Source organism: Oryzias latipes, chromosome 1, assembly GCF_053564925.1.
Source record: "Oryzias latipes strain Hd-rR chromosome 1, Olatipes_Hd-rR_3.1".
Taxonomy (NCBI): Eukaryota; Metazoa; Chordata; class Actinopteri; order Beloniformes; family Adrianichthyidae; genus Oryzias; species Oryzias latipes.
The window spans coordinates 27088529-27152347 of record NC_136237.1 but is presented as its reverse complement, the minus strand read 5'-3'; the positions used below and the strand labels follow the sequence as shown (position 1 = coordinate 27152347).

At 42.0% G+C, this 63819-nt stretch overlaps 2 protein-coding genes across 9 annotated transcripts; one reads left to right on the top strand and one right to left on the bottom strand.

The window, feature by feature from the left end:
- Positions 1–8201: 8201 nt before the first annotated feature.
- On the top strand, positions 8202–11558 carry LOC101166688 (hydroxyacyl-coenzyme A dehydrogenase, mitochondrial). Its single transcript, XM_004065897.5, has 8 exons — positions 8202–8371; positions 8962–9090; positions 9168–9325; positions 9816–9942; positions 10019–10108; positions 10927–10999; positions 11086–11202; positions 11285–11558. The coding sequence occupies exons 1-8, from the start codon at positions 8255–8257 to the stop codon at positions 11401–11403; spliced, it is 930 nt and encodes a 309-aa protein (XP_004065945.1). The 5' UTR covers positions 8202–8254; the 3' UTR covers positions 11404–11558.
- A 1971-nt stretch (positions 11559–13529) lies between these two features.
- On the bottom strand, positions 13530–53495 carry LOC144981223 (lymphoid enhancer-binding factor 1-like). 8 transcript variants are annotated; one of them, XM_078952249.1, is made up of 11 exons: positions 52424–53495; positions 51013–51079; positions 49787–49929; positions 31886–32018; positions 28680–28770; positions 27753–27872; positions 26966–27128; positions 26212–26319; positions 23978–24026; positions 23425–23466; positions 13530–14916 (listed from the first exon to the last, which is right to left on the bottom strand). In XM_078952249.1, exons 1-10 carry the CDS (start codon positions 52625–52627, stop codon positions 23432–23434), a joined length of 1113 nt encoding a protein of 370 aa, XP_078808375.1. In that variant the 5' UTR covers positions 52628–53495; the 3' UTR covers positions 13530–14916; positions 23425–23431. The 8 variants fall into 8 exon arrangements, with proteins under 8 accessions (XP_078808375.1, XP_078808385.1, XP_078808386.1 ...); XM_078952259.1 differs by having other exon boundaries at positions 23978–24020; XM_078952260.1 differs by having other exon boundaries at positions 49787–49911; positions 52424–53388.
- Between the last annotated feature and the right edge of the window lie 10324 nt (positions 53496–63819).

The window sequence follows — 63819 nt, the reverse complement described above, 5'->3', positions numbered from 1 at the left end:
AAAGGAGCCAAACATAGTTTACACTTCTTGTAACAAACAAAGTTTTGATATGGGCCTGTCGATTACATTAGATTTAGTTTGTAGTTTCACAGATCGTACAAGTCCCCTTTTGTCTGAATAAACTTCTAAGACTTTGCCAAGTAACCAGGAACCACGGGGAGCTGATGAGTCCATGATTACAACTATGTCCCCGACTAACAAATTCCTCTTCCTTTGATTCCATTTCTGTCTCTCTTGGAGTAAAGGCAAATATTCCCGTATCCACCTTTTCCAGAAAAGATCAGCAAGATATTGTACTTGCTTCCAGCGTTTTCTAACATACTGGTCCTGCAGGTCAAATATTCCAGGGGGTAGAGCAGGTTTCCTCATGAGAAGAAGAAGATGGTTTGGTGTAAGAGGTTCCAAGTCATTTGGATCATCAGACATCTTCGTGAGTGGACGATCATTTAGAATTGCTTCTATTTCACAGAGTACTGTGGACAGTCCATCATCATCCAGTTGCTGCTGCTGTAGAACTGAACAAAGAACCTTACGAATCAGGCGGATTAAATGCTCCCATACGCCTCCAAAATGTGAAGCTCCTGGTGGGTTAAAACTCCACTGTATTCCGGCTTGTGTCATAACTCTTGCAATTTTGTCTTGGTTTATTGCAGACAACGCTCTTTTTAGTTCTTTGTTGGCACCGATGAAATTTGTGCCATTATCCGATCTTAGTTGCTTCACTTGTCCTCTTCTGCTAATGAAGCGACGTAAAGCATTAATGCATGCATCTGTATCCAGAGATGTTGCAACCTCCAAATGAACAGCTCGGCTAGCCATGCAAGTGAAGATGACCCCATAGCGTTTACAGGTTCCTCTTCCTCTTTTCACTTCCACTGGACCAAAGTAATCAACACCTGTGTTGGTGAATGGAGGCAGATCCGGAAGGATTCGTTCTTTTGGAAGATCAGCCATTTTTTGTGTTACTGATCTCCCATGAAACCGTCGACAAAATAGACACTCTGAAATTACTCGCCTCACCGCAGAGTTGGCATTTGTAATCCAAAATCTTTGCCTTACTTTGGAGAGTGTATAAGCCCGACCGCCATGACCAAGACGTTGATGTATGTATTTCAGAATGAGCATAGAGATATGCTGGTCCTTAGAAAGGATAAGAGGATGCTTGCTTTCTTCGGGCATTGCTCCTTTGCACAGTCTTCCACCTACTCTCAGAAGTCCATCATCCATGATGGGATCTAATTTGTAGATCGAACTTTGTTTACTCACACTTGAGTTTGACATCAATGCATGAATTTCTTTCATAAATCGCTGCTGCTGACAATAGCGTATGATGGCCAATTCTGCTTCCTTCACATCACTCAGTGTTAAGAAGTCAACCTTGCCAAATGTTGTGTCTGTTGCAGGTGTGACATTTTTCCGCTTTGTCCTTGTGGTTTCATCCTGTACAGTTTTCAACTGCTTTCTCTGTCGACCCTTTTCCAACAGTATGGATTTCATTTTAAGGATCCAGGCAACCGCAGTCGTTAACTTGCTCCAGTCTGAGAAATATGCAATCAACTTCTCTGTAGGGTTAGAAGCATCACAGCCACTGATTGCATTTACAGTTTCTTCTTTTCTGACCTCTTTGTCATTAGGATCAACTGAAAACTCCGTGAATGATGTTGGCTCTTCACATTCATGTGTCCAAAGAAATTCAGGTCCTTTAAGCCATACGCTGTCCTTTAGGAAGCTTGAAGCCTTCATTCCTCTTGAGGCTTTGTCAGCTGGATTATCTTTGGAGCAAACGTGTCTCCATTGTGAGGGTTCAGATGCTTCTCTTATAGCAGAGATTCTGTTTGCAACGAACGTGTGAAAGCGCTTGTTTTCATTGCGAATGTACTTCAACACGGAAGTACTGTCAGTCCAAAATACAGAACTTTCCAGTGAGATCTCTAGTTCTGTTTTTAGCATTGCATCAAGTCTAACAGCAAGAACAGCTGCTGTTAGTTCTAATCTGGGAATTGTTATAGGTTTTAAAGGTGTTACTCTGGCTTTGCCAAGCAAAATGGCTACGTGAATGTGATCATTCTGGTTTACCAGTCTGATGTAGGTTACTGTCCCATATCCACATTCACTGGCATCTGCAAAATGGTGCAATTGTGCACATTTGATTTTTCCAAATCCCACTGGCTTGATGCACCTTCTCACTTCAAATGTGGACAGTAGAGCTAATTCTTCAAGCCATTTTTTCCACTGGGACCGAAGGTCTTGTGGTAAAGTGTCATCCCATCCACATTTTCTTCTGCATAACTTCTGTTGAATCATCTTAGCACACAATGTGACTGGTGCAAGAAAACCTAAAGGGTCGTAGATCGAGCAGGTGACTGACAAAACACCACGTCTGGTGAGGGGCTTTTCTTTTATCTCCATTTTAAACATGAACACATCAGTCTCTGCACACCATTGCAGTCCCAAAGCCCTTTCTACTGGAAGTTTATCACGATCTAAATCCAGCTTCTTCAGGTCCTTGGCTCTTTGACTAGAAGTGATAGCTTCCAAAACGGCTCGACTGTTACTGATCCACTTCTCCAAAATGAACCCTCCTTTGGCGCACATAAAAATGAGATCTTTCATCATTTTTACTGCTGTCTCCTCCGTGGGCGAGCTCTTCAAGCAGTCATCAACATAGAAGTTTTTCTTGACTGTTTGACAAACCTCTGATTTGAATTCAGATTTGTTGTCATCTGCTGTTTTCTGGAGAGCGAAGCTTGCACAGCTTGGTGATGAAACTGCACCAAACAGATGCACAGTCATCCTATACTCTTCAGGCTCTTTAGCAAAATCTCCACCTGACCGCCATAGAAATCGCAGAAAGTCTCTATGTTCTTCCATTACCTTCACTTGGTGGAACATTGCCTGGATATCACCCATGAAAGCCACAGGTTCCTGTCTGAATCTTGTAAGAACTCCCAGCAATGAACTTGTTAGGTTGGGGCCTTGCATGAGCTCTCCATTTAATGACACTCCTTTGAAGGTGGCTCCACAATCGAAAACAACACGCAGGGATTTTTTCCTTGGATGTTGAACACCATGATGAGGGATGTACCAGACCTTTCCTTCCCTCCCCTTTATCTGCTGTTTAAGGACCCTTTCAGAATAAGATTTCTTGAAAAGTTCATTCATGTATCTTGAATACTCCTCTTGCCACGCTTTATCATGAATAAATCTCTTCTTTAAACCTTGAAGTCTTTGCTTAGCCACACTGTAGTTGTTTGGAAAATGAACCTCAGGATTTCTAAAGGGTAAGTTCATGCAGTACTGTCCGCCAATCAACGTAACTGAACTTTCCAATGTATTTAGAAACTTTACATCTTCTCTTGACATCTCTTTGTCTTTTGAAACCTTTTCATTAAACTCATAGCTGTACTGACTGGACAGCAATTCCTCAAGTTTATTCACAGAGATCCTGTTCACTGTAGCAGAGTGGGGGCACTCCTCCAAAACACCACTGTTTCCATTCAGTGGACCATTGACTACCCATCCCAACACTGTCTTAACGGCATATGGTCCATTTCCATTGCTGTTAATAACTTCCCAAGGCTCCAGTAGCTGGGGGGCATTGGTACCTATTAATAGGTCGACTTCTGCATTTATTTTTGGCATGTGAATTTTAGACAAGTGAGGATGTTTCTTCAGATGTTCAGATGTTGCCATGCTCTCAGTTGAAACTGGCATTTTCCTTTGTGTCAATACTTCTGGCAGAGGATAAAAACTATGGTCTTCTACACCAGACACTTCTAGACCAATCAAAGAGTAGGCTGGAACAACAGTCTCCTGTCCCATTGTACGCAAGAGAAATGAAGTTCTTCTACCAGTAACATTCAGCTTTTGCATAAGATGTTCTGAGCAAAAAGTTGCTGAACTCCCAGGATCCAAAAATGCATGTGTTTTGATGACACAATTTCCCTTTTTTGCCTTGATCTTCACAGGAAGTATAGATAGGGCACAGTAATCCACTCCGGCCCCTGTATGTCCACATGTTGTCTGTAAGGTTGGTTTATTCTCTATGGACTCCTTTGACTGCTCTGCAGCTAGGGGCTGTCTTTTAATGTGGAGCACAGTAGGGTGCATTTGACTACAGGCCTCACATTTTAGCCGCTGCTCGCAAATGCGACTCACGTGACCAGTGCTTAAACATGCAAAACATAATTGTCTATCTTTAAGCCACTGAATCTTGTCTTTATGTTTCATTATTGTAAAGGCTTTACAGTTTTCCAATAGATGGCCTTTTGCACAAAAAACACAGTTAGGAAACTCTTTGTTGTTGCTGGGTTTTTTAAATACACCTGATGTTACTGTAGTGGCCACAGTGTTTCCTTTGAATCCAAACTTAGGAAATGACTTGGGTCTTATAAAGGATTTTGCATGAGAATTGTTTGATAAAGGATCTTGTATGTTGCCAAATAGAGGATCTGAAAGAATTTTTACATGTCGTTCAATGAAAGCGACAAGATCAATGAAATGAGCTCTGTTGTTGGTTCTTTCCATAACTTCATGTGCCGTGACTCTCCAATGTTCTCTCATTTTATATGGCAACTTTGAGATTATAGCTCTCATGTTTGCAGGCATGTCAAGTTCTTGCATGTGCTGAAGCTCCGTCATAACATTACAACAGGAACACAGGAATAAAGAATATGCTTTCAGAGCTTTAACATCTTCAGCTTTTATTGTTTGCCAAGCCAACGCCTTTTCATTGTAAGCTGTTGCTATTTTATAAGGATTTCCAAAGTGGTACTGAAGAAGATCCTTGGCCACTGCATAGCCATGTTCAGGAGTCATATGTTGACAGCTACGCACCAGTTCTTGTGGTTGTCCCCTTGTAAACTGTTCCAAATAGTATAAGCAATCGGCTTTTCCTGTTTTTGCTTCCACTCCTTGCTCAAAAGCCTTGATAAAACTTCTATATTCCAGAGGATCCCCTTCGAAGATGGGAATAGTTCGTGGTGGTAGAGATGTTGAAAGCTGCTGTTGCACAAGTGCTGATGTTATTTCATTTTGCTTCTCCATTATGTTAATTATGCGGTCATTTGGTGAGTTCCCAGTCTGTTCTTGTTGGTTATTGCTGGAATAATGGTAGTTAGTTAATTGCCTTGTGTGATCACTTAAAACTAGAACTGATGAATGAGATTGAGTTTGTTGAACCGTTTGTTGCTGGTTGTGCTCCGGTTGTAGACTTATGCTGTGTTGATACTTGATAGCTGACTCCATTTGTTTGGTTTCCTTTGGTATTGCATCCATAGGCAGAGTCGGTTGTTGTCCCTTTGAAGCATTTTGATAGGCTAATTTCCATGTTTCTGGTTTGTATTCCTCCGCTGAGGGATTTAAAAGTGTTTTAGTCTCCATTTGATGCCTTTGCTTCTCAAAGTAAGAATTCATCCCATCGGCTTCATTTTCAATGTCATATTCTTCATCTGCAGCTCGCAGTACAGCAAGTTTAGCTGTGTAAGCTGCTAGTTCAGCTTCCAAGTTCAGTTCTTCCTTTTTCCTCTTAATTTGCAGTTCTTGTTCCTCCAGAGCATGTCTTTGTTTTAGTACAGCCATACGAGCAATCAATGCAGCTTTGTCTGCTTGAGCTTTAATTCTTGAAGATGATGTTCTGCTTGATTTACTTCTCAGACTAGGCTTACTTTCAACATTGGAAATACTGTCATTTGGACCAACGTCATCTTCAGCATTCTCATTTTTAAACACATTTTCCTCATTCACAGAAATCCATGTTGTACCCTCAGAAATACATTCATTATTGAACAACATTTTAGCTTTAAACCACGTTTCATGTTTTTCACATTCATCGGATGGCAATAAACCCAACAAAGATTCGTGCATACGTGTGGCATCATTACAAACCTCAACAAGTTTATCAAGAGCTATTTGAACCTTTGTTTTATCACCTGTAACCATTAAACTTTGCAGTGATTTCCTAATGTTGCTTGCTTTATTTAATTTCAGTTTTCTGTTATTTTGTAGCCTGCCCAGTTTATCAGCGAGAGCTTTTGCAGTCAGTCTAACCACTCGCTTTTCAGCTTGTATTTCACTGCCAGTCAAACTATTAGTTCTGTTCGCGGTGCACGCTGCAGTTCCCACTGTTACGTCTGACGTTGCGTCGCGCGTCTCCATGCCAACGCAGTCTTTTATTCAACAAGTTTTAAAGCGCTTATTGAGCAGTCTCGTCAATCAGTCAACCAATGCATTGGATTTTATGTTCAGTTATGTGTGCACACTTTAATTAAATGGCCATTGAAGGTGTAGCGCTACTCATACCTCTGGGTTTTAGAAGTGTTGGGCGCCGAAGGCAGAGCTGAACTTCACGGACGGCTTCAGTTGTCGGCTCTCTTCCTTGTCCAAATCCACGAATTATTCCAAATGTCCACTCCAATATCCCGATCGGATTCCAACAGAATCGTAGGCTGCCCTGGGTCTTGCTGATCTTCTCGCTGTCAGCACTGGGTCCAGCTGATTCGATCACTCAAAACAATCCAGCGATGCTCCGAACTGGCTTCCGAATCCCGAGATTTCCATCAATCCATCCAAAGAAAGGAGGGGTTTTTGACTACTAAGTGTAGGAGCTAAAGGCGTAGAAACTATTTAACTAAGTTCTAGCTCCTTTGATACACTGAGATGTGCGACGCCAGAGTTGATTGACGCGCCAAGCGGGCTGTCGTTTCCTTATACGACGAAGAAAAATGAGTCTTTTACTCCGATCAACTTTGCATTACTTTGTTTCTTTTATTTATTTACACTACTGAACGGATTGGACTACTCTTTTGCTTCATTTCCCGCACAAGCGGTCAAAAACCATTTCTCCATCTGGCTCATGCACACCTGTCTGTGGTCAGATAATCAACAAATTTATAATTGACAGAAAAACATGAAAACAGCGACACCCACAGGACATGTTTCTCAATAGGGCTCCTACAATGACATTTTCTAAAATGGAACGATTACTTCTCAGACTGTTTACATTTTTTGCAATTATTTAGAAAACAGTATAGCTAGAATTACTGTGAAACTAAGCAAAGTCAAAGGTTAAACCTGCACTTTTATCAGTTCGAACTGATTTTTAGTTTGATAAAAGTTTTCTCTATAGTATGTTTTGTGTAGTTTGTAGTTAAACGACACCTGTCACGGAAGACACAGTTTACGGAGCGCCATGACCTTTTTTACCATAAATTGTAGTGTTTCAAAGGTTGTTTATTTTAAGCAGAGACAGTATTCAGTCATTTGTTATTTTTAATGTTTCCTAACGCTATTCAGTAACATTTACTGCAGTGGTTGAGTTGTGTCTATCTTTGAATGTTAAAGTTCTTGTGTGTCAGAGTGACACTACATTGTGTAGCACCACTGGGCCTGTCGTTTGCGCATCTATCTTTTTCAAACTGGCTTAACGCAACTAAATGTTGAACAGTGTTGTGACCACGGCTTTGACACAAGGCAAAGGCTAAAAGTTTCCTTTTAGAATGTTAGTTTTATTTTGGAGGGAATTGTTTTTTTTTGGGAGGGGGGGTGTCATGAAAAAATTACATTTTCCTCAAATTGAGAAGCAGTTTCTGAACTTGCCTAAATACTATCCTCGATTGTATCTCTTTGTCTGAATGTTTGAATAAATCAATGTTCTGCTGCACAGTACTAGAAAATGATTTCATGATAATTAGGGAACCCCAGAAGAGTGACAGGATATTCTTCATTTTATATGTGTATTAAGTAAATAGGAATACAATTTAGCAAGTGCAAAAATGTGATTTAAAAAAATAAAAGAAAATAAATCACTTGTTATATTTTTTAGATAAAATGCTATATGTTTTTGTAAAATTATTGTCCCATACATTTAAATCAATTTTTGATTTGTGGGTTTGTGAAATCATTGTTTTTTTAATGTGGCTAAGCGTTAAAGCTTTATGCAAACAAAAAATGTCAAACACTTTCGTACGGAATGCACGTAAAAATTAAAAATAAGCTGTTTTTTCCTGTTTGTCTTTTGAGGGCCACCAATTGATCAATTTTCATACACTAATAATATAACAATGGCTTTGTTTTAATCAGTAAAAGCAGAAACGTCTAAATGTATTTTAATGATAAATTTCCTCACGGTCAAATTCTGCACCAGACCAGTAGGTGGCAGCATTGTATCCCAAAAAAAGCAGCGAGGAGAAGGAGGCTCAATTAATTTGCGTGATGACGTCATCGCTGTCCGCGTCCTTCTTGGTCCGAGGGAAACATGGCTTTCTTCACTCATCAGATCAGAAGAGGTTTCTCTTCCTCGATTATCAAGAACGGCGTCATTAAAAATGTTACGATTATCGGAGGGGGACAGATGGGGGCCGGGATTGCTCAAGTGAGTTTTATCGTTATGGTGGACATTTTGGAGACGTCTCCAGGGCTTGAGTGGGCTGCTGGTTGGTTGGACCCGTGGTTGTGTTTAGCACATTTAAGACTTTCATAAAAATATTTAAAATGTGCCAAATAAACTTTGTTTTATACACCTAAAAATGTGGAACTCCGTGCATACATTCGGATGTTGACCAATTTTCCGAATTTGCACTTTGCAGACCGTTAACGAGTCAAAATAATTATTAAAATACCACTTTTGTCAAAGGTTTCTTATAGAAATTAAGTATAGTGCACGTAGAATTGGATGAATCCTTAATATATGTACCTGGGACACTACCTAGGTCACTGGGACAAAGGTCAAGCTCACTGTTGTTACGTCATTACGTTCAATTTATTCAAAGAGGTTATTTCAGTCAGCCTCTACATCAGGAACTGAAATGAAGTTGTTTTTTCTTTGTTTCTGGTTCAGTGTTAGGATATGTTTTATTTCAGTTCCTTGAGTCACCAATACGCCTTTAAAAACAATCTAAGAAACTGTCTATGAAGATCGTCTGACTGGTTTTTGGAAGATCCTAAGTGGTTTCTGTGTTAAAGGTCGCCGCTTCAACCGGCCACACTGTGACTCTGGTGGACACTTCGGAAGACATCCTGAAGAAGTCGAGAAAGGGGATCGAAGGAAGTCTCAAAAGAGTCGTGAAGAAGAAGTTTGCAGACAAGCCAGAGGTGAAACACCGCCAGATTATCAGCAGCACTAAGTGTGTCGCAGGGTAACTGAAGTACGTCTGCTTTTTCCCCCCCAGGCAGGCGAGGAATTCATCCAGAACGTCCTGCAGAACGTGTCCATCTCTACAGACGCTGGAGCTTCGGTTCAGGCTGCAGATCTCCTGTTGGAAGCTATAGTGGAAAATCTAAAAGTCAAGCAGGACCTTTTCGGTCACCTGGATAAGCTGGCACCAGCGTAAGCTCTGCCTCCCGGCTCTCTGTGTGTCTAATCAGTTGCATTGTCTCATCCCCACCAGAGGCAGACCTGTTTAATCAACATCTGGACGAGTCTCTTTAACATTTTTGAACTCCTACGTATAGTTAAAAGTATAATAATGCACAACACCAAAATTGTCTAACTTAAAATTTGATTTGTTTTACATTTACATTGAGAGAAATCTGAAAGATGACCTCATTGCTCATTTACAGCATAATAGATCATACAAGAGGCCAAATGTCATCATGAAATAAATGATAAAAGTAAGACCTAGACATTGCTTTTCAGGGTACTGTTGACCAAAATGGGTGGTGGTAGTGTCATAATGTGGCTGTCAGTAGGCCAAGCATCCCAGACTGAATAATAAAGCAACTTTTAGAAACTGGAAGTTTTAAGCTATGGCTAATTCAAACAAAAGAATTTATCAAACCGTACCATTTCCGGTGTGCCATTACTGTACTTCCTGTAGGAACACCATCTTTGCCAGCAACACCTCCTCCCTCCCGATCACCGACATCGCCAGCTCCACCAGCAGGCTGGACAGATTTGGCGGCCTTCACTTTTTTAACCCCGTCCCCATGATGAAGCTGGTGGAGGTGGGCTCCGTTCCTGTTGGCTTTTTATTTGTTTTCTTTGAGATTAAAGAAGCATTCACGTGTTGGTCCCTGTCAGGTTGTTGGAACGTCAACCACCAGCCAAGAGACGTTTGATTCCCTCCTGAACTTCAGCAAGGCGCTTGGAAAAACGCCGGTGTCGTGCAAGGTGAGCTGCTGCTGTGCGAGACGCACATTCAGGAACGATGCAACCCAGAAGAAGCAAAACATGTTACATGTTTTGTGATGGGATCAGGCTGGATCCAGTCAATGTGAAGTCTAGTCCAACAATTCTGAAGTTTGTTTGCAGCATCAGTTCTTTCCAGGAGTTTGTGCTACAGCTATGCTCAATAACAGCTAGATTTTGTTTAATGTCAACACCTCCTTCCTAATCATCAGAATATAAAAGCTGATTTATTTTTGTCCCCCCCCCCCTATAAATCTGAGTCTTTCTGACTGTTTGAAACTGGAGGAAAAATCTAGAAGTTCAGTCCTGCAGTCATTGAGAATTATAAATATGCCCAAATAAAATGATGTTTCTGGGCATGCACCTTATTTATCTTTATTTAAACATGACCTTTGTGTCACTCAGATCTTTTTCTTTTTTCTCTCTTCAGTTTGTCTACATGCTTCTTTTTTAACCGATCAAAGTTTTTCCTTTTTTATGAAGTGTGTAGCTTAATGGCTCTAAAGGAAAAGCTGATGCCTTGCTTTTTTTGGATTTGGCCCTCTGGTGGTTCAGTGAATATTTCCTCCTGTTGTTGGTGATTCCTCTGTAATAAGTATATTAAATAAAAGTAGAGCAGCAGCGTCAAAAACAAAGCATTTCAATAGATGATCATTTTTTTCTGAATTCGGCACATTGTGCTGTTTCTGGATAGCCTGAAGCAAAAACTGGAGACGAATGTGGGAAAATTATTCCATTTAAAGACATTTTGAGGCTCTTCCATGTAAAGATCTAGAGCTAACACCGTTTCTCTTCTTCAGGATACACCCGGATTCATCGTGAACCGTCTGTTAGTCCCTTACATGATGGAGGCTCTCCGGTTGCATGAGAGAGGTGCGTTCGGATCTAGTGTTTTTTCTTCTATAAATGTAAATTATTTGTACATTTTGAGCTGCCCCCCCCCCCCCCCCCCCCTGTAGGTCACGGATCCAAAGAGGACATTGATATTGCCATGAAACTGGGTGCCGGTTACCCCATGGGCCCCTTTGAGCTCTGTGACTACGTAGGCCTGGATACAGTGAAGTTCATCATAGATGGTGAGTACTGAAGGCAGGTTTTTGTGGTGATGAAAAGAGTCTGGTTTTAGTTGAAAGTACTTCCCACCTCTTTGGCTTCCAGGTTGGAGTGCAAAGGATCCCCACAACCCCCTCTTCGCCTCCAGTGAGTTACTCAACAAGCTGGTGGCTGAGGGCAAATACGGCAAAAAGACAGGAGAAGGGTTCTACAAGTACAAGTGATGTGACGAGGCTGAGCGGTTCTCTCTGTGAGAACAAGCAGAGATCTTTAGAGTCAAAAGACTGTTAGGAGATTCACACTAAGAAGTGCCTGGGGTTTCTGTTTGGTTCTCTCACTGACATGTTCATGTCTGAATAAAACTAATGTGGAAAAATAATGCTGTTTTTGTTCCTTGATGATTAAGAAAGTGCTCATGTTTGCATTATCAGATGATTTTGTGGAGACAAACACTCCAAACTGAAACAATCAGTAAAACTGCTGAATTTGATTTGATTTTTTAACCCTTGTGCTATCTTAGATGACCCCACCCTTACATTGACGTGTTCTCCCTACCATGACAAAGGTGGATAAAGGTGGAAAGATTTCATGTAATCCATGGACACCAGTGAAGATCACAAATCATTGAAGAAAAAAGGTTCAGAGCTCTGTCTAGTGGGTCTAGATGACCCAACACCCAATGTTAAAGTCCCTAGGATAGCACAAGGGTTAAGAGGCTGAACTCACACACGCCATGATTTAAAGCACATGTACGACTGTTTTTTTTTTTTTTTTTGCATAAAAGACAAACAAAATAAATGCGAAAAAAAAGAAGAAACTTGATCATTAAAAAAAAAATATTAAAATGTAATTGTCTTCCAAAACACTGGGGATCAGTGTCTTATTTTCCCAATATATTTTCTTACTTTTCTACCTGCTTGTTTCTTTGAAGATTCGTTTCAAAAAGATTGTTTTTGGAAGAATTCTCGTTGGCTCTGCCTGAGTTTCTGCACTTTTTCACCCAAACCTGGACACTCATTCTAATTTCAGTAGAAGCTACTGAAAGAGCTCTTCTAGAAAATTGAAGCAATCTGAAAATCACATGTAAAGGGACCGTTTCTATTTCTAACCTAGTAGCCTATTAAAATTATAAAACTCAAATTTAACCTGGACGGCCTGTTCTTTCAATTTTCATGGACAGATAGATAAATGGATAGATAGATTTTTACATTTCAACTATTTCTGTCTTTGATCTCTCAGTTGTAATGTGCTCTATAAACACAGATAGACAGAAATGGATGAAATCACATTTTAGTCTGCATCTGCACAGTCTCAGCTCTTCTCTTCTGGATCTGAACTACAAATTTTGAAAATACAGACATTTTTTTAAAGTTCAATTAAACATAAAGGTGGAATATAAATGAATTTTGTTACAGGAAGAGCTGCATTCGCAAACACTTAAAGTACTATAAAGTATAACCTACTTTCCCCAGTTTTTCAAAATAAGAGTGGGATGAGGCTGTTTTCTTTCGCTATAGTAAAATGGGACTGGGGGGGGGGGATAATCAAAGTTACTGGTTTAGTGTATTATTAAATGGTCATTAACCCTTGTGCTATCCTAGGCACTTTAAGATTGGGAGTTTGGTCATCTAGACCCACTAGACAGTGCTCTGAACCTTTTTTCTTCAATGATTTGTGATCTTCACTGGTGTCCATGGATTACATGAAATCTTTCCACCTTTATCCACCTTTGTCATGGTAGGGAGAACACGCCAATGTAAGGGTGGGGTCATCTAAGGTAGCACAAGGGTTAAAGGGTGGGGGTCGTCTAAGATAGCACAAGGGTTAACAGAGTAAACATCAACCTCATTGTCTCGTTCTTTTTCTGATTTTCCCTTAATGCATGTAAAGTTTACTTCTGTACTTTCCCTTTACAGAGTTTGACTAACAGTGTTCATGTGTTCTCATTTTTGATCAAATCAGAGCTAAAAGCCAATAGAACCTTTCTATATGTATTTTTTACCATCCTCTATATTCAGATTTTAACATGAGCTCTTCCACTGCCTTCTGATCTCCAAACACAAGGTGGTGCTGTTTCACCAGACTGTGCTTCAGACTGTCTATAAATAGAATGTTCTTTTGATCTCAGCTCTTTAATCATCACACTTCCAACGTGCAGTCACTATGTGAAAGAATGTTCATTTTCTGAGCAAGAAAAAAAACACAAATCTGATCTTTTTTCAATGCACAGGGATGAATTTAAAAAAAAAAGGTCAAACGTTAAGCCTTGTGGGGATAAGTTTAAACATTTTGAAGGTTTTCATAAACGCAAGAATCAAAAAAACAAAACAAAACTCAACAAAGACACACAGACTGTAAAATGTGGCACATTTAGCTCTGGCCTTTTCCACCACACAAAGCAATCCTGTGAGCCAAAGGTGCCTTTTTATTTTTCTTTAAAAAAACAGAACAAAACAAAGCATGTTGAAAACATTCAAATATGACCACTTGGGAAGCAAAATGCCAAACCAAGATGACAGTGACCCAAAAAATAATAATAATATTAATAGAAAAAAAGGAAATCATCAAGTAATACTAAAATAGAGTGTTCAACGCAAAATATTACAGAGATGTTTGCATGGAATAAACAACATAGCTAAAGACCACACTATTAGCTACCAGAGAGAGAAGACAAAGGTCCATCGCAGTAAAAGAAAGACTGTCAAGTGCTGGGGTAAATATATATATCTGCATCATGTTTTAGATTAGAACAATAAAATATAGGCTTCTGGAGCTGTGGCTCCTGCCTTTGTCCTAATGTAGCCTGCAAAAATACCAAGAAAGTTGACGTGTCCCGACAGTTTGAAAAAGTACACATACTGAAGAATTATTTAAATCTGAGCAAGACTCGAGGTCACTATTTGTTACAAATAGTTATCAAAAGAAGCCTTAAGTTTCAATTTCTGCAAGACATTACAACAAGAAAAAATGGCTTTCCTGTGTTCAAAGCTTATTTTCATATATACCACTATATAAAAAAAACATTTAAAAAAAAGGAAGTCACTAAAATATACACCAAGAAATTGAAACAAGGATACAAAATAAAAGCATTCAAAAGAAGGAAATGATAATCAGTCTAAGATGATGTTTTTTTTTTGCACCAACTTGGTCAGCAGATAAGAAGTAATTCCTCCATCTTCCTTAGTGCAGTCTGAAAAAAAAGAGGTGTTTGGTCGGTGGGTGAGGGGGGGGACCCCCAAATGGTCTTCTAAATCCAGTGAGAGAAGGTGGGGAGGGTGCTGGGGGAGTGAATATCAGCCTAGTAAACTATACAAAAGGAAAAAGGTGTCGAATAACTTAGAATAACTTAGTGACAGGTGTGGGGAGTGAGTTGGGGGTGCGAGTTGTGCGCACATCACAATTGCTGCTGTTTTTTTCAGTGCAGTGCCTCGGGTAGCCGTGAAGCTGACATTGAAAGGAAACACGGCGCTGCTTCTACAAATTCATGATTGTCTCGTTCAGTTCAGTGTCTGCAGCAGCGCCTTTTCCGGATGGGGACAGAGACATTTGACAGATGGTGGTGGTGGGTGTGGGTGTGCTAGAGGGTGGGGGTTTCGAGGGGTTCCTCTGAGGACCGGAGGCTTCATTCTGGAGATTTGAAGGGGGTCTTTGTGGGATCTAGCAGGCCTCCATCTCTAGCAGAGGGCCCGTAGCTGCTGCCTTTGCTTTGCATGTGGAGAAACCGTTCCGCTTTCCTCCTGCAAAGACAAGATCCTAACAGGTTAAAAACCGCCGGACTGAATTCAAACGGAAAACTCAAAGGCATCCATTCAATCACTCATTGCTTTACAGCTCAACAGATGATAGAATGAAAGCATTTTGGAGCTCCACAGAGAGGTTAAGGGTCACTGACAGGATGTTGGCCGGTCCAGCTTTGATGTGTTCTAACATGGGGGTTGCCCTGACCCAGCTGGCAGCGCTGCAACCCTTTTCTTCCTCTCACCCTCACCCAGCTTCCTGGTTTAAGTCGGAGCTGCAGGTGGGCGATGGGGGCAAACGAGAAAAGGAAATTCTTTGTGCGGCTTTGAGCACCTGAATGTGTGCTGAGAGATCTGTGGGCTGCACTCAAGAAAGGCCTAGACGGGAGAAGTGCCAGCAGCCTGAGCGCTCCATCCACAAATCAGGATTGGAAATGTCAAGGACTTGGTCTTAAGATGAGAAGGTGTTCCTCTGGATGTATGCGAGTGGACCCAACTAAGTAGCAGCAAGGAAACAAAGAATTACTTAAAGCTGCGTGGATCCATACTTTGTGATGCGTTGAAAAAAGGAAGACTTCTGATGAACCAGATCATCAGCTTCAGCCTCAGACATGAGCAGTCACAGGCGGACCCTGCTGTGAAATGGATGTTAGAAGTATTTTGTTGGTTGTTCTGGCATTCTGGCACGACAAACTAGTCTGACCATCCTTCAATAACCCCCCACATCAGTAGGGCGTTTAATGAAGCGTTGGGTGTGGAAATTCAAGTCAAAGAGTTTCAAAAAACTCTCAAACCGGATCGTCTATCTCAGATATCTGTTCAAAGTTGGCCTAATCACCTCTATCACTGCTCTGAAGCTACGTTCACACAGCCCACAGCAACGCACGTTCAAGTGCGTTGCCCACAGCAACGCACTTGAACGTGCGTTGCATAGACATAGAGTATGTAAGGGTTAATGGCCAACGAAGTGTGCGTTATCATTTTTTAACGCACACCGTGGAAGCCTGAACCGTCCGACACGAAGCGGAGGCTGCAAGTATTCAGGTTACTTCCGCGACGTGCGTTGAAAAGGGATAATGCATACTTTGAAGGCCATTAACCCGCTTATACCATGGTCACTTACAAAAGAAATAAATATTAACCAGTTTTTAGTCCTTAATTCTTGTTTTTTTTTCGATTTGAATCACTTTTCTCACAAAAAGCAGACTATTTGTTACGTCGCGCCGCACCACGTGACAAATAGTCCGCGTTGCGCCGCACCACCGCTGCAGTCAAGATTCGGCGATATAAATACTGATCTTTCCGATGGGTTGAATAAAGCATCAGTTCAGAGAGAAAGTTCACCTCTTACCGCTTGTTTTTGTCCAAATGATGAAGCAAAAAGTTGTTTTAAAGAAGCCGGCACAGTGATACAAAATATTTAAGCTAGGTGACCGGAACTTTTTTTTTCACTGTGCAGTTATCCTGTTGTATATCACTTTTTAACGCACACCCAGCAGCCAATCAGAATCGAGTTTTCACTCGGACCATGGTGTAAGTCAACATAAACATTGTCTATGCAGACAATGTCTATGTCTACATAAGTCTATGCAGACACGCATACGTGTGTATTTCAGACTTCATATAAGTGTATTTCAGACGTTCAAAACTCATGTTCCCACGTAGCTATACAAGTTTCTACGTACAAAATGTGCAGCCATTGAACATGCATTAAACCAATGGGGGACTTGGGTTTGGTAGTGTATGTATGTACGGTAGTGTTCTGCATGCCCAAAGGCCAAAAGCTGCTGCCGTGTGATTGGCCAAACACTTCCAACTCGTTTTCCTATTTTCAAACTAATAATGCTGTGTAGCCCTTAAACTAAGATGAATGTCACAAATGAAGCCCACTTGACCTTTCTTTCAACCCATTAGAGGCTCAGCTCACTGACTCAGCCTGGTGTTGCGTTCTGTGACGCGGCTCCACAAGCAGCCATGGCTATGATGCAGGTCAACACAAAGCTGGAAGCTTTTCTCCCAGGGCATCCTTGAAGCTCTTCCAGGTTCCTCACAGGAACGTAGTTCTTTTCCCTCCCGTGATATGGGCATGAACGACCATAACAGAGTTAGCTTCAGTTATTGACAAGCCAAGGAGAGTTATTTTAGACCCGAGCAGCATCAAAAAGAATCTGTGATCAAAGTGGAGAGGCAGAGACAGAGGTGGCTAGATGCCTCCTGCAACTAAAAAGCTGAATCTTTTTGTGAGAACGGAAAAAAAACCCAGACTATATTAGATTGCTTCTCTCTTGAGATGAAGTGAAGTGTGTTTTTGTGGGAGAGAAGTCAGCTGAGTCTCTCATTTAGAAGCATTTAGAAGTCTTAACACACCGCCCTGAATGCTTTACCACATGTGGATAAAAGGGAGCGGGACAAAGGCCACCTTGCCTGGGGAAGGCCGCCCTCTGGCTCCATGAAGAAGAAACCGAAAGGAGCGCCGCACTCCGACAAGAGAGAGACCCCCCCCACCCTCCTGTCGCTTTTATTTACCCCCGCCGCCCTCCGTCTTTTCATCCCAGGATCTCAAATTCGGCCTGCACGCCCGGCCCTGCACCCAGTTTCCTGGGGAGCTTTTTTTTTTCCTTCCCCCACCGCAGACATGAAAAGCCCCGGCCTTCCTGCCTGGGGAAGAGACCTGAGGGGGCTGCGGGCGGGTGTGAGCTGGAGTGTGTTTGTGTGCAAAAAAAAAAAAAAAAGAACGTTGGGCCGAAACAGCGGGGCTGTGTGCCTATGTGGCGATGGTTGTACGGGGCAGAAGGCCAGAGCTTCACAAGGTCCTGCCGACACAAACACTGGGATTCAGAAGCAACTTGACCCCTCACTCCTGCTCACCTCCCGCCTTCCCCTCCATGGTCTCCTTCTACATTAGAGCTCAGGAATGCTGGCGGGATTCCTTTTTTTTTTCTTCTTCCCTCTTTGGAGGAAATGAAACACTCCTCTGTTCAGAGTGGTGAGCAAAGGTTCAGTCTACTCTCCTCATTCCCCCCACAACTCCTCTATGTGACGGAGGGAGGGAGGGAGGGAGGAAGGAGTCGAGCAAGCTCTCACCCAGCTTTTGAAGTGTGGGAGGTTAAGATAACTGGCACAGCCTCTCGCGTCTCAATCGCTGCTTTCACCTCCCGGGCCAGAATCAAAGCGCTCGCAGCTGAGGCCCCCGCACGCCTTACAGCCCCTCTAACCTTCATCCTGGCAACACCATCCACCTCCTCCGCTCCCCTCATGCCCCACTCTCAGCCCCCCTTTATTTTTTCCTCGCTCTTTTTGAGCCACGAAAAAGAAGAAGAAGAAAAAAACAACGCTGCCAACAAATGTCTAAAAATAAGTGGAGGTGTGTGCAGCACACTCCTGACTTTCCTGCTGAGGGTGAGGTGGGGGTGCTGGAGACAAATAATGCAAAAAGGGAGGAAAAGTGGGAAAAGCAATGTGTCATTAAAGGAAAACATCAATAAATTGTATAAGACTGAATAGTTACCTAAATAAATGAACTATAACTACACCGCTCCATCTGAGCTGTGAGATACAAACTCCTTCTAAAGCTTGGTGAACAATCAGTGAGATGAATGAAGCTTCCCCATTTGCCATTTTTAGGTTCTTGACTATTTGAATCAGCCTATTTGAAAAAAGGTTTCTACATGTAAACCTTGTTTCATGGAGCATTTACAGACAATAAGTAGCTTTAATGCTGAAGGGGTTTACATAGTTAAATCTCTGCAGTGCCCAAGGACAAGTTTACTTCATTACTGCAGAACCAACCACAGCAGAAAAACTGTGGTGCAAACAAAAAAACCCCACTTGTGCTGAGTTCTATCCAACAACTAAATTATCAGCATTGCTGAGCAGAACAGTTAAGCCTGGTGTTCATGGGCACTGCATTTTTGTTTTTGAATAGTTTGGCCGGGGGTGCGACTTATATGTGATTTTAATTTTTGTTTTTAATAACAACAACCGCTAGAGGGCGCTGCAAGTGTGTGTTTCAGTGTATATATTATATGAAGTGATATATTAGTGTTGTTGACGTGTTAGCATGTTCTTTATGCCACGGTTAACTGAATAATTGTTCATATATACTAGATGCTAATATACTAGATTCTTTCTATGTTTCATGAAGCTAATAATCATCTTCTATTCCATTATTAGGATTTACCTTTCAAGGTGAAATGTCAATTTTTGCTCCTGTATTTTGTTAAATAATTTTCTCCCAAAAGTGTAACTTATACTCCATTGAGACTTATATAATTATGCATTTTGTCACTGATAGGAATGAGTCGTTCTGGAGAATAATTACGGTACAACAGCCCACATTTGGTGACTCCTTCTCAAAGGCACCTGCAGTCGGTAGGTCACAGCAGTCCCGCCTTTAGAGACGAAAGGGAGAAATCAGACAGAAACGCCTTTTTTTCTTCATTTAAATCCCCTTGAAAGAGTTTGAAATGTGAGCATCGTCAGCACTTTCTTCAGCTCCCAGATGTTTGGCTCTTGAATTCTATCTGTCAGTCAAAAAGAAGATCCCACCAGAGAATTTTGTGGGGTTCAAGGAACCCTGGTAAGACTTAAGCAGAAGAAAAAGGAGAGGTAAGGTCTTTTTTCCATAGTAGGGAAGGGTGAGGTTTGGTTGTGGTCAAAAGAGGGGGAATGGGGCTGGGGAGTCACCAGCCCAAAACCTCAAGCATGCGTGGGTGAGACTAGGGGAGCACAGGGGAGTGTGGGAGGATGGGGGGGGGGGGGGGTAGTTGGAAAGAGCCGTCTCCCACATCTGAAGCAGCGTCACTGGGGGCCCGGGCAGCTAGAGTCTGGCCCTGTGCCCCCGCACGGCTCAGTCTGAGCCACTGCAGGCGGGAGGACGTCGGGAGGGAGGGCTGCGGCACATTCAAAGAGACTTTAACCGCTGCGGTCTCGCTTCAAAAAGCTCCTGCTGCCATGCATATCCTGGATCAGAGCGGAGGAGGGAGGCGGGAAGCACAACAGTGAGGAAAAATGGGGAGGAAAAGAGGCAGAAAATGAGAGGAAGAAGAAAAGCGAATTCAGGTTTGCCTCTCAACAATAACAAATCCCATCCCTTCACCTCTAGAGTCATCTTCCTTCCTGCAACTGCACTACCTGCAGATTCAGATCTGGAGAGGGCAGCGTTTTAGAAGGTCGTGAATTTCCTCCTCTGGAAAGACTGCAGTGAGGAGGGGTTTGGGGCGGGGGTGGGTGGGTAAGAGACTGAGTGAAAGACAGGAAGTGGTGAAGACATCACAAATAGCCATGACACTGGACCCTCATACTGTTACTGCAGCTGGTCCAAACCACAACACAATGGGGCTGTGACTCAATCAAAACAAATTCTGCACCCCAGTCTAAACAACTGGAGCACCCGCTCCGCATTTCCTCCAGCGCAAACAGATTTGGAAGAGAGCTATGCCCCCCACCCCCCTTCTCTTTCCCTTGTAGTGTCAAATAAGGTTGTCGGGGCAGAGACTGAGCCAGTACTCTAGAGGTCAGAGGAGGGAGAGAACATTTCCCACTCCGTGTAACATTAACTGAGGTATTACTCAAGTTTAAGCCCAAATTTCAACCTCTTACCCGTAAAAGCCCCCCCCCCCAAAAAAAAATTCAGGATTTTTTTTCTCCTTTCTTTCTTGGTGAAGTAGTTTTATAAACATCCTCTCATTTCCCCTCTGCGCTGCTCAGAGCGAGGCCCACAGTTAGTTTTTAGCGATCCGGATTTCTTCTCCAATTATCTGAGGTCACTAATAAGGCAGGGTGTGGAGGCACTGGGCTGTGCCGCTGTGGCCTCCAGGCTCAGCGCCAAATTGAAACGACTCGGGAAATGGAGGCAGACGCTGAATCTTGGCTAATTGCAGCCGGAACGTGCGGCTGGCGGGCTCTGATGTTTGTGTGCACGTGAAAAGGGGAGAAAGGGGTTGCAAGTGATGAGGGTCTGAAAGATCCAGAGAGGAGGGAGGGGGCTGTTTGTGTGTGTGTGTGTGTGTGTGCATGGTTAGAAAGAAGGAATGGAGACACAGGGATGAGTGGCAGATGAGTGAGACTGTGTAAAATCTGAATTCCTGAGAATGAGGGGGGGATTTTCTTCTGGTCCTTTTCTTTCCCTGCCTCTGTCTGCTAACACACCCGCTTCCCTCCATCTTCCTCCACCCTCATCGCTCATCAAAGAGTTTTGACAGCTGACTTCTGGCTGCACACATCAGAGGGAGCAGAGCTGGGGCACGGCGGAGACGAGGAGAGCTGGGGAGGAGGGGGCTTTGGTGGCCACCAATGCTTGAACAAGACTTTCTTTTATGTTTGCGGACCAGAGCATGCAGTTAAAGATGACCCTTGACTTTCATCATAATCATCGAGTATCAATCCAAAAAGACATCCTGGATCTCCTGAATAATAAAAAAAAAAAAGAGACAGCTCTCACAAGCGAGGGGAGGGTTTGACTGGAAACAAAACAGGATTGGTATGAAAAGTGGAGAAATGTGACTCATATGCTGCTTCGTGGGGAGTGTTTGCAATGCTGCGGCTCCTGCGCGGCTGATTAAAAAGCCACCTTTGTTAAAAGTGTCTCCCCCCAGTGAAAAAAATGTGCAGTGGCTGAGCTGAGAGGGAGCCTGGAGGGCGCGCATGTGTCCCAGTCAGATAACTATCTCCAAGGCTGTGAATCAGCAGGCTCAGCCAGACAAAAGGCTGACAGCACGAGAGGAACTGAGAAGACGGAGGAGACAAAATAAAGAAAATGTAAAGGGGGTTAATGACGGAAGGGCAGAAGGGAACGTTTTCAGGGAGCGGAGGGGGAAAGGAGGCCGAGGCGAGGACCGTCAAACTTTCATTTTACAATGTCAGAGTCCGCAGAGCAGTGGGAACCAGCTTTGACACGCCAAAGATAACAGAGGAGCAGAAAGGAGCCGCTGAGTGCTGCCCTGGAACTCAGCACCTATTGCATCACAGGCAGAAAAAACTCGCCCAAAATCCCAACACAAAGACCGACTTCTTTCTTTACCATGAGATCTAAAAATAAACATCTAATTTACCAAATGCTTGAACTGTCATTTACAGCTGCTTCAAGGAAATAATGCAAAAAAAAATCCCACATCACCAAAATATCTCTAAATATTAATTTCCGTTATTTTTTTTAAACAGATGAGAAAGGCTGATGGGGTGGAGGCTAGGACAAATTAGAAGAAGTACACACACGAGTTCATTTAAAGATGTTTTTTTGGCGTCTGCAGCAAGCTAACCTCAATCCGGCTCTTTGGGATATGCATAAATTGTGGGCTCGGGGAGTTGTGGCAGTATCCTCGGTATTATGCATATTAGTTTAAGGCTGTCACTAAGAATCAGCAAGGGTGTCCATCCCGCTGCGGCTAGGCACTGCTAATTATTGGATCCAAGATAAAGTTCTTTTTTAGCACTTGCACTCACTGTGCTTTGAAAACAGAGTTTGAGAGAGGGGGCAAGAAAAAAAAAAGAAAAAGAAAAGAGAGCCACGGGGTCAAGAATCGATCAAGTGGAAAACCTTTGTCTGGTTGGGTTCAATTTTGACGCAAGAGCAGATTTGTCACATCTGCCTGGCTTTTTCTGCTGCCAAAAGAGAGCGGAATAACAGGATGCTACCAGACTCCCAGGGAGGGAGAGAGTGGTGGTGGGGGGGGCAAGAGGATGCAGAGAGAGCAAAAGAAGAGTTGGCTCTGCACCACAGACAGAGGAAAGCAGGTGACAGTTCAGCAACATTCAATAAAAATCAATACTTCTGGATCCATCTTTCATGAGTTCAAAAAACAGAGCTGTGCCTTTGTTACTGGAGCATTATAGACGCTCTGAGACCTCAGATACCATGAAATCTTATTAAGGTATAGCATCTCATTAACTTCCTGCCAAACGCTGCTGAATCCTGCTCTGCTTAACCAAAAAAAAAAAAAAAAAAAGCAAAGGAAGACAACACATGTAGTCCATATGGAGCTGGGCTGAAATCCTAGCCTCCACCACCACTTAAGAAAAAAAAAAAAGCTCTGGGCCAGTTCAAGTGTTTTCAGATGTAATATTTAGTCCGTGTGCAGAACCCAGGGAGTGGGTGAGCTGCCTGATTCATGGAGCATTTGTTTTCCAAAAACACCTTTTGTGTGGAAGTTTTTCCAACGCATGGTAGGAGGCAAATAAGCTTCAATCGTCTGACGCGACATGTTACCCTTTCATCCACGCAGTGCTTACACATACACACACACACAGAAAAGTTCAGAATACTTCCACATGCAGCGCACACACAGATCCAACACGCAGTTTGCTTAGGCCTCTGAGCAAACTCCACACACAAAGAGCAATCCCTCTTCAGGCCTAAACACTGCTGACACAATGACTATGGTGAGGTTAGGGTGGACCCGTTTAGGATTAGTCTGTGAGCACAGGCTCTCAAGTGTTTAGCAGTTTCAAAAGAAAAACTTGACATCAAAAAGTGGAGTAGACAGGGAGGGCATAGAGGGGTTGTCTTACCATATTCTCAGATGTACGCCGTTTTCATTCTCTGGCCTGTACCTGCAGAAAATTGCATCTTTTTTTAAACATCTGAGATATACCTACACAGCATGGATCATTTCTGCCAATGAGCCAAAAATGACCAAAAAAAAAAAAAACAACTACCAACATTTTGACTTGCGATGTAATTCTCAGTGGATTACAGTAAACGTAGGCTCGAAAGTGCAGCTAAACAAAATCAGCAAAAAGACATACGGTTATGCAGCAGGCAAACAAATAATGCAAAGCCCAGGATTTGTAAGTAGTTGTAAGAATGGACAGACTAATCCCAAAGTAGGTGTAAGATGTGAAAGCAGAGATTTTAAATGGACAGAGGACAAACAGATGAAGGAATGTGAAGTACACAAGGCCAGACTGGAATATCGCTCGCTGAAGAGGAGTCATCTGTCGTGTTTCACTAAAAGGCATGCAGGAGTTGTGCTGCCACTGGCAGTATGTGTGGACTCCTTGGAAAGATGCTGGAACTCTCAACTTGAAGATGCGAGGAGCTGCAGACGGTGGAGGCACTTACCTGTGGCCGATTCCTGCATCTTCTCCCTCTTCCGCTTCTTCTTCTTCCCCTAAAACATATACAGGGGAACGCATAAAGTGTGGCTCCAGCACTCACGCTCACTAGACCACTCTGATATCATGCTGCTGACTGCCATGTTCACTCATCCCCTGCTGGGCATTCAACTAGCATCCCTCAGTCTCCAGACTCCACGGCCAAAATCCAACACGCGTAGGCATCTGGTCTGATGCTAAGTGGGGCCGTTAGCTTCTTTTTGCGGTTGTGTCCGCTTCAAAACAATCTACGAAATCCCTGAAACCATCAAGTGCAATTATCAGTGCTCACAATAATTAGGCCAGACTGGCTCATGGGTTATGAGGAGCGCCACTCTTCCTCCAGTGAGGCGGTGGGGGTGCCCGGGGATTTATAGCTTACGCTAAATCCCCAGGGGGGGAGACTATAGGTATAGATAGCAGTGTAGAGTCGTTCTAGTCAAATATGAGCAGCACTTTGGTTTCCTGCTGCAAAGTCTGCTAATCCACTTATTCATGAGCTAATCTGCCTTCCTCTGCTGCGGCAGATGGGAAAGAGGCGACCGAGAGAGTGTGGGTGAGAGGCAGGATGAGAGCCGCACACTCTGCGTCCCAACGCGTCGCCTGTTTTCCAGGAACGATCTGCCTACAGCTGATGAGATAGATGAGGGAGCGCCGGAGCAGAGTGCTCGCAAGGAGAAATAATTAGGTGTTACTTCTTTATCTCTCTCATGTGAAACACTGAAACTCGTGCGCCGTTTCCCTCTATGTGTCATTAAAGATCAGGACTGACTTGGTGACTAGGCTGCAAATCTGTTGCTTCTGTGTCGCCCGTTTTGGCAGTGGAGCGCCAGAGACGGAAAGAGGAGGGATGCTGCCGGTGTCCGAGGGGAGGCAGATAAACACCACATAGCACTTTGGTGGTGGAGTGAATGTGAGTGCCGGAGCCACACTTTTAAGAAAAGCTGGTGCTCTCTCTTTCAGAAATATTCGCACAGCACGCTAACACACACAAGTTTGGACGACTTCCACTCACATTGTCACCTACACACACACATACGTGTTGAAATATTGGTCACAAAACAAATAGAACAACACAAGGGTGTAACGAGTAATCCACCTACGATTCATATTCCTATGATCCCGCCAGACTGATCTGTTTGAGGCATTTCAAAATGGTCAATCAAATTCACCTATACCATTATAAAATGGTTTTCAAATTAAATAAATCGATTCTATCAAAAATGGGAAAATACCATTTGGATTGAGACACATTAGGTTTATTTTACTATAATGTAAAAACAACCATCACAGCAGATAACACACATGGGATGGCAGCAAAAAATGATCAGTCAATCATTCCAGTCCAATGTGTGGAAACACTTTGAATTTAGCAAAGACCTGTGACCATGCAGGGTGGCAGAATGTTCTAGTGATGTTTCCTTTGGATTATTTTGATGAGGAAAAACGACAGTAGATTGATCTTTATGAAGCTAAAATGTGAATGGATTTCACATTATTTCTAATTTACTTGTTTGTACACATATTTAATTAACACCTGATTATCTTGCAAGAAAGAAAATGAATCTGGAAAACTTCAGCTGCACTGTTCAGCACCAGGTATTTATGTCTGAGTCACACTGGTGGAGTTTGTGGCTGAAAATGTCCTGGATTGATTTTAGGTCAGTGAATCGGATCGTCAACCACAAATTGTGATGTGAATCAAGTATCTGTTCAAAAGAATCGTTACACCCCAACAATAACAGCCTGAATTTGGCCAGATGGATGGCTGGGGGACCAAAGGTTGCTGCTGCTGCTGCTGCTGCTGCTGCTGCTGCTGCTTAATGGCGAGTGAACAATCCAGCCCCCACGGTTCAGTCAAACAGCTGCCTCTGCATTCAGAGCTCCACACTGACGTGGGACATCAAAGGCTGGCATGGCCATTACCGAGCAATTTTCACTCACCGTAACCATAATGGCGCTGCAATCCATTTTAGAGCGGAGGGTGCTAAAACAATGTTATGAATTACACATCAGGGCAAAATAATGGGCCCTATTAGTATGGAGGAGGCCAGAGAGAATTAGGACTGCATAGTGAAATTTTAATATTATTATCATTCTTTTTTTGGGGGACGTCATTTGAGGAGGAAGTCTTGCAGCACAAACACAACAACACAGATACACACAAGCGCACCTCTGCCAGTCTGTTCTGTTGATACTTACATAATTGTCTCGAGCAGACCAGCCTGGGTAGAGCTGCATGTGGAGCTGCCGTTCCTTGCGAGCTAGCTCATAATACTTAGCTTGCTCTTCCCGAGATAAAGCATGCCACTGGGAAAATGGGAAAAACAGTCAATGAGCCATTGCACCAGTACTGTACATTACCTGCATATTTGTCTTTTGAGAATTTTTTACAAGTGATAAACAGAAAACCCGATTAAACATTTACTGTAGAAGCAAAAAAAATGGATAAAAGACGGAGAAGAAATTGGGATGTGGAGATGAAAATGCATATCAAAAACACTGGTTCTAATTGAGCGGAGCTTTTTACTCTAACTGTGTCAGCAAGCAATTACTTTCTGCAGGCCACAAACTAGGCTTTGCTGTGGCTGGCTGCCTAGGCCTGTTCGTTAAGGCTTTCAACATGGCTCTGTGGTTCCACTCTGCTCCCATTCCTCAAAAGGGACACATTTCAGCCATGCCATTATCCCGGCATATTTTACTGAGACCATTTTGATTAAATGTCACTCACACACACTGCATTTGTGTCGCCAAGAGCGGCGTAATTGGCACGGACAATCATTATGACAATCATCACAAATGGTTTTAGGCTAATTGACAGGCAAATCTTTGTACTTTTCCCACTAATTGGGCTCGGTAAAGGTCCGTTTGGCCTGAACTCTTAAATGAATCTGTGAAGATAAGCTGAAGTTGAGAAAACAAGTGAGACGAAGTTTGCATCAGCGATCTGACCTACCCTCCGTCCCAGGATCTGATTGATGGCGGCGCTTTCCTTCAGCGTGCACTCGGCGACCACATTTGCACGCATTTCTTTCATGTAGAGCATGAAGGCGTTTAGCGGCTTCTTGATGTGCGGCTTTTTGGGCTCCTGCTCCTTTCTCTGTTCGTGCTGGGGCTTCCTGTTGAAAAGAAAACGCAGATGCAAAAAAAAAACCGGAGACTGAAGAGTTTTAGAGAAAAAAAACAGGTGGATAAAACGAAGAGGAAGAAAGCTGTGGTGCCTGGCGTTAAAATCATCGGAGGGTTCCCTTTTAGCCAATCGTGAGGCAGCGCATGGGGGCTTTAAGGCCATTTCCTCTTTAATCATGTGCAGTTGCGCCCCGTCATGTGGAGGAATTCTTCATCCAATAGTAGCAGCCACAGAACCCTGGCTTAAAACCAAATGCTCAAACTTTCAAAGCGAACGACTGATTACTGTGGACTCACTTTCTGACAACCTTTTTGATACGAGTGCGGTCCCGGCTGAGGATGGGCATGAATAATGGAAATGTCAGCCACAAGCACTTCAGAGTCCTGCCAACAGTTTCCAGCGCATTCACTGTGGATGCTGCTTCACTCGAGTCAGACCTGTGTGTGCTGTCGGTGTTGTGAGGCCCGAGGCCAAACGAGGCATGGGGATGTTATCAGAGGAGCACATGCCCTCACTGATTATCTGCTCCAATCGGGAAAACAAGAAGAAGGGCCCGACTGCGGGTCTGTGCAGAGTGTGACCGAGGGAGAACTTTTGTGCTTGAAGGACTCACATGTGCATGATGTCAGTTTCATGCGGAGGCTCGTGTTTGATCTGTGGGTTGACGATGGCTGGGTGGGGAATCCCAGTTGCGTGAGGACCAGGGGGGCCGGGGACCATGTGGTGTGAGAACCTGCAATGAGAATTCAAAGGTAAAAATGTGTTTGCTTTGAACTCTTACAAGCCTCTTGACGTTGTGTGTTGCTTCACTTGGACACCATTAAGACATGCAGAGGAATGCCTCGTTCAGACTTAGAGAGAAGAGACATTTGTTGTTGCGTGGAAGGGTATGAGAAGAAGAAAGCTGCTCTCTCTGTTCATAGTAGCAGAGATGTCTGCTTCTGTGTGGACTGAAGAGGAGGAGCTGTTGGTCTCAGAAGATTCGAGAATGTAAGGGATTTTTAAGAGACTGGAGAGAAGTAGAGAACAGAGACTTTCTATGGCATCCAGTTGGATCACATTTAGGGCCTTCTCTTGTGTTTAGCGTGCAAACCACCCACACAACATTGCTTTCAATTCGGGTGATGTGGTTGAGATCAAGCTGCGGGAATTTCTGAGTTTGAGGCCAAATGTCTCACTTCTAGTGACCAAACTTGACGAGAAAAGAAGGAAATGGAACAAAAGAAAACATAACGTAAATACAAGGATGAGGAGAGAGTTGATGGGGCTCAAGCAGACATATGGTAATGCAGCAGCACGTATGTGTTCATGGATTTGAAGGTGCTGGACACAGAAAGGTGACCTTAGGCTGAGAACACTGCAGCCCAACAGAAATAACAAAGAGGAGCGTCTGCAGAAAGTCAGACTTTCTTCTACAGACACACAAATAATCTACTGTCTGTGGTGTCTGGGTCCACGTGTTGAAGACCAAAGATGGTAATCCCTGATCCTCTGCAATAAACAACAACAGTTGCTTTGCCGCTGTCCATTTGTGACTCACCATCCCAGTGGTGGTGTGATTTGCCCCACTCCTCCAGGGGATAGGGAGTAGAAGTTGGGCATGTCTGGTCCTGGATGATGCCTGGGCATTCCTGGAAAACAACCATAAAATATGTGGCTAAGATACTTTGAGAGTATACAATACAAAGAAAATGTCTTATTAGTCTTTTTTTTTTTTTACACAATATATGGCTGATGCTGACAAAGATAATCTCAGTTTTTTAAATTTTAGGTGGGGTTTGCATTTTAGTCACAAGACTCCCTTTGCTCAAAGACAGCTGGGATATGCTCCGACAACCTTCTTGATCCATATCATAGCAGAGTAGGTGTTAGTCATAAATAGAATGGGTTTTCATTATGGTTGTGTAGCTTTCCCTCTCACACGATGGATATGCATCTCAATACATAAAAGATTCAATTACCTTTGTGGCAATACATAACAGTGCAACTCTCATACCTATGGTTACAATCTAAATATGTATTATTCATCTGTCATTTAAAATTATACATGAAACAGCTTTAAACGTATAAACTTGGCATTTTTGGGTCTTTTAGATCATTTTGATATTTGCTTGGATCAAATGTACATAAAAAAGCAAAGAAAGCAGAGGACACAACAGGAAGAGAAACTGATAAAGTACCATAATCTTGTTTGTAACTGTATTTTTAACGGATACTGCCGTTACTCTCAGTACTGAATCCATTTTTTTTTCATACGTTTCTGCATCCTTTACATCTCTAGCTGTTTGTCGCTGGTGGTTCACAACTGGTTAATGACACAAGTGCAAACACAAGCTAGCAGCCAATGACAAAGAGGAAAAAAGGACAAGGAAATAGTTTCACGAACAGAAGAAATAAAGCCAAAATGACATCAACAGGACAAACTCATCCTAAAAAACTTGGATGGGAGTGTTTCCTTGGTTTGAAGAAGCATAGTCCTCTACAGTTGTAAGATTTGTGATTGTTCAAAAAGACCAACTCTGACCTCAATATTTAACAAGGAGAAAAGGAGAATCATTTGTTCTTTGAGCTATGTTCCTGTTAGTGTGTTTCAGCATCTTTAAGCTGCATAATTGCAGCTTCTTCTTAACGGTGGAGGCAGCCGTGCTCCCTGTAGGCACGGGATCGGCTCAGACTGACTGTTTGGACTAACCTCTCCTTTCTCCACCTCCTTCTGGGCTTCAAGGTCAGGAGGTCTATTTTCCAAACAGAAGGCAGTGAAAACGGAGCTGCAGGATGACAAAAATCTGTCTGACTTGAAAATCCCTTCTTCTCCTAAATCAATTTGTTTCCTGGTCTTTCCCGGCAGGTCAAGCAGACATCAGGAAATGCTGTTCATGCACAGACAAGTGGAATGCAGCTCCTCGCAACCCAAAAACACACCAAAAAAAGGAAAGGGCACATGCGTCCAGATTAGCACCATCTTCCAAACCCCGCTGGAGCCCGCCTTTCCTCCCCTGCTTCTCTCATCTCTGGTCCTCCTCCTTCTCTCCCCAGGCTGGGATCTGAAGGGGCATCCCTCCTTGGAGAGGCAGCTTGAGAGGGAGGCTTATATCCCCAAAGCCAATGTTGCGACGCTGGATTCATGGCGCGGATAGTCCTGCTTCCTCCTCACTAATCCACCGCCTAACACTCCTTTAGGGCCCTCCCAAAGGGAGAAAGGAAGGAGGCGAGAGGTGAAGCAGCAGGGGAGGAAGAGAGAGCCCCAGCGTGTTAACCTTGTCACTCACACCTCTATGATGCCTAATTACACCCGCTCGCTCCTCATTTTACACATTCCCGTTGGCGTCCAACGAAGCCAAAACAAGACACACACTAGCTGGATACAGCTGGCGCTCATATTTAAACTCTGAATGTTAGATTTGCCTTTATACACGCAGAAATTAGCAACAATTCTCCTCCACCCCCTCCCTCGGTGCGACCTTCCAGCCCACATAGAGGCCCTCTGCATTTTAGAGCCCATAATGAGAAAATCCATGATTGTTTTTCATAATTAACGAGCGGATCAAAGTCAGAGCCCGCTAAAGGAAGCAGAGCAGCAATTGGTCGATATGAGAGAAAGAACTAGAGGGACAGCAAACGAGGAGAATGAGGGGAGATTTGGTTTTCAGCGTGTTCGGCCCAGCTCTACCCATACATGAATATGCCTAGGGAAATCATTTGCAGCTAATTTTGCAACTGGATTGCTTGGACATGGATTTCTGTTAGGCTCTGAATGCCAAGATCAAATGCTAAGGAAAAGGCCCCCCAGGTGCTTCTTTCCACTCTTCGCTGTCAGAAACAGGGCGAATAGGAAAATGAAAAGAAACTGCCGCTGAATTCTACGTGACAAGAACTCCTCAAACCCAGCGAGTGCACCTCTTGCTTTGTTACCTGTTTGTTCTTTTTTACTATGTAGTTGGAAGGTAAAAATATCCCAGCACGTGTGTCAGATGTATGACATATGTGGAGCTTAAATCTCACAGGGCTGCATCCCTTGTGCTTACATCCTTATTTATAGTTGGTCCCTCAGAACTCCTCGTCTTCATCGCCTACATCATCCCCCTCCTTTTCAACTGGCAGCCACAGAAGAAGAAAGCAAAGAAAAGCGAAAACGGTGCAGGACAAAACTATGTTTGGCCCGCGTCTCTGTGGCATCAAGCGAAGGAGCTGCCAAAGTTTCCAGCTGCGCGGGGCTGAAGAGCCCGTCCAAACAGCAGAGGAGCTTCTCCGCAGCTGTCAGAGCTACAGCTTGAAGTTGTTCCCAAGAGGCAAAGAGTGCAGAGGGAGAGGGCATCAGAGCTCAGCGTGCCATCCCACAGGCTGCTTCAAATGAATTCTCACTCAGAGATGTTAGGAGGATGACTTTGTTTTGACATATTTTTAGCAGGAGCATCTCTGATTCTTGACAGAGTTGACAGTTGTAGTTAAATAAAAAAACACACACACCAGGTATCAGCTCAGTCACATGTAGATCTAGTTTGACAAAATCCTGCATCTCGTGCTTTATTTCAGACACAGAAAACTTCAGGGCAGTGAGATAAACAGGTTTTTCTTTTGGGTAAAAGCCCTTTGGGGGCCACATGACAGCACTTACACCTAAATATAGTGAGACGATGCTCAGAAAAAGTTGCATTGATCTGTAAATAGCTCTGCCACAACATGAGCGGCTTTCAAACGAACGCCATGGACATGCCGCTCACTGTGCAACACGCCTGCTTCTCCTACCTTGTTTGTTGTTGGCATCTTGTGGGTGGAGGCCCGAATGAGAGCCTGGGGCGAAGTGCTCGTCGCTGTACGTGATCAGCGGGGTCAGTGGGTGGACTGCATGGGACGGCTGCACCACGGGGACTTTGTTGGACTGCGGAGACAAGTGCAACTGGATTTAGGAACGGTGTGTAACTCCAATATAATGCATGGTAGAGAACAGGTGAACTATTTCCATCTGGCTTTAAGACTTTGCTCAAGAAGACACTTTAAAAAATGTTGTTGTTTTTTTCTCTGTGCGCCCAGCAGTTCAGAACTTTGTTTAGCCTAGGTCAGCAGGACTACAAAATTCCACTCCCTGAAGACAAGAGGGAAAACAAGCCAAAGAGGGAGCGTGTGCAAGTTCTGATAGAAACAGAAAGAAAGATGCACACAGAAGGGAAGCAAGCGAGCAGTGGAGCAAAGAGTGGAGGGGGGGGGGGGGGGGGGGGGGATGAGAGACTTGCAAGGTAGTGTTAGAGCAGAGGTCTGAGGCGGGAGATCAAAGGCAGTCATTAGCCGGTGAATAAGGGGAGTTCATTACAGAGCAAGAGCTGGGGGAAGAAGAGATGAGGGATGGAGGAGGAGGAGGAGGAAGGGACGGGGGGTTGACTATAGAGTAGGGGTGCAATGGATAACACGACTCACGGTTCGGATCGTGTCACGGTTTTAGCGTCAGGATTCGGATAATTTTTCGGATCAGTTAAATGGGAAAAAAAAACACGGGAAAAATGATGAGCGAGGTGCGTACGAGGAGGAGGGTGGGGGTGAACCATGGCTAGTGTATCACTGATAATCCGGGATCTGTTGCACCCCCACTATGGAGAGAATGCGTGAGTAAGACAGATGTCTGCAGTGGTGCCTAATGTAGGGGTAATCACGTCAACAGTGGCTCCTCATCCTGCGATGACTCAGAGGGAACTTGCAGTACCTCCTGACAATTAAAACCGACCCAAACAGGCACAGCAGAACCTCAGCCAACAGCTCTCGCACGCTTAATCTGGACGAAACACATGGGAGTGTTTAGTACGACTAAATCTGCTTTAAAAATTTGAACCCTGAGGCAAGCTGGAGTCCAAATATCACCTTAAAGACCCACTAAGATGAAGGTTGTATTTTTGGTGTTTTTAGCATGTTATTGTCTCATTTTTCTGATGTTTAAAGAAAAATAAGCTTAAAATTGCATTTCTGAACATTTCCTCTATTCAAATCGTAGTGAATCAGGAGCAGATGAAAAAAGATACTCTTTATAAAAGCTTGTAATTGTTGCGTACAAACTCCAATCGTCAGGCCACATGGTCCCTGCTCTGCTCCATTCCCATGCATCCACTTGCAGACGACTAGATCCGTGAACGTCTTCATTCTCCTCCACTGATTAGCTGCAATATTGCTCTGCATTTTTGTTGCACCGGTAATGTTAGGTTGTTAGGTTGTTGCAGTTGCTCCACAATAACGGTCCCGCCCACAACTCGGAGGCAAATTTCTAGTGAACAATTGCTGCGCTGCAGAAATTCTGTCATAGGAAACAACACCTTTTTTTTAATTTTGGCTAAAAATAGTATAATCATAATTAAAAGACAACTGGGAATGCTTTTACAGGAGATCAAAAGATGATCAGAGTGGGACTTTGAAGACATGGCTATAATTTCTTCCCAGGTCTGACTCATGTCAAAAATACAGCTGTTTCTAAAATTAACAAGGAATGCACATTATGAAAGCTAAACTTTTTTCCATACGGTTGCTGTGTTTGTCCTCATAACATTTGACTGACAGTGACATTCCTGCAGGACTGAGTGGGAACTGGAGCACATTCTGGCCCACTCCCACAATACACACATCCACCCCACCCAAATGCCAGCGAGGTTGGAATGTCTGGGTTTGCCCGAACCTTGCACAGACTGGCACCCGTGAGACCTCCCCCTTTGCCCCACCCCTTCCTCTTTTTTAATTCCTTACATTTGCGCTCACACCAGCAAAACGACTGAACGTGTGGCTTCATTTGTTTCCGACCCCTCATCTGCTGGAGTCCCATCTCTTCTGCTAATTCAGCTTCGGGTTTCTGCTCTGTTGTGAGCCACAAACTGAATCATCAACCTCAGCAAACTCTTAAATCTGAGTCACTGACATAAAAGAGGAAGCTGATGGGACTAAGCGATTTAGCCGAAATGGGTTTTTGACCCCCTGGTCACCAAGGGTCAAAGGTGATGGGATAATCTGTGATTGAGGGAGTGTCCATCCCCATCCTACAGAAAGGAGAGCTGGTTAATAACGTGACCAAACCCAAAAGAGGGGGCTATCCAGGGCTGATGGGGGGCTAAATGCATGCCCACACCACAGGCCAAATAATAGCTTTCTCACCCATGTTACTTTACGCCTCTCCACTCCCATTTGTTATTCTGTGGGAAAGAGATAAGAACCACGGAGATTACTGCTTCTTTCACATTTTCTTCAAAGTGTAGTAGAGGTAAAATAATAAAATATATTAATAATAACTGCCAAATGACTGTTACTTTCTGTTAATAATATAACCGCTTTTTGGGCTCCATATGATATAAAAATAAAAATGAGAAAGAGGGAAAATTGAAGAAACTTCTCCAGTAACCCCACCAGTTACAGCTGTCAAATCCCATTTTTCTCAATTTCCTGATAATCTGCCACCATTGTGAAAAGAAGAAAAAAAATCCACCGTGGAAAAACCTGCAGCTTTCTATTTGGGTGCATGCTCCATAGTTTTCTTTTAGAAGAGCAATCTATTCTCAATTGAAATTTAACAGCTTCACAGGGTTATAGATAAAAATAATAGTTTTTTTTTTTTTAAGTGTCAACAATCATCGTAGAGGTGCAGTTTTAGCACAGAGTCCAAAACACTTTCCAGCTGTTGAAAAATTCCCCAAATCACAAAACACTTAACCAGTTCCCTGGACAAAGTGGTTGGAGACTCTCAGCTGAGTGGAGGTCACACAACCTTCAAGCTATTTCATCCCCTTTTCAACTCCTCCCTAACTCCACAGACCTTCAGTAGCAGCAACCGTAGCTATGAATGGTAGATATACTGGAAAAGTCCTTTATTTTATAGGAAAAAGAAAAGGGTTTATGATCTTTTTGTTTCCAAACAAAACACAAGCAAAGAGGTGGCAATAACTAAAAAAATGTTCAATTTTTGGAATTTTAAGTCCTGGTCTTTTAAAAGAACCCTTCATGTGGTTTTGTGAAACTCATGGTGTGGAACTGGAGCTGGCAAAGTCCTAAAAAGCCAAAAAAAACATCACTCCGTTTCAGCTGGAGAACCAGTGACTTGCTGCCTAACTGGAAAACTTGAACCCAAATGTGAGACACCACGCCAGGTGTCCGTGAGCTTTTGTTTTGTCATATTACCACATCCTGTCATGGTGGCTAAGCATGAATGCGTGTGCTTCCATGGGTTTGCGTGTCACGCCGAGACTATCCCTGCTATATTGCCTTTTTAGCACCACTCTTCTCACGCCTTACAGCCCAGCTTTTGTACTCCCCTCAATTATACCACTTCTGCAGAGTGGAGTGGGGGGGGGGGGAAAAGGAAAAAGCAGGAATTTTATAATCACTTCCCACTTCTGTAATTTATATGCAATGAGGACTCTTTGCGCCTGCAGCTACAATCAAGTGTGTAGAAACCATGTGAGGTGTTTCACAAACAGCTGGGGAGATGGCACTCAAGTGGTGGCTATGGATTCCCATGCTGCTCAATCTATTCAATCAGAAGGCCTTCTCGCCCCAAAACTTCACCTCACCCACACATAAGATTTTCTGCTCACTAGAGAGAAAAGGCTCTAGGAAAAAAAAGACCCATAATAGACGAAAAATATATATATATAAAAAAAAAGATGAGGCAAGAAACTGAAACCGTAAAACGGAATTATTCTTCCTGCAGATAATCATTTTAAATTACATCAGGTTGATCACTAGTGAGAGCACACCCTTAATATATGTAACCAAAAATTCTTTTGATTATTTTCTTCTTACTTACAATGTGCACATAGAAGGAGCTTATCTGGACAAAGCCACTGCAGATCCTTCGAACTTGAGTATGAAGCAAAGGTGTGTCCAGTACTGGATTCCAACAATCAACCCCAGACCAGGTGTTCACTCTCAGGTGTATTTACGAGCTAGTTGTCCAACCTTTACTCAACAAAAGAGAGCAAACATCTGCTTAAAGCAGTGCAAAGAACAGCAAAGAAAGGGCACTGTACCACCCTGTATACCAAGGACTATGAGGACCAACCTGTGGAAGCCTAAATAAATAACCACTTATCAATCACTGAATACAGCCAGATTTGAATGACAAGCTAGAATACGTACCTCACAGGAAAGACTCCTGTGGCCAGAGTGCTTATTATAACCAGGGGAAAAAGCTTCTACTAATGACTGGTAACCCATGTTTTTCCCAGAGTACAGCTGATAGACTCAAGCAACCACTGTGACCCAGATCAGGATAATATAGGGGTCACCAAACACCCGGTACTGAGATCTGACGCAAAGCCATGTAATCACAATAACTAATGGTAGCATTTTGATTTTTCCTTACAAAAAGACATGCCACATAATTAAAGTTCAAAATGTTGTTGTTGTTGGCTTTAAGCTTGAGTCATAAAAAATGGGTCATGTTTGGAGTGTGGTGTTTCATCGTTCCCATTGCACGTGCCTCTGTTACCTCGGTAACTTGGATTGTAACCCTGACAAATTTTCTCTGTTCCAACAGTGCAACCTACTAGAATGCTAGAGGATCTGCAATTTGCCCCAACAGCTATACTACTGTCACCATCTTGTATGGCTTAGCGTTCTGTTGTTTTAGTGGTGAGACTATGTTTCTACCATGTAACCCTTGTGCTATCCTAGGCACTTTAACGTTGGAAGCTGAGTCATCTAGACCCACTAGACAGTGCTCTGAACCTTTTTTTTTCAATGATTTGTGATCTTCACTGGTGTCCATGGATTACATGAAATCTTTCCACCTTTATCCACCTTTGTCATGGTAGGAAGAACATGTCAATGTAGGGGTGGGATCATCTAAGATAGCACAAGGGTTAAATACCCCATTAAATAAACTGTAACTCCAAACAAAGTCTTTTCCAACTGGTGCTTTCATAAGGTTACATCTATGATATGTTGTGCCCTTCAGTCAATCAATTTATGAAGTTATTTTTGGTAAGTTAGAGTCCGTCGATGGATTGGCAAACTATCCAGGGTGCACCCTCCCTTTGCCCAACAGTGCATGGGATAGGCTCCAGCCACCCTGTGACCTCAAAATCATTATGCTCCAAATACTCTCATGTCAAATAAAATCTATAATCTGTAAAATGTCCCACAATCTCCCAATTCTTTATTTACCAGTCAGATAATTTACAGTAAACATGCTATAGCACTACTTGTGATTCTGTAAGCCTCTCATACATAAATTACATACATAAACAGGAAAACCTAGAGGTCAAATATGTTTGAAATTTCTTCATGGTGCAGGGACCAATAAGAACTGCAACACATACAGGCTGCAAACAAACACAAATAAAAGCTAAAAACAGCACAGTCTTCTATCCCACCACCAAACTCGAGTGAATAAAACAAGATGGATTACCCATCATCCTTCAGCTGGCATGAAAAACATGCGCTTGCAGCATCCCATCACGTTAGCTCTGCTGCTGACATTCTACACATGCAAGGCAGATAATATGTGTGAAATGTGCCTGCCCCAGATTAAAAGACTTTCTTTTTTATAAGCGTTCAACTCTTAATTTCTGTGCAGCACGGTACTAACAAATGGAGGGAACAGATCATTACAAATAATACAGTTGCTATTTTCCCTCACATGTTAAGAAAAGGAATTAGCAACAGTACAGGAACTTCCTGTGAAACAACAAAAAGCTCCATGTAAAAGTTCCCAAAGCTTTAAAGTGAGCTGTTGTACGAAAGCTTGTTATAACACATATAACAGACAGATATTATGGATATAATGTGGATATAAGGGAATCGCTATTGTATTAGTTTTACAAAATGACTGCTGGTGCAACCTCCAAAATATTAGGAAGTCATGGTGATGGGGCTTAACTCTAAGTGTTAGAATTTTTTGTGGGTTGTAGCCATCTTGATTCTTCATAATTTAACATGATTTTAAAAAGCTTTAAATGAGTCAATTATTTACCACAAATGAATATGAACAGTTTAGCCAGGGGTGCTACTTTTCTATGTGTGTTTACATTTTTTCCTCTACTCTGAACTTTATCTGAAGGCTCAGAAAACAGCAGGGTGGAACCCTTGATGACATTCATGAACATATGAGATGTAATATTCTCAATGATTGTTGGGCTTTACTGATATCCTGATCCACAACTCAAACACACAATGTATCCGTAGCCTTCACTCCGCTTTTTACCTCTATTTAAGTGCTGTGTTTAAAAGATTGAAAAATAGAACCAATAAACCAACACCACAGATACAAGTTTTGTTTTACGATTTTGCTCTGCATGTTCACCGCTATCACACCCGCTCCAACAAGGAAAGCACAAAACAAAAACAAACTTTGTTTGGATTACATAGCCCTGATGTCACAAGTTACTGTTAGTTTTAATAATTAATAATATTATATGACAAACAGAAATTTCAGAGCCCTTAAAGTAGCTTAAGAAAGAGTACAAGCAACTGACTGACACTCAGGTGATATATTGTAGTTACATTTCTGCATTTATCCACATAATTATCAATCATTGTAAATACCTGAATCCACGGTTTACTATGTCTGTCATGTGGACAGTCCACATAGACATCCGTAGAGACTTAAGACTTGAATTGCTGCCAATCCACAACAATCCGTGCTCTAAATGGGACTCAGCTTCTTCACGGTTCTGTTTGCCGTGTGCATGTATGTGCGTGTAGTGATGGTGGGGGCTGGGCTGCTGCTATGGCCCTGGGCAAACTGCAGGATGTTCACCTTGCGGCGGGGCACGGGGCTCATTATCACAGCAGGACCTGGTCACATCAAAGGACTAAGGAAAGGGCAAACATTCTGCTGAAGTGCCACAGTCAGCAGGCCTGTGAGCACATAGGCAAACGCATATAGCAAAGGCAGACCGCACACAAACATATGTGAGCACCGAGTCCAAACCTTCTCTCACTTGAACACCAGATTGAAAAAGTTAAAAAATTCGAGAGTAATTTTTTATGAATAATAGAACACATAAAAGCTACGTTTTAGCTTTACTGAACTTGTTTTTCTAAACTGCTGTAAATTAAAAATAAAACCAGGAAAAACTCATCATTAAAGCTGACCAAAATCGGAACATTTTTGGAATATCTTTCTTCCTAAATCAATCTCCATCCCGCTTCAGTAACTATTTATAGCAGCCTTGCTGCTGCATTAACACACTGCATGATTTATCATTAGCAGCTACATTCATGCCAGGAAGAGCAATGATGCCAACATCCACATCCAAAGACAGTCTGAGGCCCTGAGACATGTATACAAATAAAATCGCAACACAAGCTAACTTCGGGTAGCAGGAGCGCCAAAACCTTAGCCTCCGTACAATCCCACACAAACAGGGAGAGAAAATGCAGTTCAGAATGGGAGGAAAAGTGCTGATGAATTGCCTTATGCAGGAGCTTCATAGAACTGCCGAACAAGAGCGGATTTGCCTGCAACACCTAGATAGTGTTTCCACCCTCAGCTTTCACCCAGGTATTCTGGGCATGAATGGCTGTCAGTTTGGATTTGGGAGCTCAGCGTTGAGGGGAAAAATAGAGTCTAGTGGGGGTCTTTGTGTGCATCTACTTGCAGAGATGAGCGCTAAAGACAGTGCTCTTCGCACTAAGCCTGGACAAGCTCAAATGCAAAATTTCCCATTTGCAGAAAAGATGGAAATGGATGGCATAAGGACTGAAAGTGGACCAAGCAGCTGGCAGTGAGAGCACTGCTGTGTTTGCAGGTCAATGGTACACACACCAGGAAATGTGGATGGGGAGGTGATTCAAATGGAGGCTCCTGCCTGTGCTGAAGAGAGTACTGACCTAGTTTTCGTCTGTAGTTCCCTCAGACGGAAGCACACCCTCCCACATGATGTTCAAGAATAAAATGAATAAAAATAGAGATCAGAGTTAACTGCCAGTGATGACTTGATGCAACCAGAACAGGCTCAGGTTTGAGTTGTGACAACTGATTCAGTTTGTACGGTTATGTAATCCTAAAAAAGTAAGTGACGCTCTGCTCACCTGCATCTGAACCTTTGACTCTGACATTATTTGAGCCAAGTCTTTTGTAAATAGGATTGAAACATTCAAAAAAAATTCTTAAAAATTGGACAGAATTGATTTGACCGATTTCTTTGTGTGTGCAGGTTTGTAAAAATGCATCTTCCTTCCAGTGCTAATGAGCTTTCATAGTTGTGGATGACACTGCAAACATTTCATTCACATCATGGATCAAACAACAATACAGGCAGCCCACTGCTTGGGTTCAATTCTCCGTTTTAAGGGATTAACTGGTAAAGTCTACCAACAACTGCCTTTCACCATGGAATTAGTCATTAATCAAACCACACATTTCAGGATTTCTTTCTTGCCTGGCGCACACGCCCCTGCTAAGGTCTGAATAGAAAGCAAGGAGCTATTCAGATCTGATCCCCCTTCGAACAAACAGCTTTTCTCCAACCCCACAGAAGAAGGGAACTCTTAAAGAACCTCTCCGTGGATCTGGAGCGGTCACAAGAAAACTCCTCCCCACCAATTAGCTTTGTAGCTGGGTTTAGTGGGCTTAAACACAAACAAAACAATGACCACGTACATGGCAAAGGGTGTCTGCTTATCCCTTGATATGTCTAAAGATATGGTAATTTTTGGAATACAAAAGGGACTTCTTAGTCCTAGGGCATATGGTTGCTGCGCCATTATATGGCACACTCATGCACCTGATGCCACAAACCTGAAGTGTTAGCTATATAAAGAAGGCAGCACAGATCTATTTCAGCTGGACTCATTCATGAGGCACAACTACAAGGGTCATAATTGTTTTTCTCCTAAGAAACCAAGGCAACGCAGTTTTTCCGTTTTGAGGTAAACTCTTAAACATGTATTCCAAACAAATTAGGTAAATTGAAAACAGGATAATTTCAAACTGGCTGAGAAAAGAGCGAAGTAACAGATTAATAAATGTGTTCAGGATCTGTCAGAACTGTAGCCCGTCTCTGCCAACTTCTACATGATACAAAGCGTTCAACTTCAGCCAATGTGTCTCAATAAGAAATGTTCCACTTTTGCTAAGGGTTGTAACAATGCTATGAAATGTGTGTTCAGACTGTGGTTCAGAAAATGATCCTTCGTTCCGGATGGAGTCCGCTTAATTTCTTCCGAATCAAGCTCCGAACATTGCAGTTGGTCTGTAGTCTGCATCAAGCAGACCATTCTGTTACGGACCAAAGTTTGCCAACAAAACCATGTGACTCAAGATCTCTTCAGTCATTGGCCAGGAATTACAACGACTAGTTTAAACAACAAGAGAAAGACAGACGTGCTGTGCTTTACAATCCCTATCAGGACAGTGGACTTATAACTTTATATTTTGATTACCAGTTTTGACAACAACACCTTTTACTTTTTACTTTGGTAAAGCCGAGGCATGCTGCAAGGCCAAAACACGCAAGTGTTTAGGGTATAAAGGTACGCCGCTAAGTGTTTATGACATATTGATTATCGGGGAAACACTGTGTAGCACTGCAAGTGTGGGTCTCACCAAAAGATGTTTTATGGGCCTGCATTTATCTGACCACATTTAAATGAGTTTCTGTGTATCATCGTGGTGTTATGGCATTTTTTTTAGAGAATTCTGTTCAGGAAACTACAAGGTAGGAGACACAAAAAGCATTTTAAACACGCTTTTAACGGTGTTAAAATAAACGTTTTTTCAAGTAAACAGTTGGACTCTTTTTCTGTTTGATAACACAACAATCGTTAATTTATATTTGTCCGCGTCTCATCTATTGCTTCATTCCTACTCTGTTCACGTCGGCTACTGTGGCCGTTTTGGTCCAGTCGTTCCGCTCCGAGGACAGATTGTATTCAGACTGAGGAATCTCAGAGCAAATCGAAGCTCAGTCCAATTGGAAACGCATCGAGACCACCTCCAAAGATGGTTCCTGGTCCTGCATCAGGGTCCGCTTGGATGTATTCAGACTGAAACTTTGTTCCGGATTATCAGGGGAAACGAACTATGTTTCACTTAAAGCGGACCATAGGTCCAGTCTGACACTTAATGACCCTTAAAGTCAATTCATTTATTTTATTTCAGTTTATTTTGCACAGTCATATCTTGCTTTCCAAAACAGGTAGTTGACTTCGATGGAACTTGGAGCAATTATGATCCAGAAATCGGTTTAGGTTGGAAAAACGACTTGAGGTGAAGTTATTTCTGTCACCACTTTGTCTACTTGTAACCGTAGAGTGAATTTAGAAACAACCATTCAGTTTTATGGCAAACAGCAGTTTGAGTGTCTGCCCTGCCAAAGGGAGACCTGGAAGTAAACCCCTCCCCTCAATATGTTTCATCTCAAAGATATAGCCATAGAGTGGGGGTGGATTGATTTGATGTTTTGATGCATTGTTTGATGACGGGCAGCTCAAAGTGGAGGATGCTTCTGTGATGTGTCTCCATTGGAGGACATGAAAAGCATCACCTGGCCCCTGCGTCGAGGGACTGTGGCTGATGGTGGATTTAAGGGTTCCTGTGGAGCTGGACGGTGGCTCCATTCATGCCACATAATCCTTTCAGCATGACCTTTATATTTTTAGAGACAGTTCTACCGCTCTGTGTCAGCCTAGCATTTTAAAACCTGTCGCAGACTTTAGAGCACTGATCACATCTGCATTATGTAACTCATTTATTTATATCCTACGAAAAATCTGGATTTTTCCATCACCGACTGTGTTTTCTGATGATCAAAAGAGACCTGGTACAGTGTGAGCTCTTCACGTCAACAAAAATATTCTTGCTAGATATCTTTGTGCGTTTCATCATCCAGCATGGAGCGACTGCAGCAGGGGGAAAAAACCAAAAAACACAGCTTGTTCTCTCTGCTGTGACACCAATACCTACTGACAAACTGCAGTCAATGAATTGTTTTCCAAAAATGCAAGTCTGCACTTTCATGACTGACCTCCTTTTGACAGCTTTAAATACCAAAAATCCAAACAGCCATGAGCTTCACTCTCCCAGCATGTTTTGGAGTTCCTCACACTAAAGAGAAAACACGATTGGAATGAGTCTTTCTGAGGTAGGAGCCGCATGAAAAGGCAGGAGGGTTCAAACGGCGTTGCTGCGTATTAAGACGCTGAAACAGTTGCTCAAATTGGATGAGCTGCAGCAGGGAAGCGAGCTCTGCTGTTCTCCTTTGTGACTTGGGGCCACAGTGTTTCTCCAGCCATAGTAAATTGGGCGCCTGGGGCAGGAGCCTCAGCCAAGCTTGCATTTTGCAGCCGACTGTGGAGGGCATGAGGGATAGAGATATGGCACTAGATGGGGGACAGCGCATGGACGGGGCAGAGGGGGGGTGGGTACTGGAAGAAGTGGAGGTGACAGTGCACACATGTTTAAACACAAAGGGGACCTGGCTCGTTAGCACACTAACTAGCAAGCTCCATGGCAATCAGCACTCGCTATTCTTTCTACTCCCTCCATCCATCTCGTCATAAATAAGGCTACATCTGCAAGTGTAATCACTCCATTGTACTCCGATTTTCTGCTCTGCTGGGCAGCAGCATGGCAGCCTGCTTTTCAGCACCTCTCCCCTGAATCCCCTCCTCTTTCCTCAAGTGCCTCTGCCTGCTCCTGGCTCCTTCTCTGTGGCTGGTGAGGCCGGTGTGTCTCACAGATTACAGAGCTCTGGTCGCTCAGGTAACAAGAGTCACTAATCTGGCTGGGGTTGAATTACACATAATTGCTTCGGCACTGTGATTGATTTCAGCCTCGGCTTGGAAAAGACGATGCCCCCTCTACTCCCCCCACCCCCTCCCCCTATCACCCCCCACCACTCCCTCTCTGCTTCTCTCCAGCGTTCGCGAGCAGCAGCCAAGACTCTCCATCTAGTAGGAGGCAGGAGGCTTTGAAGAGATCAAAGCCAAGGCCGGGAGCAGTTGCGGGCCCTGGGAATACGGGAGAGAGGCTTTCTGCTCCTCAGCCCCATTTTCTAGCGTCATGTTGGATTGCAGCTGTATTGCATTTCGCCAGTTTTCTTAATGCTCTTGGTTTTGACTTTGACATCAGTGATCCCCCTCGGTTTCTTCAAAAAAAAAAAAAAAACAAGAAAGGAGGAGTTAAAAAAACCAAAAGAAAACATGAAGAGTGTGGAAAGGGGAGAAAAGAGGGGGAAAGTGGAGAGAAAAGAGAAGGGGTAAAGAGATCCACAGACTGATTTTTTTTTTTTCACAACTCCATAATTGGCCAGTTCAAAGGAGAGGAGGGGAGAATGTAGCATTTGTTTCCAATTCTGCCGCCGATATGAAAGGAGCGGCAAACTTTTATGGGTTTCCCAAAAATTAAAGACAGGCCTTTTTTCACAGTCAAAGAACAGGGTGTTTTTATGGGCCAAGACCACACAAAATGAACTGATAGCAAAGCTCTCCTCTTTGTCCTCCCACCGAAATCTATGTAGTACAACTCTCATATGTTGGCACACATGCCAATCTGATCTGACGCTTAATTGTGTTGGAAATGGTTAGACCAAAATAAAGTGGTTTGATGTTTAGCAGACGAACACTGGAGGAGGCGTTAAAAAAAAAATGAGTGCAAGCTATACCCATCTATTCATTTAATGGCTTGGCCAATAAAGCCTGGTGGCAAGAAGGCACCCTTTGTACTGCAACCATGCAGGCCCTATACCAACCTCCTACACTGGGGACCATTAATATTTCAGTGCTGTCAGATACACATTGCATGTTAGCCTCTTTAGCACTTACACCCACAGCAGAAAGAAATAATGAGCTACTGAAAAATATAAAACTGCACAGAGGGGGTGGGGGGCAGAGCACGCCCTCGACTGACCAGAATCATGCAACAGAGCCGCTATTGATCATAGCTCCGTTTCTTTAGCCGGACAAAGTGAAGGCTGTTTCAGCTTTCCTGAAGTCTGACGCGGCCGTCAGGATTTGGAACCACAGTTCACCCCTCTGATCTTTTTGTTCTCGCTTGCTGCAATTTAGCACACTGAATGCTGCTCACCTCCTTCCAGACCTACAGGCTGTCAGGATGAGATCAAAACAAGCTATTCATGCTTTTACTTATTTTATGGCTGCATCAGGGAACAGTGGGATACTGTGAGACACATTTGTAAACTACTGCTAAGTTAGTCATGACTTACAGAAAAACTTTTAAAGGCATAAACAGAACATTTTGTGTTAATATAAAAAAAAAAAAAAAGCTTTAAATCTGACATGTGTTTAACTGCATATTCTACCCAGGTCTAAAATTGCAATGAGAAATATCAGATATTCATTTAATCTGTTCCCAAAGCAGTAGGACAAATTTGAAATAATAATAATAATAATATTAATAATAAAATCTCCATTTTTTTTATCCACTTTTTCAGGAAGTCCACACCCCGGCCTTTTAGACAAAGTGGGCATCGGGACGACCTTGGAAAGGACCTGCGCTGACCCATGGAGTTTAGTGGCAGACTTCTGGTGAGGAGTGAAGTCCTCTGAGCAGGTGCTGAGGCCCAAACACAAGTCTGTTCATACAAGTCTGACTGGCTGGCTCCAGGCTGCATGAACAGTTAAGCTTTATTCAATTCAGTGGGAGGACTGGGAACCAAGAAAATGTCATCATCTATGAGCGCTATGCTCAGAGCAATAGCACGCGCCCAAAAATAAGCATCAGCAGGGTTTGTCACGTGTACGGGGATGTGGGCTGTGATGCAACCGATTTCTTTCAGGAATGTAAAAAACTTTTTACAAACACGAACCTCAAACAATGATTCAATGTTTGATGCCTTTCCACAAGTATAAAAATGATCAAACTGGAACGACAGATTTTAACATTTACCCAGGACAATTTTAAAGGTCTTTCAATGACAAAACTGCCTTACAAATAAGAAAAAAACCAACATATCCCATACCATAACAGTGCCAAGAAAGAAACAAAAAATGTTCAGCAGCTCAAACTTTGATTGTCTTCTCCTTGTTCTCATCTTAAACAACAGCAACACATACTTGCTCTGCTAGCAGACAATTACTCTGCTGAGCTCCATTTAGGATGATGAAAACGCTGATAAGAGAATTGCAAGCACATGGCGTCATTAGAAATGTGCATGCTGAGGAAATGTGTCAACCAGCTTCACCACACCACAGCAGACGACAAAAAGGGGGGAAAAATGGCGTTAACGGCACTGTTTATGAAACCCTACAACACAGAGGCAACAACAACAACAAACGCCAAATGATTCATTTGAGTGGTGGAGTCCCTGGTGAAGATTTTGCACAAACACGTTGCAGTGTGAGATCAGCACCACAGAGGACATTGACATCAGCGTGACAGTAAGAGGGGGGGACACAGCAGGAGAAAACAAATGCACTTCCTCCTGCTGCACAAATACAATCACTGGAACATTTTTTAGCAGCCTACATTTATTTTAGATGGTCCTCAGCTTCCTAAAAATCCCCTTTCAGCTATCATAGAAGTTCCCACAACACGTCCACGCTGTAGAGACACTAAAGGAACCCCTTAAAGTGCCAGAAGCTGCCATCTAAAACATGATGTGTGAACATGGAAGGCAGCTGATAGATGCAGTGTTCTCTTTAACAGGGATCTTCCACGGTAGCACTGAGGGCATGAGCTCAGGACACACATGGCACTGAGGGACACCAGAGCAGTCCCACCAAATCCCGTTAGGTAAGCCTGGGTTAGTGATTCCACGCTGCGAGACGCTGGCTTGCAGATCCGTCACGTTACCAGTACATCAAAGGAGAGCGCAGTGGTGCGCCCCCCCCCCCCTTTTTTTGCCATGAGGATCTGCAATTCAGGGTCCAAAGGCACTAAAAAAAAGGAGCGGCTCCCTGAACACTCACCAACAACCAGCACAGCAAACAAACCTAAAAAATCAGCAATGCTTACTTCTGTTTTTTCCCTCTTCAAGCTGTTACTCAAGACCCCCAGCATTGTTCTTACACAGCAGGAGATCACAAGCATCTTCAGCATCAGGTGAAAGTCCTGAGCTGCATCTCCACTCAAAAGACTGACCTGAAGGAGAACTTTTTCTCCTCTGTGTGTCTTCACTGAAGGAAGCCATCCCACTCTTCAGGGAGGCCTAATGCTATAAAACTGAAGTGTACATGCTCTAAACGTGACAGAAGTATGCTTCAAGCAGATTTTTGGATTTTTTTAAGTATAGACTGACCCTTATTTTAAGGTTAATTCTCTTTTTTAGAAGCTGTTTTTTAAAAATTCTAGTCAATAAGGCAGAGGGTGTTTTTGAAAAAGCTGCCCTATTTTAAAAACAAGTTACTTTCTTTTGAAAAAAAGGTTTCCTACAATGTTTGATATAAAAATGTATGTATTGATACATATGGTTTCTTCCAGTACCCATCAGGATAAAAAAGAAATAGAACAAATATGTTTCATAAAATGTATGTAACCTCTGTGGACCCCAGCTAATATTTGAACTAACCCCTCAAAACACACAGGGCCCCAGTTAAGCAGAAAAACTACTGTGGTAATCTAACTCAAAACGTGATGTCCACGCATGTGGACGCCAGGTCTAAAGAGGTTAAACAAGGAAAGAAATAGCCTAAACGCAAGCGTCTTTACACCCAAATCTGAGCTCTTCTGGAGAAGTCAGCTCATTAAGCCAGAGGTCCTAAAATCTGCTGACAATCAGCAACTCCCAAAAGCTCCATCACGAGTAGACGGCATGTGCAGGAATGTCATGGTCAATGGAAATCAATCTAAACTGCCGGGATTGGGGGCGGTGATAGGGCTGGGGATGGAAGAGAATGAAAGAGAGAATGTGCCTTTGATCTCAGTGAAAACTGATCCCAGGCCTGCAGATACTATGGCTGCGGTGGCCAGCAGCAATGGCAACAAGCTGACATCAGTGAGAAAGCCAGAGGACTTGTGTTCCGTGATCCTTCCACCAAGCCTTGGCTCGTGTTATTTGGTTAAGTGAGAGAAGAGCGTAGAAAGAACTACCGTTTTATTGAAGACAGGGTGAGAGGAGGGGGTGGTGGTGGTGGTGGGGAAGGGTATCAACCACAGAAACTGAAATGAAGCTTGGGCTTCAGAGGTTCTGGGAACAAGTGAGACGCCTAACCGCCTGGCCTACAACATCTGTGCCGGGAGGTAATTTCCTTTTACAAAGTCAGCTGGTCTCCATACAGACTTTGAATTTTTTTTTAATACCATCAACCAGAAAACAAGCCATAAAGACAGCTTGGAAAGTATCCTGAAGCACATTTCAGAAGGTATTGCAGTTTGGAAAGTGAACCAGTCATTTCTTCTCCAGCATGTTGCATAGTTTCATGCTGGAGCCTAGAATGCAATTTTATCACCATTTGATAAGAAAAATTGCATATGAAAGGAGATTCTTTACACGCAGCATGTGGCATCTGCAATTACATCCTCTGTTAAAAAGTGATTAAAAGCAGGATTACTCCTGCTGTCTGCGTGCACTCAAAGGAAACAACTTTCAGTCATTCACGTTGCAGTCTTTTCCTTTGTGTGGGGGACCCACCTATGGACAGACTGAACATCTCTTTGTCCAACCATGTCAGATAGTGAGACGTGGTCCAAACAGGATTACGGTGGACAGCTGCTGGTACACTTTGTGTTTTATGTCTGCCTTGGGAGGAGAAATTTGCAAATGGGACAGACACAGGAAACTGCCAGCGAGAGACCTGCAGCTGGCCTGAAATGAATACCACCATCTTTTTTTCCAACATTCACCAGACAGTAGGAGAAAATCTTCTACAAGGGAATTTCAAAACATGACTTTTTGCACTCAGGCCTACTGAGTCATGAGCTATTTAAGAGGGTTTACTTGGGGTATAACGGTCGCAAAAGCATCACTTGACTTGGATGGGAAATATTGTAGATCACTTGGTAATTTTGTGGGCAAAAAAAGAGTATTTGATTTGCAGTTGTGCGGAGTGGTTGACAGGACAGGAGTCAACACTGCTAACAAGTAAAGCAGAGACCAAAAAAAGCTTTTTCAGTGAAAAGCTATTTAGTTAAAAAGCCTAGCTGAATTTCTAGCAACACATTATTAGAAAAAAATTAATGTTTAAGCTTTTGTTTTGACCTAGCTAAAAATATTGGCAAAATGGTGGAATGAAAACATAACAATAATACAAAAAGGAAATATTTTAACGATTTTCTCTGGTGGTTTTTAAAGCATACTGAAAGTAAAGTTTCAAAAAAATAGGATTTTAGCACACAACCAAAACTGTAAAATTCATAGTGGTGCCTCACTTTTTACTTGAACGGCTGCAAAATGAAGTTAATTCTTTGTTGGTCAGTCACAGCTACGCTTCATTCTTTTTTTTTCTAGTGTTTTCTCCTTTTTTTCTTTCAGAGAGGGGAAAAAGGTGACAAGCCCCTGCTTTCAGCATTCAGTTATTAGCTTACAAAAAAGTTGTAGTGAAATAAAAAAAATCCCTTTATCTATAAGTATAAAATGTTTTTTAACCATTTCCTATTATAAAAGAATTGTAAACCATCTTTCTCATAGCTATAATATTTCACTATACGCATTGTTAAAACTCAAGCTTGAGTTTATTGTATAAACAAATCCAAAATGATGTGTGGATATTATTTTCTCTAAGCTGTTAAACCATGATGTGGTATAAAATAATATAGACAAAGTAAAAGCCGGTACTTACCGTTCTGGGCATGGGCGGTGAGAGGGAGCCATTGTTCATGTAGGAGTCGCTGTTCATGTTCATCATGATGTAACCTGGGTAACTCGGGTACACGTGGCCTTTACCGTACATGTCCGCATGTTTTCCTAAAAAACAAGAGTCCGCTTAAAAAAACGGATGAAAAGAATCCATAAAATACAAAGACAAAATATTTGCAAAGAGGACATTTTAATTATATAATATATATTTTACAGTGGAACATCAAAAACAACCAAATCCAGGACAACAAGATGTTCTAAAATGCGCTTGGGCTCAATATTCTGAACAGAAGTCTGGTTCCGAGCCTCACCTGGTGTAAAAGCTGTAATGATATTACTGCCTATTGCTTTAACCTCTGCCCCATATTGCCACAGCCTTTTGTTTGTGCCCTTTCTCCTCCATGTTGGAGAGGAGTGTCGTATTATGCAGAGGAACAATGGAGCCCCTCTGTGCCAATTAGCGCCAATTAGAAGAACATACAGACTGTGTCAAAACAGGAGACGCCCCAACTGTTCTTCAATGACCTAAGAGGGGGAGCTTCATACAAGAGGCCTCCATAAAGCGCCACTCGCCTCTCAGCTGTGCAATAAGGGGGGGTGGGGGGGGGGTGGGGGGGGGGGGGGTGATGGCAACATGGATCTTGTTTTGAGAAGAAGCAGGCGTTGGTTTTTATGGGGTCCTATTCAAGAGTGAAAGGGAGACCAGAGGAGGACACACTCCTCCTCTAAAGCCCTAATGATGACCTGGAGCAGCAGGGTCAGACCACAATAGCCAGGCAGGAATGAGTCCCAGGGGCCCGAAGCAACATGTTGCATGTGATAGCGTCGATCCATGTGAGAGGATGTTGGGCATTATTATAAACAACCAGGTGTAAATGGGATTGTGGGAATTGTAGGCCTGAACTGCAATCATTTATTTTAAAGTAGTCACTTCCTTCTTTTTTTAATTTTTATTTTCATTTGATAAATTGTTTTCAACAGGAAGCCTCACTGGTGGAACCGGTAACAGGTAGCTCTGTTTATGAATGCAAGGCGTGTTCTGACTAGACCTGGATCAGGACAATCAGCAGTTCTGATCCAAGGGGGCCCACAGCATGACCCCTATCTGTTTGGGTAAAACAACTGTGACGCCTTCTGTCCCCTTTTTTTCTTAACTCTTTCTAAAAATAAAAGGTTTGCACTGCGGCTGAGTGAGTTGCTGTCACTTACCATCTTCTATGAGGTCTCTGTGTTTTTCATGATATGAATCTGGTGGTATTTGGGACTGCCTAGCTGCCTGTGAAAAAAACAAAAGAGAAGAAAAGGTGAAGAAAAAACAATTAATATACAATGAAGCAACGAGGCCCCCCAGTTCCATCCACATGTTCATGTGGGCAGACACCTCCGCCCCCCCCAAATGCTTCTGGGATAAAGTGCATCCTTTCTGCTTTTCACTATTTTGCTCAAGCACACACACTCACACATAGCGGGGATGGTGCAGCCGGCATCAAAGCTTCAGAAGGAAACACTCAATTAGAAATCCTGTCCTTTAAAGAGGTGGAATTGAAACCTCAATTGAAGTCGGCTCTCATTTATTCATTCAAATAAAAATACAATTCCTTTTTTCATTACAAGTTTTGCAAAAAGTGAGGTAAATTTGTTTCATTTTTTTTTCTCTCCATCAAATAGAAATCAATCTTTGCACTTTGAAAGACTTTTATTTCATATTTGAATTAGGAAACCAAACCTGCCTTTTGGGGATTCAAGCCCCTCAGGAGGGCTTTTTTTGAGCTGAGTGAAGAAATTCCATGGGATTCCTAATTAACATTCAGCCTCCATCCCGCTGCTTCTAAAGTGACGACTGTGTACTATTTCAATTTTTGGACGTTGCCAAAATTTCATTAAAACTTCTGCTAACGACAAAACAGCCGACCGACTTTGTGTGAGGAGGTGGGGGGAGCAGAAAGCCACACAGCCTCAGGTGCATCATGGATGGGGAGCTACATATAATAAAGCAGGACCAAAACACATGCTGGAATTTTTTTAAATCTCCTGTCAACGTGTGTGCGGATGTCTTTACAGCATGTTTGGCTTTATTATGTTTCTTTCCAAAAAATGTCAAAATTTTCATTGTCGTTTGAAATCTGTCAGCAATTCTATGAGATATTTTAAACAAAACAAGAAAAATATAGACATGTTTAAAATGAAATAACATTTTTAAACGGTTTTTCACTAAAGAAAATACAGATGCAAGTGCATCAAGTAAACATCAGTTTAGGCTGCACTCAAGGCCACATATTTTGCATCATTCTCTCTCTCTCTCTCTCTCTCTTTATTCTACACATTTCATCAGAATTTGAAGGCCTTTCATTCACACACATTGGGGGGATATGGAGGCAGAGAAGGATGAATTTAGAGAAGCTTCATCCAGCTGTCTTAAGGTTGAATGTACAACATTTGTTTCTTAGTTCAAATGTGATCAGAATAAGACAGCAGGTTCAGTCAGTTTGATTCAAAGCTTAAAGCTAGATCAGGTGATGGTTCGGATTAAATAAATAAATAAATAACCTAATGTTGTGGGGCTGCTGCCCCCGCCCCTCCTCAGTGATGGAGTTCAGACATCTCTGCACACATGACTCACATCGTGGTTGTTGCTGTTGGGGCTGCTCTCAGACTCGTTGACCAGGGATGACTTGATGTCGGCCAAGTCTCCCTCCTCTTCGGAGTGGCTCAGCTCGGCGAAGATCTGCTCCTTGTGCGGGTCTCCTTCGTCTTTGAAGGGGATCATCTCATCTGTGGCGCAAAGCTCCGGGTCCCCGCCACCGCCGCCCGATAACTGTGGCATTGTTTTAAATTTCAAAATATATATTTAAAAACAAAATATGTTGTCTCGCCACTGAAGACGAAAAAGACTCCAGCACTGACTGTAAAGGGAATAAAAATAAAATTGAAGGATTAACTCCCACGGAAGTCCCCAGAAAAACCTCACTGCACTGAAGGAAGCAGCGTTCACGCACGCGGCGGCGGCGGCGGAAGGTTTTTCTTTTTTACGCTGAAGCAACAGGAGGAGAGCGGCTGCTGTCCGCCTCCTTCCTCACCATCACCGCTGCACTAAAAACACTCAACCTGTTAGCTAAAAACTGGAGAGAAAAAAGTCCCACTTAATGTCACGGAAAAGCAAAAATAACACAAGTTAACACCTCCTCATTTTTTCAGTCAACTAAAACATTTGTCCTTGAATTACAAAAAAAAAAAAAGAAAGTGAGAAAAATATCTCCTCGGTGGTTTAGCCAACCAAAGTAGGCTAAAAAAAAAGTCAAAAAGACGCCAGGAGATGAGACGGACGGCCGACTAAACTTCGAGGAGTTCTACAGAAGTGATGCTTTAAAAATACATCCTCAGAGCTGGACGAACGCGGCGAAGATAAAAGTCACCAAACAACAAGAAAAAAGTAAGATGTGCTGTGAGTGGGGTGGGGGGAAAAGAGAAAGACTTCCCACTGCTCCTGCAGCGCTTCCACGGCGTAATGTAACCAGCGCGTGCGTGTGTGTGTTGGTAATGTAGCTGCGCTTCCTCCTCCTCCTTCCCCTCCTTTTTTTTCCTCCCTCTTCAGTCACTGGGAGGAAGGAGAGATGAAAGGGAAGCCGAGGCTCTGATTGACACCACACCAATTGACACTCCTCCTGAGAGAGAGATTTATACAAAGCTCACAACAAATGGGCAGACAGGAGGGGAAGAAGGAGCAGCCATGGCTGACACACGCTGATTTAAAGCAATTAGGAGAAATAAAAAAAGATTACACAAAAAGACACCGGAGGAAGCTTGTTTGGCACGAGCTTCAGCGTGAACGCAAACCAAATAAAAATAATAATAATAAAACAATATTTATAGCTATCAAAAATTAGTGTTAATCAAAATATAAAACATTTATAATTTTTAGAATTTTGACAACATGTTATCACAGAGCTATGTCATTTTAAAACCAAACAAATGTATTTATAACATAAGGGCCTACAGAGAATAATTATGGCAAAAGCAAATACATTTGACTTTTCTGAATGTCTTTTATTTTGTAAAAATAATACACACACCAACACGCAATAAGTGTTTTTTTTATGTTTTTCAAAATCGGAACTATTTTATTAGAAAATAATGTAGCCGGGCATATTTCGTGTTCGAGCGGCGAGTCCAGGATTGCGTGAGAATCAGAGCTGGGACAGGGAGGCAGGTCTTTATAAAGCGCGGAGGTGGGGTTAGGAAGGCGGGGCCGCGGCTTCTTTTGATCTTGCGGCGGCTGGTTCTTTCATCCCCAGCTCCCCCTCTCTCCCTCCCTCCCTCCAGCCGATTCCCCCACCGCCGCTACCTTCCTCTGCCCCCCTCCTCCCTCCCTCCCCTCACTCCCTTGCCTTTGTATGACTAAATTTGGTCCGAGTGTGGAGCCGAGCCAACATTTCCACGTGTGCGTTCATCCCAGCTGAGAGAGGGGAGAAAAGGAGATGAGGGTGGGAGAAGGGGTTCTCTTCCGGGTAGGGAGACCGAGAAAAAAAAAAAAAAAAAGATCAAAGAGTTTTGGGTTTTGGAAGCCGAGTGTGGATTCAAAAGAGACTGGCTGCATTCCAGAGTATAGCGGAAAGCGCACCAACTCTCATGCACGCGGTAAATACGGCACTATAAAAGAGAGGGCTAATTAGACAGATTTCACCCTGGCAGACAAGAACAACCGAGCCTTCTTATTTGAAAATACCCTTCAACAGTTTAGCTTTTTTCCATCCTTTTCTCCAGCCTAAATGTGCGTAATGGTGAAAGCTCTGTCTGTGTTCCTTCCCTGTGTGTAGAAGGTGTCGGTTCTTCTACCTCATCACGGATCCGTTTAATTATCCGGATGTTTTATTTGTTTGTTTGTTTTTTGGCACAGATTAAAAATGATGACACTCAATCAACAACCAGCCTAAAATCAACTCCTTCACTTTCATAAACACTGTCACAGCGTTTATAATAATAATAATGTAATAATACATTTTTTGTACCAAGACCTGTTAAGAGAATGCAGGCCACAAGAAATGAAAGATATTTTAATATAAATGTATATTAAATTATGTTTAAAAAAGGGTAGAATGCACTTAGCTATTGAAACAAATGGATTGCAATAAAAAAGATAAGTCCTTAGAGGTCTCCTATTTGCCTTTTGTTTACTTTGATAGGCTAATTTTTTTAGTAGATTAAGATCGTTTGATTGAAATAAAAACATTTTAGGATATTTCTAAACACAGAACATAATTTAAAATTGTGCTCAAAAATATATATCAAATTATTTCTGTTTTGTCTCTCAAATGCATTAGCTGAACATTTGAATTAATGCTTGTATCCAGCACACACACATTGAACATATACATAATAAAATATTCATGTTTTGCAGACAACATAAAATACCAGCCTCTAACGGAATTCTCAAGACAAAAATAATCCTCTTAAGTTCTGGCACAAAAAAACAGAAATTACTTTACGTCTGCTCCTGTTTGGATGGGAAAATGAACGTTTGCAAGCACTTTATTATGGTTTTTTTTTTTTTTTTTTGCAACAAGGCTTATTGATCACTTCTTTCAGAATAAAAGTCTTAACTCTCATCATAATTGTTTTTGTTGCAGGATATAACAATGATGCAAATAGTTTCGCTTATTTTGATGGTATAATTAGATCATGACTGATAAAAATCCAACACCAGTTTATGATTTAACAATGCGTTGAACCTTTGAATGCACTTTCACTTCACTGATATATACGCTCACAGGATAAGCTGTACATCACTGGTCGAACTGTTAACTGGGAAAGCTGAGCTAGTGGAAAAGCTAGAGAAAAGGGGAGGAAAAAAACAACAGAGCCACATTTGCATTTTTCTCCTAATGAGTTCATAAGAGTGACCCCTCTGGATCTCACATGAAAAGGGAGATTTCCTGCTGTGTTGTGACCTGAATTCGCTTGTCTCTCACTTTAAATACTCATTTTTTTATGTTATATAAAAAGGGGGGGGGGGGTGCATCTATACACACGGCATAATTTATCGCCAGCACACTGTTGATGCTTGGTTTCCCCTTTTTTCAAAATGCTAGTTGATCTCATGGATAAAATGAAAATGAGTGTTTCTCCAAGTGCTGATGAACAAAAAACTGCACATCTACTTTGAGATCACCTTTTTTTCATGATAAACTTGGAGAACTGTATCAGTTTATCAGGTATGAGACAACATTCAGTTGATCTACAGCTGTGTCCTTTTTTATCTGCACAAATTGAATGTTTCAAATGGAAATGACCTCCTTTACCTCTCCTTTCCTCCAGTGTGCTGCATTTGCTAAGTGAATACGAGTTTGCGAGTGTGAAACTTGCTTTCTGTGAGGTTTTTAACTGCTAAACTCATCCTGCTGCTGTCTATTCCACCTGCTACTCATTCACAAAAAAAAATCTTCCTTGATGTAAAAATTACAGCCTTTGTGCTCATAACTTTGACAAAAATACAGGAAACCAACATTAAATTATGATGAAAAGAGTCTGCAATTAAAGCGGAGCGAAGACACATTTATCAAAAGCATAAATCAAAACCAGAGGAGATCCAAGGTGGGTGATTATTGGTGCCTCCCTTTGATTGGTAGAAGATGAGTCACCTTCTTAAAGGGGAGGAAAGTGTCTGGAGGGTAAGGTGCAGAGGATGGGGGGACAGACCTATGATCTGTTGATTTATGGCAGTGCTCCTAGGAGGCGGTGTCAGACAAACTGTCGTTAAATTTAAATGATCTCCTTGATGGAAAAAGGAGGGGAATTTGTCAGACTGTGTATTTATTTTGTAATTTGTGTATCTTTGTTGGCAAGTTGACACAATTGTAAACAACACAAAAATTAGAAATGTGGTGTTCTGTCTTAACCACTGTACATACATATATATATACATATATATATATATATATATATATATATATATATATATATATATATATATATATTGCATTTAGTTCTGGATTGTTTATTCTTAAAACATTTTTTTTCTTGAGCTCAAAGCTCAATCCAAATGGGTTGTTCATCCCAATCCTGTAAACTTTTAAAGTGTAAAAACACCAACTACAAAAAGGTCCAATGCCTCAGTAAAGCTCTGTTTTGCTTACATGTCATTTTGAGAGGCAACAAGCGATGCAAAAACTGTCAACCTGGAATGCCACAGGATGCTGCTCCAAATAACAAAGTTCCTTTTCATAAGCTGGATCCACAACACCAAACTTGTATAGGGGGCAAATGAGAGCAGCAGAGAGGAGGGCCATTGCAAATAAAATGATCAAGCACACGTATTTCAAACAGTTTTATTATAGTTATTATTATTATTAATGGTAAAACAGCAATTCCTTAAGCTGAGGTACTATTACTAAAGCAATAGCAAAAAAATGCTGAAAATCCTGAAAGATAAATATGCACCTCTATAGAATTTAAGCACAATAAGTATGACAAATAATATAATGTAATGTTTTATATAATAATTTATCAACTATATCCACATACTAAAGTTTGAGAAGAACAGGAACATTTTTTTTAAAAGTCTAAATATTCTCTAAACAGCATTTTCAAAATTCAATCTTCAATATTCATTTATTTCCCTTTGGCAAAGCATGGAAACAGCGTGGAATTTGGTTAAAGCAAAGGTACTGTGTGGATGGTTTCTTAATGTTTGTCGATAATTATACTAAAATAGAAAAATTAGAGGGGGGGCGCCCTCCTTGCTCCCCTGTAGCTCAGCCCCTGAGCTGGATCTACACTACAGAAGATAAAGTTAGAAAAATGCACACCTATTACTTTAGATTATATTGTGTATTGTGAACACAATCAAGTACAATTTTGTAAGCAAATCTGGAGACAATTTGATTTTATATTCTTCCAAAATGTGTCTTTTATTTTTACCCACAGAGTGAACATGAACATCTAATCTATAGGCCATAAATCTCAAAAACATTAGTTTTGCAGAGGAAATATGATAATTTCAGTTGGCAGAGGTCTTTTATTACTGTTACTGCTTATAAAATATGGATTATATACTAGACATGTGCATGCTGCAAGGCCAAACAATAAAATAAAATAATAAGATTGTAAAATTAAGACAATTAAAATACACCCCTCTCCTTGCATTTCAGAGATTTAGGTTTGGTCCTGATGGGAAAATTCTTCAATGGCACTTTTTGTTTTGAATTCCTTAAACTATACCTCCTAAATGAGTAGATTAAAAAAAAAGACCAATACCCCAAAGGATTGAAATTTGTAAAAATAAAAGAACTCTTAATGATTTAAATCTTGTTTAAACTATGACTATTAATGCAGATTAAAACAATTAAATGTGAATCAAAACTGTACAATGTTAAAATTCCCTCTCTAAAAGTTTTTTTGTGGGTGGAGATAAAAAGAAAAAAGGGAAGTATTTCTGCATTCATAATTTATAAAAATATATTTATTTTATAAAATCAACTGTCTTACTGTATTCTTTATATCATACAGACTCTAGAATCGGCTGTATTGTTTTACTCACAGAGAATCATTCAAGTGTTATGTGGCTTCCCCCTATTTTCTTCAGCCAGTCATGCAGATAAAATAAAAAGTCTGGAGCTCCAAGCAAGAGATCACCTTTCCCCTGAGACTTGGCTGCATCTCACACACGAAACAGGAACATATAACCTTTAAAACATTGCCAGACACCATTAGACAAACATGTACAGGCAACAATTTTATCTACCGGGCCATCTCTCTTGTTTAAACACACAGCAAGAGGATGCTCAAAGGTGCTACCTCACTGCAGGCAATGAAAAATCCTCTGGGCCGTCTAATTTCATAACAGGCAGCCTGTCTTTTCTCCTTTTCTCTGTGCGTGCATGCGGCCCTGTCCCGCTGTCACTCCAGAGGACTAATGAGAAGATTAGCATTTGGCTCACTCAGGTGTCTGTGAGAAAAGGGACTGTAGGGGTGTTTCCCTTCAAAATCTCATCTCAGCTGGGACATCCATCTTCTCTTCACTGTCACAAGCAGTCTGTGGACATCTGCTGATCTTCTCCATTTGGCGTCCTTTGTTTTCACTGGAGCATAAGTTTGAAATGCCAAAAAAACAACACAGTGATTTATTATACACACAACCATCTGAGAAAAGCAGTTTTTTTAATTTGTACTGAAAGATCAGCCAAAAGAACATAACGCATCAGTTATGCATAATGGGATTTTTGTGGAACTTTTTCTTGGAGATTTGTATTTCTTTTTTTTTTTACAGCTCAGGAGACTTCATTAGGTCAGACGAGGAGCGTTGTTCTCCGCCGTGCCACATGCTCCTCGTCCACGGAGGAAGTTGTCCAGTGTGTGCTCGCCACCGCTCATCTCATCCCACTGTGTTATTGGAGAAAGTACTGAGCAGTGCATCAAGGCCTGCTGTGTAGGAGTCAGGGGTCAGGACAGACCTGCTAAGAGGTCACAGGGCCCCCATCCAATCTGTAATCAAGCACACAGCACACCTCCCTGACCCCACTCCTGTGTCTGCGCTCATCTCCCAGCCTTGGGCCGCCTGAGATCAAACACGGAGCGGCAGTACCTCTGGCCCTGTGTTATCAGCTTGGATGTCCCATCACATCAGCTCGCAGGGCTAAACAGTAAACACAGCTTGCCTGCTTTGGCTTAGTGTGTGTTTGTGTGTGCGTTTGTGTGTAAGTCTATTGTGATGTCTGTATGGAAATACAGATATCACAATAGACTTCACAAAAGCGCTGCCATTTTTTTTCCTGCCTTTTATACGAACAACAAACATTTTCTCTTGCCTTTTAGTGTGCTGTGATGCTGATATAGTAGGACAGCACAAAAGTCTGCAAGCCTCTGATTTATCTGATTCCTTATTAATTTTTATGACACTGTAAGACAAACGGCTGTTTTAATAAGCTAAGAATTCAAATGATTTTGTTGTTTAAACTTAACGCTTACAACAACTTAAACAGTGTTTCACCTTATGGGTAACTGCAGCATGAAAACATTTAATTGCAACAGGAAACCCCATCAATATATCACAATTTTAAAACGTATCAGTCTCTATTTGTTTAAATTGCCACTTTTGCTGCTTGAAATTGAGGAAATTATCACTCTCTAGATTTCTTTTTTAGCAGCAGTTTATATGGATGGAAGTGGCACAAACATACAGCTAAATCGACAGAATCGGGAAGCACTTTGATTAAAAAACCTGAAAAAATAAAAGTATACCCAGCTTTCTCTTTTGTTTCTGCTTTTTGTGTCAAATGAGAAGATTATTTCATTTCTTCTCCACATTGATTTCATCATACAAGTCCTGAAGATGATTTTGAGCCAAAAGATGCTGCATTAGCAGGAAACGCTGCAATCCAATCAAGATCATCCAGCAAGTATTACTTGAAGACAACAACCAGTTCAAAACTTTTATATTGTGGGAGAAAAATTTTACTATTGCCCTTTTTGAAAGATTCCTAATTTCTAAAACCCACACACATGCACATACATAAATTGGCCATTTTATTTAAGGGTCTGCAACTGAGGCCGGTCTGTGTAAAGAGTCTAAAAAGGCTTTATTTAACCAGGCCCAGAGCTGATTTCCTGTGTGCACCATCAGGATATTAACTGTTAAAACCACTGGAGTGTAATACTTACTCATGCTGATTGATTTCTCCTGGTCTCAGAGGAAAAGCTTGTAATTCCCAGGAGGTGCTGCCAGAGAGTGAAGCATTTCACACAGGCACACATTGCCAATTTAAAAGGTTAGAGGCCTTGCTGTTACTCCATAGCTGTTATAAAATCCATTACATTTTTTATTTGTTATTTGTTTGTCAATTTTGCTGTCAACTATATAGTTTCTTTCCTATTGTCCTCTAACGAGTGTTTCCCAGAGGAAGCAAAGCATTTTTCTTTTGACAAGTTTTTTCTTGGTTCTTCCAGAAATTAATGAATGGATAAAGCTTTTTTTTTCTATTATGACTACTTTTTAACATTACTTTTCCAATAGGAAATATTCTGTGATACAATCAGTGATTGTACATGTTGAAATGATTTTAATAGAAAAGTTTATTTGAATTTTTTTTAATCTAACATGTTTGTTGTACAAACCAGACAATAAAGACTTGACCGGGATGTGTGTGAAGAAAATGTTCAGGTTTCTGCTTTCTTTGTTTGCATGGATGACTTCATCCGAAAGTAAATAAATGTGTTATTGTTCTCATTGGCCTGGAAAGGAAGATCAAAGCCCTTCTTTCAGTAATTGACCTTCATTTCTGGGCAGACTCTAAACCAAGAATGTCACATTTTCCCCTCCCAGTTTCTTTTAGCTCAAGCATGAACCTGCAGATATTACTTATAAAAGTACAATTTAGAGTTTAAAGAGCCAGCTCAAAGAGTCACTGCTGTAAAGGGACACTTTTTTTTTGTCATGTTGCATCAGAGCTTTAACTGGTTTGCAGGAGAGAGTCTTCACATCCAGTGGTGGGTTAATTTTAAAATCTTAAAATCCCAAAGAAAGAATCGTAAAGTGGCTGTGCCAAACACATTCTTGTTCTGCCATTTGATATTTAAAATCTAATCATGAAAATCTCTTAAAAAAGGAGAACTGCTCTTTCTCTCCTAAAAACCCAATTCTTGGGTTATTCCTGTTGGGATACAGTTTACGGTTACTTTTTGGGGTAAGATCAATTTAAGGGGTGACAGTGGTTTCATTTAAATCCAATTATGATATTTTTCTTGAGTTACAATGATTCAGAAAAAAGGTGAATCCCTTTTTAAACTTAGAATTGGGTAAAAAAAAAAAAACTGGTTATTTTTAACTGAAATTTCTAATGTGTTAGTATTTTTGAAAATCTGAAAAAAGTTCTGTTGATGCACATTTCTGCAGATTTACACGCATGAAACTTTGTTGATATAATCTGCTTCAAGTTCTAGATCCACTAAATCCACTGGATAGCAGATTAAACCAGATTTTACATTTTTTCTATCATGTTTTGTAAAAAAGCTTTATCATCTGTTGTCTTTACCGCGCAAAAGTTCTCTCTGAAGTTCACTCACTTAAATTGTTTCTACTTTTTGCTCACCATTTTTCAGGTCACAACACAGTTGGATGCAAAGATAAGCAGACTGATGGATGTCAAAGAGAGTCAGTCCCCATGAGTCAGGAGATGTCAATCCTCTGGAGATAACGCTCAAACTGTTCACACATTTCCGTGGGCAGAAATCCCTCCCACTTCGAATAAAACATGTGAATGTTTGCTCCCTTTGAAGACTGTCACTGGTCCAGGTTCAGACTTTAAAGAAATTCCCAAACTCGACATCAAGCCCTTGAGCCACATTTTTGAATCACCCCTTGCTTTAATCCAACAGTCAAAGACTGTTTTCATGTTTTGAGAATTTCCCAGATCAGTAATAAATGTGCATCAAATTAAATATTGTCAGTTATGGCAACTGCAGCCAAGTCTTTATGGTTTTATGTGGAAAACTACCATTAATCATTCTAAAGAAGATGTCATTTTGATATTGTTTTATTTTTGTCAGTGATAATGGAAGATCAGCTCTGGAACAAAACACATTTTTTAGACCACAGATGTCAAAAAATAGCAAAAACAAATCTTTCATTTACTAATAAAGTTATTTTTGTATTATGGTTTTTGTTGGCAGTGTTCTATTTTTAAGTCAAACTTGTCCATATTTTTCCTTGATTTCCTGTCTTTGAGTTTGAACAAGCTAACCTATTTCTATTTGTAGCTTCGGATGCTTATATTTAGCTGACAGATGGAAGAAAATACTGTTTTTCTCTGCATCGCCTACCTTCACATCCAATATTCACGACTCATACTTTCAACAATGTCATAGCATTTTTTCTAAGTCTTATTGGAGATTAGGTAACATTTCTGCACCTTGTCAGGAACTCATGAAGCCATAACTTTCAGATCCACTTGATACAAGAATGTGTCCCAGGTTGCTGACGGACCACTTGATGCATGATTCATTGTCCTGCATCAAAAGTCTTTAAAGACCCACCTTGATGAAAATGGTCTTTTTGGTGTTTTTTACATGTTCTTGTAGCTTTTCCTAATGTTATAAAACACATATTTAGAAAGTTAAGATTAAGACTTTGAGTTTTTCTTTATTCAAATCGCGGTGAATCTGGAAAAGATGAAAAAAAAAAGTTGTTGCTTACAAACTACAATCGGTAGGCTGCACGGTCCCTGCTCTGCTCCATTTTGATGCCTCCACTTGCAGACAAATAGATCCACGTACATCTTTGTTTTCCTCATCTGAGCTGGCATCTGGTTCAAAACTGTACGGCTGGATAATTCTGATATTTCTCGTCATTTTTGTTGAACCGGTAATGTTAGGTTGGGGTTGTGAGGGGCAGTAAGCTTGCAGGAGAGGGTGTGAACAAAGGGATGATGGGAAATAAGGAGATGCTTATTTCCATGCCAACGGTCCCGTCTACAACTCAAAGGCAATTTTCTGAGGAAGTCTTGCTGGTCTGCAGAAACTATGTTCTAAATAACTGATTTTGCCTAAAAACAGCCTGAACACAATTAAAAGACCACTGGGAACACTTTTTCAATAGATCAAAAGATGATCGGAGTAGGACTTTAAAAAATGCATGACCCTGCAAGATGTTTAATTGATGGTCTAAAAAAATATTCTCTTGCATTTATTAAAAATATATATTATTATGTTACACCCCTATTTAGTTCTAGGGTTACTTGGAGGAGCATAACATAAAAGTAATGGTTTTGGCCAAGAATTTTAAATGAACAAAAACACCAAATGAATGTCTCCATACAAATCTAACAAATGCATTTACAAATTAATAAATAAAAACCAACAACAACTTAAAGTGATGCAAAAAGATCTCAGGGTGAACCAAGGCCAAAATAACAAACAAAACCCCACCTAACTGGGGGATTTTCCAGAAAGCAGGTTATGCTCCCACAGTAAGTTTGAGGCTAAAGAAGTGTACAAACACCGCTTTCGGTTCCAAAAACAGAGGTATGT

What these genes read in the sequence shown, in the direction of transcription:
- LOC101166688 (XM_004065897.5), top strand. Translation starts at nt 8,255, where the DNA reads ATGGCTTTCTTCACTCATCAGATCAGAAGAGGTTTCTCTTCCTCGATT. An exon ending in TGGGGGCCGGGATTGCTCAA is followed by an intron (nt 8,372 to 8,961) that starts GTGAGTTTTATC and finishes TCTGTGTTAAAG; the next exon opens with GTCGCCGCTTCAACCGGCCA. An exon ending in CCATGATGAAGCTGGTGGAG is followed by an intron (nt 9,943 to 10,018) that starts GTGGGCTCCGTT and finishes GGTCCCTGTCAG; the next exon opens with GTTGTTGGAACGTCAACCAC.
- LOC144981223 (XM_078952217.1), bottom strand. Translation starts at nt 52,627, where the DNA reads ATGCCACAGTTATCGGGCGGCGGTGGCGGGGACCCGGAGCTTTGCGCC. An exon ending in ATCACACCACCACTGGGATG is followed by an intron (nt 27,873 to 28,679) that starts GTGAGTCACAAA and finishes TTCTCATTGCAG; the next exon opens with GTTCTCACACCACATGGTCC. An exon ending in GGTCTGCTCGAGACAATTAT is followed by an intron (nt 24,027 to 26,211) that starts GTAAGTATCAAC and finishes TATATGTTTTAG; the next exon opens with GGGAAGAAGAAGAAGCGGAA.